The following is a 72,089-nucleotide window of genomic DNA, read 5'->3' as shown; positions in this document are numbered from 1 at the left end:
AATTTATATTTATATTTGTATGTATACATATTTATTTACAAGTAATGGTTCGTGAATCGTCGAGCACGGTCAAAGGTAATTGATTATATGAATATAGATTTCAAAACTTTTGAGACTTAACATTATAGATTTTTTTTTTATCGTGTCGGAAACATATAAAGATTAAAATTTAAATTTGGTCAGAAATTTCCGGGTCATCACACTATGAAGGTAATCATCCACGGGTAGAAAGGGGTTCAGACGAAGAAATGAAGGAAACGGAAGACATTAGGGATGTCATTCGAGATGCTATTCTTGACGTCCACGTTCGTATAGATGAGGAATCAATGACGAGCGCGGCCAGACATAGTATGTATGAGCAGTGGAACTCCGAGCGAGTATACGAGGATTATAGGCGACGCCAACACGATAGCTGGGTAGTTCATCAGCACCAAATCATGAGCCAGCTATCACATCAGGTACCAAATAATTACGTACCTACTCGACCTGCTCATTTTCCGCCACACAACCCCGACATCCGACCACCCTTTAACCGGTATGACTACAACCAAGCCTATCAAGACACCTATAACCAACAATGGAACCCACCTGACGAGATGAACTGGAACCCCTATCCAGACTGATTTAGTTCCATTGGTTATTTTTATGATTTTTATGTTTTTATCTTTTTACTTTTTCATGTTTAAACTTATGTTATTGGATATATTTATGTAATTTTTATCATTTTTATTATTATTGTGTACTAATATTTCACATTTAGGATTTGAAAGTGGGATATTAAGTCCCATTTCAAATTGCCATGCATGTTTATATTTGTATGTATGTATATTGTCGATTGTACAAAACAGGGTAAAACAGCGCATTTTCAAAGACTGGCATTAAGTTCAGCAAAAGCTAGTAATTTTGACGACAAAACGAAAAACAAATGTGATGAAACAACAAGACGGAATGAACAAATGATGTGCACCATTTATCATTCAGCAAACAAACGCCAATATGTTTGGAAACTTTGGTAAAATTTAATTATTTTTTCTACGCTAATCACCCTCAATAATTTAAATTGTTACTGATTTCTTGCAAATGAGGGCATTGCAAGATCTTAAGTGTGGGAAGAGGTTAAATTCTTTCGGATTTTTAAAATTTTTAACTTATACACTTGGTTACCATTAAAAATACTAGTAACGCAGTAGTTGTATTAGAATCTAGTGCTCTCTGATAATAAAGAACAACCCTAGTCTTATATACTGACTACCCAATTCTAGTAAAAAATTTCAAAATTTTCAATTAAATGAACTCAAAATCATGTTTATACATATTTATGAACGATAAAACTAGGTGTTAACACCGAAATTATTGTTACCTCGGAAAGGACATAAATTGAGAAACAAATCAAAATGTTAGAATTCATTTAAAATGGAATATAGGACAATAAAAAGGCAAATAAAAGAAAATAAAAGTCAAGTGTGGGAAAATTTACCAAGTTATTTAAAACATAAGACACATATTTTTGTAACAAATAACTGAAGATACTTTTGTTTTGGACGATTTTAATCAGTTTTACCCGATTTACTGTAATATATTTGAAAGAAAGATGGATCTACACGATGAATCAATTTCGTCGTTAAAAGGAAGTAAAGTCTTCCGAAAAAGAAACGCGCTTCTTGATTTAGGTCATGAAGTTGTCGTCCAGACCAGCTGTAGGTTGACGAAAAATCTAGAAAAGTCATCTCTAAAATCAGCAGGAAATCCACGGACCTCAGCATCAAACAGGGTCGCCAAGTGGTCAGACTTATCCTAACCATGAGAGGATCTGTCTTGTAAAATGGGGAGGACGCCGTGCAAATTAGCTGGATAAGACTAATGAATCAGATCCCCAGAAAGGATAATCTCTTTAAAGATCAAAAATCAGCTATTAAGACTGATATTACTCAATCCTAGAGATTGACCTTAAAGATTGAGAATTACAAACTCATGGAATTCGATGATATCTAAACTCGAGCTTGAACGAGAAAATATTTTGATCAAAATTACAAACGATTTGTTTTCTGAAAACCCATTTTCAATGCGTTCATTACCATTGAACGTAAAATCCTAGGAATTCACCTGGAATTCATTAGGTTACCTGAACCAAATCGGGTGTCAACAGTAAGAACGGTGGTTGCATAGCATGGTCAAAGACAGGACCTTGTGCCAGACCGAAAAATTATAAGGGTGAGCTTTACTATTACTCCTACCAAGGATAGTAATTGCGTCCGACACGTTATAGACCATAATTAAAAGCATGTCAGGGGACATTGCCTTAACAATTGTTTGTTCAACGCTTTCCTTTACAACCGGACGGTAGTTTACCAAAAGGTAATATACGGAGCAAGTATACTGGATGTGTTGCTTTCCCAATACAAGGTTAGCAAGTGGGTGACACAAAACCGCAAGTTTTGAGCTAAAATTTTCAAATCTGAAACCCACCAAACCCACAAAAATAATTTGCAAACACCGGTGAAGGGTTATTCCGGAAAACTTATCTAGGGTAAATGAAATGTCCCGTTCTTATTGATTAAAAACGTTCCATATTAATTGATTTCGTTACGAGGTTTTGACCTCTATATGAGACGTTTTTCAAAGACTGCATTCATTTTTAAAACAAACCATAACCTTTATTTCATAAATAAAGGTTTAAAAAACTTTACGTAGATTATCAAATAATGATAATCTAAAATATCCTGTTTACACACGACCATTACATAATGGTTTACAATACAAATATGTTACATCGAAATCAGTTTCTTGAATGCAGTTTTTACACAATATCATACAAACATGGACTCCAAATCTTGTCCTTATTTTAGTATGCAACAGCGGAAGCTCTTAGTATTCACCTGAGAATAAACATGCTTTAAACGTCAACAAAAATGTTGGTGAGCTATAGGTTTAACCTATATATATCAAATCGTAACAATAGACCACAAGATTTCATATTTCAATACACATCCCATACATAGAGATAAAAATCATTCATATGGTGAACACCTAGTAACCGACATTAACAAGATGCATATATATAAGAATATCCCCATCATTCCGGGACACCCTTCGGATATGATATAAATTTCGAAGTACTAAAGCATCCGGTACTTTGGATGGGGTTTGTTAGGCCCAATAGATCTATCTTTAGGATTCGCGTCAATTAGGGTGTCTGTTCCCTAATTCTTAGATTACCAGACTTAATAAAAAGGGGCATATTCGATTTCGATAATTCAACCATAGAATGTGGTTTCACGTACTTGTGTCTATTTTGTAAATCATTTATAAAACCTGCATGCATTCTCATCCCAAAAATATTAGATTTTAAAAGTGGGACTATAACTCACTTTCACAGATTTTTACTTCGTCGGGAAGTAAGACTTGGCCACTGGTTGATTCACGAACCTATAACAATATATACATATATATCAAAGTATGTTCAAAATATATTTACAACACTTTTAATATATTTTGATGTTTTAAGTTTATTAAGTCAGCTGTCCTCGTTAGTAACCTACAACTAGTTGTCCACAGTTAGATGTACAGAAATAAATCGATAAATATTATCTTGAATCAATCCACGACCCAGTGTATACGTATCTCAATATTGATCACAACTCAAACTATATATATTTTGGAAACAACCTCAACCCTGTATAGCTAACTCCAACATTCACATATAGAGTGTCTATGGTTGTTCCGAAATATATATAGATGTGTCGACATGATAGGTCGAAACATTGTATACGTGTCTATGGTATCTCAAGATTACATAATATACAATACAAGTTGATTAAGTTATGGTTGGCATAGATTTATTACCAATTTTTACGTAGCTAAAATGAGAAAAATTATCCAATCTTATTTTACCCATAACTTCTTCATTTTAAATCCGTTTTGAGTGAATCAAATTGCTATGGTTTCATATTGAACTCTATTTTATGAATCTAAACAGAAAAAGTATAGGTTTATAGTCGGAAAAATAAGTTACAAGTCGTTTTTGTAAAGGTAGTCATTTCAGTCGAAAGAACGACGTCTAGATGACCATTTTAGAAAACATACTTCCACTTTGAGTTTAACCATAATTTTTGGATATAGTTTCATGTTCATAATAAAAATCATTTTCCCAGAATAACAACTTTTAAATCAAAGTTTATCATAGTTTTTAATTAACTAACCCAAAACAGCCCGCGGTGTTACTACGACGGCGTAAATCCGGTTTTACGGTGTTTTTCGTGTTTCCAGGTTTTAAATCATTAAGTTAGCATATCATATAGATATAGAACATGTGTTTAGTTGATTTTAAAAGTCAAGTTAGAAGGATTAACTTTTATTTGCGAACAAGTTTAGAATTAACTAAACTATGTTCTAGTGATTACAAGTTTAAACCTTCGAATAAGATAGCTTTATATGTATGAATCGAATGATGTTATGAACATCATTACTACCTCAAGTTCCTTGGATAAACCTACTGGAAATGAGAAAAATAGATCTAGCTTCAAAGGATCCTTGGATGGCTTGAAAGTTCTTGAAGCAGAATCATGACACGAAAACAATTTCAAGTAAGATTTCCACTCGAAATAAGATTGTTATAGTTATAGAAATTGAATTAAAGTTTGAATATGATTATTACCTTGTATTAGAAAGATAACCTACTGTAAGTAACAAAGGTTTCTTGATCTTGGATGATTACTTGGAATGGATTTAGAAAACTTGGAAGTAAACTTGCAATCTTGGAAGTATTCTTGATTTTATGAAACTAGAACTTTTGGAATTTATGAAGAACACTTAGAACTTGAAGATAGAACTTGAGAGAGATCAATTAGATGAAGAAAATTGAAGAATGAAAGTGTTTGTAGGTGTTTTTGTTCATTGGTGTATGGATTAGATATAAAGAATATGTAATTTTGTTTTCATGTAAATAAGTCATGAATGATTACTCATATTTTTGTAATTTTATGAGATATTTCATGCTAGTTGCCAAATGATGGTTCCCACATGTATTAGGTGACTCACATGGGCTGCTAAGAACTGATCATTGGAGTATATATACCAATAGTACATACATCTAAAAGTTGTGTATTGTACGAGTACGAATATGGGTGCATACGAGTAGAATTGTTGATGAAACTGAACGAGGATGTAATTGTAAGCATTTTTGTTAAGTAGAAGTATTTTGATAAGTGTCTTGAAGTCTTTCAAAAGTGTATGAATACATATTAAAACACTACATGTATATACATTTTAACTGAGTCGTTAAGTCATCGTTAGTCGTTACATGTAAATGTTATTTTGAAACCTTTAGGTTAACGATCTTGTTGAATGTTGTTAACCCATTGTTTATTATAACAAATGAGATGTTAAATTGTTATATTATCATGATATTATGATATATAATATATCTTAGTATGATATATATACAGTTAAATGCCGTTACAACGATAATCGTTACATATATGTCTCGTTTCGAAATCATTAAGTTAGTAGTCTTATTTTTACATATGTATTTCATTGTTAATACACTTAATAATATATTTACTTATCATTTAACATAATTAACCAAGTGTATCAATATCTTAATATGATTCATATGTACCTAGTAAGACGTTGTTATAACGATAATCGTTATATATATCGTTTTCGAGTTTCTTAAATTAATAGTCTCATTTTTATGTATATAACTCATTGTTAAAATACCTAATGAGATACATACTTATAATAAAATCATGTTAACTATATATATATAACCATATATATGTCATCGTATAGTTTTTACAAGTTTTAACGTTCGTGAATCACCGGTCAACTTGGGTGGACAATTGTCTATATGAAACCTATTTCAATTAATCAAGTCTTAACAAGTTTGATTGCTTAACATGTTGGAAACACTTAATCATGTAAATAACAATTTAATTTAATATATATATAATCATGGAACAGTTCGGGTCACTACAGTAAAAGCTATATTTAATTTTCAAAAGATCAAATGTTTTCATAAAGATCCAATTTCCTTAAAGGATCTAAAATTTTTATAGTCATGTGGGACTGTAAACCACATCGTTACTACCATTGTTTATACCGCCGTAAAGAAATCACTGATGTACAAAGTGTGAAGAATAAAGAAGTGATTCTAGTATATTTCAAGACTATATTGCTTGAGGACAAGCAACGCTCAAGTGTGGGAATATTTGATAATGCTAAAAACAAACATATATTTCATATCATTATCCCTCAAGAAAGACAAGCTTTTAGTTGCAATTATTCTATTTACAAGTAATATTCGTTTAAATAATAAAAGGTGAAGACAAAAGACAGACTCGACGAATTGAAGACGCAAACGACCAAAAAGCTCAAAAGTACAAAATACAATCAAAGTGGTTCCAATTATTGATAAGAAACGTCTCAAAATTACAAGAGTACAAGATTCGAAACGCAAAGTACAAGATATTAAATTGTACACAAGGACGTTCGAAAATCCGGAACCGGGACCAGAGTCAACTCTCAACGCTCGACGCAACGGACTAAAAATTACAAGTCAACTATGCACATAAATATAATATAATATTTAAATAATTCTTATAATTATTTATATATTATATAATATATTAATAAACCGTCGGCAGAAGAAAACAACCACATGTGAGCCTCCCCAGCTGGCCATGCGATCGCATGGCCTTGAAGGGCAAAGCTCATGCGATCGCATGAGCCCCTTTTTCAGCTCAAAGGCCTATAAATTTCGAGCTTTGGTGCACCATTTAACACACCTTTTTCTCTTCACTCATACGTAAACTTATATATATATATTTATATTTTAATTTTAATTTTAATTTTAATCCTAATAATAAGGGTATGTTAGCGAATGTTGTAAGGGTGTAAGTCGAAATTCTGTCCGTGTAACGCTACGCTATTTTTAATCATTGTAAGTTATGTTCAACCTTTTTAATTTAATGTCTCGTAGCTAAGTTATTATTATGCTTATTTAAAATGAAGTAATCATGATGTTGGGCTAAAAATATTAAAATTGGGTAATTGAGCTTTGTACCATAATTGGGGTTTGGACAAAAAAACGACACTTGTGAAAATTAGACTATGGGCTATTAATGGGCTTTATATTTGTTTAACTAAATGATAATTTGTTAATTTTAATATAAAGATTTACAATTGGACATACCTATAAATAACCATATACACTTGATCGGACACGATGGGCGGGATATTTATATGTACGAATAATCGTTCATTTAACCGGACACGGGAATGGATTAATAGTCTATGGAATTATTAAAACAGGGGTGAAATTATGTACAAGGACACTTGGCATAATTGATAACAAAGTATTAAAACCTTGGGTTACACGCAGTCGATAACCTGGTGTAATTATTAAACAAAATATTAAAACCTCGTTACAGTTTAAGTCCCCAATTAGTTGGAATATTTGACTTCGGGTATAAGGATAATTTGACGAGGACACTCGTACTTTATATTTATGACTGATGGACTGTTATGGACAAAAACCAGATGGACATATTAAATAATCCAGGATAAAGGACAATTAACCCATGGGCATAAAACTAAAATCAACACGTCAAACATCATGATTACGGAAGTTTAAATAAGCATAATTCCTTTATTTTCATATTTAATTGCACTTTTAATTTTCGTACTTTTTAATTATTGCAAGTTTATTTTATCGCAATTTTATTTATCGCAATTTCATTATCGTTATTTACTTTACGCTTTAAATTAAGTTGTATTTATTTTTAATATTTTACATTAGGTTTTAACTGCGACTAAAGTTTTAAAATCGACAAACCAGTCATTAAATGGTAAAACCCCCTTTTTATAATAATAATATTACTTATATATATTTGTATTTTTATAAAATAAAACTAATATAGCGTTAAGCTTTGTTTAAAAGATTTCCCTGTGGAACGAACCGGACTTACTAAAAACTACACTACTGTACGATTAGGTACACTGCCTATAAGTGTTGTAGCAAGGTTTAAGTATATCCATTCTATAAATAAATAAATATCTTGTGTAAAATTGTATCGTATTTAATAGTATTTCGTTGTAAAATATAAGCTATTTCATATACACCTCGCATAACATCACCCATTTAAACAATATATCAAGTTTAATGTTTACAAAGAGGCACGAAGGCCATTAACCAAATTTAATACAAGTTCGACCCGTTAAAAACGATCGTTTTAATCCAAACAACACTTAAGCATGGTTTGGGGCTAAACTACCCAAAACACTAGGCCGACTTCAAAAAGCTTCACACGCATCCAACAAGGGGTAACTAATGCCCAACAACCCCCTTCCCCTTATCCGCACCTGTATCTAAAAAGATAAACAACGAGAGGGGTAAGCTATTGCTTAGTGAGTGCAATAAGTATACGCATGCATATATAACCTACTTACTTGCAATCACTTACGCATTTACCGCATACATGCTAGCAATATAAATAATCATACCAACACAAGTATAATACTAACCCTTCGACCACACAAGCTAGCATAACAATAGCATATATTTCGAACAATATAATATGCTACAATACAACACACAACCATGGTTAACTAATTGTACAACGAAATGGTACTCGAATTTCCCATCGGTGTTTATAACAACTGTTAGAGTACTTAACACGTCAGACACTAACCCCACGGGTGGCATCTTAACACGTTGATACTTCACCCCGGGTGGTGTCTTAACACGTTGACACTTCACCCGTGACATTTCTTGGAGTGGCATCTTAACACGTCGATAATTCACCCCCGAGTGGTGTCTTAACACGTCGACACTTCACCCGTGACATTTCTTGGAGTGGCATCTTAACACGTCGATACTTCACCCCCGAGTGGTGTCTTAACACGTCGACACTTCACTCGTCACGTGAGATGTGGTGTCTTAACACGTCGACACTTCACAACTCATACTACACAAATAAATACATTATATATGCACACGCATAATTATTCCACTCACCTTATCGCCTTCGGTGAACTAGGAATCAAGCTCTTAACCTTCAATGTAATACACCTATCACATTATGCATAAATTAACATACAATCTAGTGGACTAACCACCAACACTATACTCTTAGGCATTTAATGACCCGATTGCATTAAATGACCTATTTACACCAAAACCGCCCATTTAAGGCCAAGACTCACCATTAGTTACTAAAAGCTAGTGATTAAAGTCTACTAACACCAACTAACACAAAACTTAGGGTATTTCATACCCATCTCACCCAATTAGGTCAACCATTACCCATTTGGCCCATTTTAACACTTAGACTTATATTTTGGTCAAACTTGAACCCATTAACAAAACTTTCATCATTTAACAAGTGTATTAGTGACTAACAACACAATTAACACTTACAAAACTCAATTTACATTATCAAACCCTAGATTAACACCATTTAGGTTTCCTTAAATTAATATAACCCAAATTCACCCATTTAACTCCCAAATAGGTCTTACAAGTTCCAAATGAACCAACCCTAGCCATAAATCAATTAAAACTCAAAACATAGAGTTAAGACTTACCAACACTATCAAATCGTAGCTAGAGACGTAGGGAACAACTTTAAAACTTGGACTTGGGTGAGATTTGGTCTCCTTCTTCTCCAAGTAAGCTCTCTCTCACTAAACCCTAACTCTCTCTCTCTCTCTCTCTATAAAATTGAATGGGATGTAGTTAACAAAGTGTTAAATGAATTAGGATAAGGTTGAATCAGCCCTTAAGTCTCCAAAACAGTCCATAAGGGAAAAGACCAATATACCCTTCTTTTAAATTACAAAATAAAAAGGTGTGCTGATTCAGGGGTGTGCGTGCCGCGCACACTATAATACACGCCCCGCGCACCAAGTGTAATTTGTGTGAGCCGCGCACACTATAATGCGCGCCCCTCGCACCAAGTGTAAATTCTGTGAGCCGCGCACATGAAAGTACGCCCCGCGCACCTAGTGTAATTTTTGACTGATTGCATTTTCTTCATACGTGCGCGCCTCACACCCTAACTAGCGCGCCTCACACATTCTAAACTTCAATTTTTGGACATTTTCTTGCACTTTTAACCAATCGAACTTATACCCACAACCTTTATAACCCGCGATAACATTCGAGCTTCAAAATATAGGAAAATAACACAACTTTCGCGATAAACACTTTAAACTATACACAATTGATCGCGGTTAATATTAAACATTTACAAGGTAAAAATGCGTACCTTTAGACCATGTATGAGGAAAACGGGGTGTTACAATATGTATATCAAAAGTCAGATAAAATTATGAGGATTGAAGAACTTACATTTTGCATATAATGACGACGATGATGATGAATACGAATCTAAAACACAATAATAATATGTAGATCGAAAGTGAAAACACAATAATGTACAAATAAAATATATAAAAAAGGTTCAGAAAGACATTAATAATATTGATATCGAAATGAACAAATAAAATTGATCGAAAGTATGAGGACTAAAGAGCTTACGTTTTCTACATGATGACGATGATGATTAATACAAATCTAAAACACAATAATAATATGTATATCATGAACAAATAAAATTGATTGAAAGTGTGAATACTAAAGAGAGCTTATGTTTCTTATGTGATGACGATGATGATGAATACAAATATATACACAGTGATAATATGTATATCGAAAGTGAACAAATAAAATTTGAAGAGCTTACGTTTTGCATATGATGGCAATAATGATGAATACAAATCTATAACACAATAATACGCAAGACTAATTACATGTCTCCTCTTTATACTAAGGTTTCATTAATAGAACATGATGAATGATGAAAAAGGGAAAAAATGGTTAAATGTACTCTAATGGAAGCATTTCAATATCAAAATAGTATAACAGACAACTTTAACAGTAAAATGATTATGAACCAATTTATATAAAACAATCTCCTTTAATCATTTTATGTAACTGATCATTAATCATTGCAAGAAAATGAAAAGTTTGTAATTATAATAAAAGTTTCTTGAATTCTCTATTTATTAAATTAAATGTATTAATTGTTATTTAATACTTTATTAATAATTAATAATTAATAATTAATAATTAATAATTAATAATTAATAATTAATAATTAATGTAGAGACACAAATATACTTTTTACCATTATTCAATACATATTTTGTAATAACCTTTCTACCTTTTTACCAATGATAAATTTAAAGAGAGGTGAAAATGTATGTAATAGACCATACTTAGTTTTCTGGAACTCAATTCTTATAGATATAAAAGGTTCTTGAATTTTCTATTTATTAAATTAAATGTATTAATTGTTATTTAATACTTTATTAATAATTAATAATTAATAATTAATATAGAGACTCTAATCTACTTTTTACCATTATTCAATACATATTTTGTAATAACCTTTCTACCTTTTTTACCAATAATAAATTTAAAGAGAGGTGAAAATGTATTTAATAGACCATACTTAATTTTATGGAACTCAATTCTTATAGATATATAGAAGATTGTTATATAAGTAATGAATCTAAAATCATATCATCAGACGGTCAATTAAGATTTGCTTTAACGATTCACACATAACATCAATACATGGATTACATGTTCTTAATCGCTCATGATACCACATGTTGATTAATTTATCATTCTACAAGATCAATTGAACATGTAATCACATAAAACATGAACATTAAAGAATACTTACTTGTGTTAGAATAAAGCAAATCAGTCAACAATTACCTTTTGAGGTAAGTTGACTTTGGGATCAGAAGTTGTCAACTTCATCGTCTCCCGTTTTAGAAGATCACATGTTGCTCAAGACCAAACAAGTAAACGGCTAAAAAGCAGTATACTAGACAACAACTTTCCCTTATTTGTATTGGTGGTTCCAAAAGACAAATGGAGCCTAACCAAGAATAGAAATAGCTGTTGTAGGATTTATTGTATATAAGAACACTTATCAGATTGTAAGAAATCAATTCTATTGTATCAAATACTTTAAACATGGTATCAGAGCTTACGGTATCGATCTCTTGATCAAGATACACATTTTTTACTCAAATCATCTACCATTTGATTGGGGGTTACAGTGTCTAGAGAAGACAGTAGCCATACCCAATTTGCCGATTCAGCAAACCATGATTTAGCCACTCAATTAAGCAATCTGTTCAAAAGAAACCTCCAATCCCATTCAAAACTTTCCACTACAACAAAAGTGGGAATATAGGACCTTTTTTTCTAGGACCTAGTAAAATAAGGTCGTAAAATCTACTTAGATAGGACCAGACGATATTTATGGTCCCATTATGATATACTTTTTTAGAGTGGGGTCCTAAAGAGCTCTTTTCTGGGACACATTATTTATTTGTGTCCTATCATCAAGTATTTCCATAGGACACTTAGAAAGTGGATCCCAAAAGAGGAACTTATAAGACCTTTATTTGTTAATGTCTCATTATGTATTTATGTAATAGGACACTTGTTATGAACGTCATATAAAATATACGTTTAGAGGCCATTTATTTCAGATAGTCTTATTATATTGTAGCATAATAGGACATTTTGTACATATGTCCTATAAATGTAGGTTATTAGGACGAATTAGTTATTGGGGTCACAATTATGATAATAGTTAATATGATATAATAGGACATTTAAATTGTATACCATATAAAGGGACTTTATAAGACATTTAGATGAGTGTGTCATATTATTTGGTAGAATAATAGGACACATGATATGACGGTCATATGAAATATACTCTTTATAAAACATTTATTTGTGTGTCGTATTATAGTATATATAATAGGACTCTTAAATTCTTTAATAGGACATTTTTTGTTTTTGAGGTCATAATTATCTATGATTTCATAGAACACTTTGATTATGAATCATTAAATATTTTGTTATAAGACATTTAACGGTTTAGTGTCACATTATGTGTTAATTCAATAAACACTTTATATAAAAGTCATATGAAATAAACTATCATAGGACATTTATTTGTCCTAGTCGTATTATATATTTAGCTAATAGGACATGTAATACTTATGTCGTATCATTGTCAATTTTTAGGACACTTATAGTTTTTGGCGTCATAACTATCATATGATTTCATAGGACACTTTAATTGTGAATCATAAAGTGGTACTTTATAAGACATTTAACAGTGTAGTGTCGCATTATGTGTTAATTTAATATGACACCTTATATAAAAGTCATATTAAATATAGTATCATAGGACATTTATTTGTCTGAGTAGTATCATTTTTTAAGCTAATAGGACATGTCATACTTATGTCGTATCATTGTAAATATTAGTACACTTTTAGTTCTTTTCGGTCTCAATTATCATATGATTTCACAAGACACTTTAATAGTGACACATTAAATAAGACTTTATAAGACATTTAACGGTTTAGTGTCACATTACGTGTTAATTTAATAGGACACCTTATATAAAAATCATATTAAATATACTATCATAGGACATTTGTTTGTGAATGTCGTATTACATCAAAACATAGTAAGAGATTTGATATGTAAGTCATATCAATGTAAGCATTTAGAAACGTTGATTTTTTAATAACACAGATGAGTTTTTTGTGTCTTAATATTATAAAAAGGAGTTATAAGAATCGAATTCGATGATCTATCCGTTTACACATTTTTAAAATCATAAAATTATGGATATAAAATACCTTACATTGACAACTCATGTTAAGATTGTGACAATTCCCGTTAAGATTTTAATCAATTTTGTTATAGAGGTTTCTGAAAAATTCGGATATCTAGCATTGGTATTATCCATTAGCAACTTGTTAGGAGATAAAACTGTTGAAACCTGTTGTGTATCTGAGTTTTATTACAACTGAATGATGTCATACGTATCTTATAATCCGGATGGTACATATATAAAATTGATGTCGATCCAAATAACAAGACCCAAATTACAACTCGATCAGATTACATCAGATTGTTAAAACAAGACCCATCAATTTTATTATATCTGAGTTTTATTATGATGTATTAATTGATGTCCTGAATTGTTAAAAAAAGACATCACCTGTGTATCTGAATTTTATACAACTTGTCAGTTGTATAAAACAAGACCCAAATTACAACTCAAATTACATCATAATACATCATATACAACTACAACTTATATAACAAGATCAGACAACATATAATTCGGATAGTAAACAAAATATTCAAAACACAGTAGTTCCAAAGTATTCTACTAGTTATAAAACAGTAACCAAAATGAACACCAGTTGATTACAAGACACTAGAATTACCTGAAGACGACCCAATGGAAGTACCGTAAGTTAAAAACGAGTAGCAGTTGATTTTGTGAATTTACGGGCAGATTGACCAATAGCATGACCTGATGAAGGACCGGGTGCACGACCAAAGGAAGGACGGGGAGCAATAGAATGACCTAGTTGTTGATATAAAAAAATGTAACGCCTTATTTGTTCAACCTAAATCATTTTCCAAACAACTGAATCGTGGATCTTGGATAGCTTCATTGTTGACAATAACTTTTTCTTTCGTTGCATCACTTTTATTGTCACCATAACAGTTTTTGTTTTCTATTATCTCTAGATTTACTAAATGTGCTTCATCAAAATAGGTCGTAGTTGCCAACTCTGTCAAAGAAAGTATATCACTCTCAGTAGTATCCCCTAAACCTAGAGCTAACTGGGTTATATAGGCCCCACCACAAACAGCAGCATTATGTTTCTTCCCCAAGCTCTTATATAAATACCGAGCTAAACACTTAGCCAAATTATAACGTTTATGCACTTTGATTTTTATGTAAAAAAAAAATTAAATGAAACATCCGATTGACATTCACAATGTAACTCAAAATGTTGTAACAAAAAGATAACATACTCAAAGGATTAACATACCGGTTGTTCGTTTACGAATCAATTTATTTAAGGTAGACAAATCAGTCTTTACCTACAAATTTTGTAATTCAAATCTTGTACTACAAATTTTGTTCTCTTATTTATATTATGTAGCATACATAACCAAAATCATTATCATTTTCAGAATCAATGATAAGAACACTAATTTCACATTCGTAGAATTAAACGATAATCCCTATACCTAAATCTAATGATGATCAGATCGAATTTATTAATGAAATTAGATATTTCAAAAGTGAAAGCAATTCACCAAATCACTTGTTTTAAGCAACTTGACAAAAAGATATTTCATAGATGAAAGCAGTTCACATAATCAATCCACGAATAAGACATTACCAGTGTGATTTCATGCCAGTAAACTGCAAATGAACATTGCAGACTGTTCGTTTACCTGTTACGTGAACTCAAAGTATAAAAAGATAAGCTTGCGTTCACTAAATTTAAGCACGAGCCTGATGTTGACCATATGATTCCGCAGACCCCCTTGGCCCCTTACGATGGAATCTGGGTATCCCAAATATATGCGCTCCATTTTGCACAACGTTGGTAATTGTCGAACAAGTTGAGTCTCTTATTGATTTGGACGAAAATCTAAGCAACTAAATTCACTAAAAACAGGTCAAATGAATTGAACAAGAAACCTCTCATATTCAATTGCACACAAATCTCATAAATTTGTGTATTCAAACAATAATAATATAATCCATAGTTATTCAATAACTTACATGATAACCATATAACGAAATATTGTAAATCGTGAGCAAAACGAATCACACTCGGATGACGCCACCTCAATTTCAAATGCCAACGATTTAGGTATTTTCATGAGAACCCTTACATGATAGGTTCTGAATCAAAATGAGCGGTGCGTGAATTTTATAAGAAATTACCAAAATGAAAATGGTTTAAGTGAATATTTTGTATAATTCAGTTTACTAATATGCTGAGGGAAAAATACATCAAATAATATGTGTGAATGTGAAAATGTTTTGTTAAAATAAAGAGGGAAAAATTCCCACACATTTTTTTGGCGAAAATATATGGTCTTTAGTTCCAATATAATTTTGAAAAAAAAAAAATATATACAGTAAAGTATTTTATAAATTATAATTGGACCATAGTAAATGACAAAGTAGAGAGATGAAGCAACTAATAATTTACTTATTTTCATACGTATTATTTTAAATTTTAGTGGTAGGCGTTTTTAAAGTAGTAATTAATTAATCAAACTTAGCTCTAATCCTTTAGTGACAAAAAAATATAAACAATATTCTTTGAGATCCCATATGCGAAACATAAATGTTCCACTATGACCATAATCAAAGAGATGAAATCAAAATCTTGTTTGATTGACGGTTGAAATTGAAAATTCTTTTATATTGTTGTGTTTATCAATTAATAAAGTCTGCGTGGTTTTTGTCCGTTGCAACAGCAACGGTCGATATGTATTTTTCGGCAATGAAACTTGTAAAATTAGAGAAACACTTACTAATGTTAAAGACGAATCAATCATAAATCGTTTTCAACGAAAGAAATATCGTAGGGCAAATCTGTACTAGATGTTAACTTAATTTATTTTTTTATTTTTTTTTATTTTTTGTCAATTTAACTTCTATATGTGATATATTTTAGAATTATTTAGTAACCCCACTAATTCAAAATTTTTAACTTAATTTTTTTTTTTATGTTTTCTCAATTTAACTTCTATATGTGATATATTTTTGAATTATTTAGTAACCCCACTAATTCAAAATTCTGGATCCGCCCCTTTATATATATATACTCGACTTTGTTAGATATTATGGATATTTAGTGAGCACCATGCCGAATTATATATATATATATATATATATATATATATATATATATATATATATATATATATATATATATATATATATAACCATCGAACTATTAGTTGAGTGGTAAAAAGACTCAGTTATTTGTGAGCATGTATCATTGAAAAAATAGGTGCATGTTTAAATTCTGAGGGGAGTTTTCTCCAAAGGTTGTGCCTCTGATATCCTTTGAGTGGTAAATGAGAGGATTCGATGCCAATATATATATATATATATATATATATATATATATATATATATATATATATATATATATATATATATATATATATATATATATATATATATATATATATATATATAAGATCTAATATTTGGTTGAGTTACAAAGAAATAGATCGAACGACATCAGCCCTTTGAGGGTGGGTTGGTGGGCTTTCAAAGGCAACACAAAGTCAGTGTGTCTCTGTTGGTCTACACGTTTTAGGGATCACATGATCTGTTTGAACCTAGAATGCGTTCTACTCATCGATACAATAAAACCAATTCAAACTACAAACTAATTACCAAAAAACCAACAAAACATAACAGTAAGCAACCAGTATACTTAGGTGAATTATTCGGTTTTAAAGTATTATTTTGAGAGCCAATAACCGAGTCAAATTTGACAAAACCAAACCTATCACTAAGTCAGTTTACATGGATCACCAACGGAGCAATAGACCACCACCAGAGCAACATACCTCCACCAAACCACCAGCGGAGCAATATACCACCACCAGATCAATAGACAACCACTAGACTACCGAACCACCAATAGACCATTAGACCCCCAATGGACCACCATTGAACAACCGAACTACCACTTGTCCACCCGTGGGCAACTGTACCACCACCGAACAACCAAACCACCATCGGACCACCACTAGACAACCACACCACCATGAGAGATTTAACGGACCTCTACTAATGCACCATCGGACAACCAATACAACCACTGAACCACCATCAGATCAACGACCACCACCGCTGAATCACCAATTGACCATTACTGGACCAACAGACCACTAACGAAAAATAGAAGCACCACCAGACCACTACCAAACCACCATCGGACTGCCATTAATCCAAAAGTAAAGAGACCCTAACTAATATGTTGTCAATGACCCAAATTAGTATGCTATTAGTTTACATATATATTAGTGGTACAATTGTGAATATACTATTAAATGTAAATGAAAATATTTAGGAGTGACTTTGATTTCACTTAGCAGCCAAATACACTATTTTGACGTTACTTTTCGTGGGAGACGCTCATAGACAGTCCAAGAAATCTTGTCTGTCGATATTTTATCTACATAATATTACGGAGTACAATATTAGAAAATCAAACTTTAATAAACATAAATATGGTTAAATCTAAAATGATCGAGACAACCGTCACAATGAATTTATTTTTGTACCGTTGCAATAAATCTAAAAATAGTTAAAAAAAGGTCAACGATTAAACAATAGTAAAAAACGTTAAAAACTTTTAAAAATGGTCGACATTAATTTTAACCAACGTTGACTATATATATATATATATGTGTATATATATATATATGTGTATATATATATATATGTATATATATATATATATATATATATATATATATATATATATATATATATATATATATATGAACTAAGAGTGGGAGAGAACCCATAGAACTCACATATTGACCTCTAATCTACACAGATTAAACTTCAATCTGCACACAAATTTACCTTCAATCTGCATACACATTAAAAAAAGTTTTTTTATTTTTTTTTTCAATCTGCTCACAGACTAAAAAAATATTTAATTCTCAAAAAAATAAAATTCAGGATTTTTTTTCTATTTTTTTTAATTCCACGTCATCGCAGACTGACTGCCACGTCAGCGCAGACTGACACGTGACAGTCAGTCTGCGCTGACGTAGAATTAAAAAAAAAAATTCGGAACGATTTTTTTTCAAAAAATAGGTACATGTGTATTCATATGTTGTGAGTTCTCTAAATTCTCTTCAACTCTTAGTTCTCTGTGGTTCCTCTCCACACACACACACACACACACACACACACACACATATATATATATATATATATATATATATATATAGTATAAACATAAACATAATTTCAAATTAAAGTCATTTATTCAAATTAAACATAGATATTTGCCTGTAATTTTATATAGTCATCAATGTCTATGTTTGAAATATATATAGAAAGTCAATGTTAGTCAACATCCGTCTTGACCCGTCCCGACCCTGTCTTTACCGTTGCAATGCTCCAAGGTCCTGATCGTATCGACTTTGTCTCGCGTCTTTTACGACCTTGGTTGGGAGTAGTGGTTGTGTATTACTCTGTACGAATTGAGGAAAAACTGTAAAATTAACAAAAAAAATACATGTGATAGTCATTTTTTTTTTCTTTCTTAGTGAGTTTTTTGTTGGAGATAGTAGATTTGATACCAAGAAAATACTATATTTAAAAATACCAAAATTTAATATCGACCTATGTTGTTAGAGTTTGGTTTAATTTATGAAAATTTAGTGGGAGAAATATAAATCCCGCTAAAACAGTTTATAGAATTCAAAATCCCTAAAATTTTCCCCAAATTTCGTATCCATCATTTTAAGTTTTTATCCCACAAAATTTTCATCTCAAAAAATATCAACCAAGTCAACACCATTTTTTCATATTTAATTTTCAGTATCATTCACTATCACCTACTCACCCCCAAATTTCAAACCGATATCATATTTTCACTAATTAGGGTTTTTAAAATCTTTTGTGATTGTATATATCTTCCCATATGAACATTCAAGTTGATTCAGAAAACGTGGAGAGTCAACTAGGAGCTTTAAATTCATACATTTATTGATTGATTTTAATGGCTAAAAAACAAGAAATGAAGTTATGATTGTTGATGAAGAAGTCGAATTGAAAAAAAAGAAAAGAAAAAGAAGACCAGTGAGAAGTTAATAATCAAGAAGAGAATGATACTGAAACCCTAATACCTAATCTCCTTCCCTGAAAACAGTACCTCATCTTAAGCGCACCTCTCCGTTTATTATGGTAATTATGTTATTCGTCTTGTTTACACTCGTATTATGCAAGTGTATATACAGACAGTTTATTTTTGTGATAGTTATAATCGTTGGACATTTTATTAATTTCACAATAATTTATTGGTTATTATGTTGAATCGTAGTTTTGAATATGAGCTTTTGAATTGCAAGTGATATATGCTCCTATATGTATAAATTTTGTATCTTTATATAGTCTTGTTTGTAGTCTAATTACTATCATTATTTTGTTGTATTATTTCAGTTCAATTGATTAAATTGATGTATAATGTTTCTATCTAACTGCTTGCAGTTCGTTCAGTTTTTGTTTGTATTAGAGTTCCTATTTTGTATTGACCTTATTACTATCATCTTATAACTTTAAATATTTGTAATCATGCTATTATACATTTAATTACTGGATCGTTACCACTAGTTATTTGTGATTCATTCTTTCTTGGCTTAATTGATTTGCAAATTTGTTGATAGATTGTTAATAGATTTGGTGTTTTATGTAATGATTGCTACAACAAGACTTTTGATATCTAATCTGCGTGATGTGTGTGTGTGTGTGTGTGTTTGATTCTTAAATAGAACGTGGGATGTTTACAATAGTTGATCATACGTATGATGCGGTTGTGGTTGGAGCTGGAGGTGCTGGTCTTCGAGCTACGATAGGGTTGTCTGAACATGGTTTTAATACCGCCTGCATTACTAGGCTGTTTCCAACACGTTCTCACACTGTTGCAGCTCAGGTTTGTGTCATTTCACACTAATTGGTTATATTGCCTGCAGATAGCTATGTTATCTTATGATAAATTGGTTTTACTACTTTTGCAACTTTAGTGCATGAGTTGATATTGAGATTGTAGGTTCTAGAAACCCCCTCTTGACGGTGGACCCTTCAAAAGATGATTGATAACTGTTAGGGCTGTGCATGGTACGGGGCCGGACCAAACTAACTCAGTTCCGTTCCATCCCGAGTCCCATTTTATAGGTAAAAGTCGGACCAAGAACCGGGCCATATAATATTGATTCGATTCTCGTAAATTCAATCCAGTTATGAAAAAATAACTGTCCTGTTTCATAATAATATGAAAATATATAATATAAAAAAACGTATATGAAATAAATAAATTTAAATCAAATGATAAAAATACATAAACATTTGTAAAGTATTATTCATACATATTAGTAAACTAACATTGTTATGTTTGCTTTACAAATATTAACATAGGACTAACTAAGGTTTGGATTTAAAAATATATACATCCAAATTGTATAAATCACTTCCTGATTTGAGCATACGAATTAATCATAACATATAATTCAAGTTTGGTTGAGTTTTGTTTTAGTGGTTATTAGTTTTAGTTAGTTTAGTTCAAGCTTTAGTCGAGTTTGATTATGGTGGGGTTTAAGTTTTTTAGGTTCATTTAGTTAAGTTTCAAAATTCTGGAATTAGCGACTTGAATTACCGGATGCACTATTATCACGACTCAAAACATCGAACATGTTCTCAGTTACTAGACCAACGATTTAGAACTTTATAATAATCAAAGCATAAGAAGAAAATCTAATAATTTTGGTAGGAAGAAAATCTAATATTTTTGGTGGAAACAAAATATATCTAAAGTTATATTTCAAAACTAAATGAAAATGCTGGTTGGTTATAACTTAAAAGTCAGAGTCAAGATTCAAGTTGAAAGAAAAGAAGATGAGAGAGGAAGGAAACAAGTTGAAACCGGTCACAAAGTAGGCCGTAAGTTGCTTAAATCTGCTGTGACTTTTTGAATTTTATTAAAGTTTTTTGTGGAGAAGATAAGAGAGAGAGAGAGAGAGAGAGAGAGAGAGAGAGAGAGAGAGAGAGAAGTTACTCTGTACGTTGCTTAAATCTGTACTCCATCTATTTTCTAGGCATATTATATACCATTATTTATATTTAAATATATATTATAATTATTAAATTATATTATATTTTTATTTATATTTATATTTATATATTTTTATATATAATACCAGCCCTGTACTTACTGACAGCTATAAGAGATTCACTTTAGATTAATTTCTTTTACTTTTGGCAAATGACAATAAAAGTTCCTAAAGTTTAACAAAATCAAAATAACATGAACATACTTGATATATTATACATATATATTGAAAATAATTAGTTATATTAGAAAAGTCAACAAAAGTCAACATCCGAGTACTCCTCCGAGTTCTCCCCGAGTCGCCGATTACTCCTCAAAAACCTCCGGCCGAGTACTCCCCGAGTCGCGAGTTTTACAACCTTGTTTATAACTGAGGTTTGCACCTCTATTTATAGTAAAAATTCTATGGCGGTGGAATGGCGTGAACGGAGAAGGTTGGCGGCCGTCATCGTCATCAACTTTGTGATACGAATCAAGTTGGATTTTATTAATGAAAAAAAGAAACACGTAATAAAAAGAAAACAAATATCCTACAGTTCGAGATTGTAGGCTCTCCCAAAGACCTAATGTCTTAATACTTCAATAATTCTCCCCCTAAACAGCTCCGCTCTACCCTATTTATCATCATCTCCAACTTGATCAACAAGTAACTTTATTTATGGAAACACAATCATACATTCTTAATGACAGGAAGATATAATACTTGCTAAATAAACTAACTACTAATTTGTCATTCACCCCCTTGGCTTATTTTCAATTTCCATCCAGCCCTTCAATTTGCTTGGGTCGACGACGATAAATCTGACCCGTTTTTTTATTCGTATCATTACTGATGTGCAGCGAGGTGTATATAAAATAGTTATTATTTTACTAGGAAAAACTATTAAATACGATACAATTTTACACAAGATATTTATTTATTTATAGAATGGATATACTTAAACCTTGCTACAACACTTATAGGCAGTGTACCTAATCGTACAGTAGTGTAGTTTTTAGTAAGTCCGGTTCGTTCCACAGGGAAATCTTTAAACAAAGCTCAACGCTATATTAGTTTACTTTTATAAAAATACAAATATATATATAGGTAATATTATTATTATAAAGGGGGGGGTTTTACCGTTTAATGACCAGTTTGTCGATTTTAAAACTTTAGTCGCAGTTAAAACCTAATGTAAAATATAAAATAAATACAAGACTTAAATTAAAGCGTAAAGTAAATAACGATAATGAAATTGCGAATAATAAAATTGCGATAATTAAAAAGTACAATAATTAAAAGTGCGATTAAATAACAATAAATAAAAGTGCGATAATTAGAAGTGCAATTAAATATAAAATAAAGGAAATTAAATATGAAATAAAAGAATTATGCTTATTTAAACTTCCGTAATCATGATGTTTGACGTGTTGATTTTAGTTTTATGCCCATGGGTTAATTGTCCTTTGTCCTGGATTATTTAATATGTCCGTCTGGTTTTTGTCCATAACAGTCCATCAGTCATAAATATAAATTGCAAGTGTCCTTGTCAAATTATTATTATACCCGAAGATAAATATTCCAACTAATTGGGGATTCGAATTGTAACAAGGTTTTAATACTTTGTTTAATGAATACACCAGGTTATCGACTGCGTGTAAACCAAGGTTTTACTACTTTGTTAACAATTACACCAATTACCCTTGAATGTAATTTCACCCCTGTTTTAATTATTCTAGTGGCTATTAATCCATTCCCGTGTCCGGTTAAATGAACGATTATTCGTACATATAAATACCCCGCCCATCGTGTCCGATCGAGTGTATATGGTAATTTATAGGGACGCCCAATTGTAAATCTTATATATTAACATTAACAAACTTTCATTTAGTTAAACAAATATAAAGCCCATTAATAGCCCATAGTCTAATTTCCACAAGTGTCGTTCTTTTGTCCAAACCCCAATTATGGTACAAAGCCCAATTACCCAATTTTAGTAATTAGCCCAACATCATGATTACTTCGTTTTAAATAAGCATAATAATAACTTAGCTACGAGACATTAATATAAAAAGGTTGAACATAACTTACAATGATTAAAAATAGCGTAGCGTTACACGGACAGAATTTCGACTTACACCTTTACAACATTTGCTAACATACCCTTATTATTAGGATTTAAAATTAAAATTAAAATATAAATTATATATATATATATATCGTTTATATTGAGAGAGATTAAAATTATATGTTTAAAACTCGGCAGAAAACTGGCTTTATATAGGACCTGACCAATATTTTCACTCCATGCGACTCGCATGGATTTGTGCCTCTGGCCATGCGAGTCGCATGGCCACCCTGGATCCAGCCAAATTGCTTTGTTTTCTTCTTGCCGACGTAATATAATAATAATAATATATATAATATATAATTATATATAAATATATATATATTATATTATATTCTTGTGCATAGTAGACTAGATATTTTTGGTCCGTTGCGTCGGGCGTTTCTTCTTGGCTCAGGTCCCGGTTCCGGATTTTCGGACGTCTTCGCGTATTATTTTATATCGTGTACTTTGCGTCTTGTAACTTGTACTCTTGTCATTTTGAGACGTTCCTCATCAATATTTCGAACCTTTTTAGTTGTATCTTGTACTTTTTAGCTCTTTGGACCTTTTTGTCTTCAATTTGTCGCATCTGTCTTTTGTCTTCACTTTTTAATATTTAAACGAATATTGCTTGTAAATCGAACAATACCAACTAAAATCTTGTCTTTCTTGGGGAATAATGCTATGAAATATATGTTCGTTTTTAGCATTATCAAATATTCCCACACTTGAGCGTTGCTTGTCCTCAAGCAATATTGTCTTGAAATACTAGAATCACTTCTTTATTCTTCATACTTTGTACATCAGTGATTTCTATACGGCGGTATAAACAATGGTAATAACGATATGGTTTACAGTCCCACATGACTATAAAAATTTAGATCCATTAAGGAAATTGGATCTTTATGAAAACATTTGATCTTTTGAAATCTAGTTTTTACCCTAGATAAGTTTTCCGGAATAACCCTTTACCGGTGTTTGCAAAATATTTTTGTGGGTTTGGTGGGTTTCAGATTTGAAAATTTTAGCTCAAAACTTGCGGTTTTGTGTCACCCACTTGCTAACCTTGTATTTGGAAAGCAACACGTCCAGTTTACTTGTCCCGTATATTACCTTTCGGTAAACTACCGTCCGGTTGTAAAGGAAAGCGTTGAACAAGCAACTGTTAAGGCAATGTCCCGTGACATGCTTTTGATTATGGTCTACAACGTGTCGGACGCAATTACTATCCTTGGTAGGAGCAATAGTAAAAGCTCACCCTTATAATTTTTCGGTCTGGCACAAGGTCCTGTCTTTGACCATGCTATGCAACCACCGTTCTTACGGTTGACACCCGATTTAGTTCAGGTGACCTAATGAATTCCAGGTGAATTCCTAGGATTTTACGTTCAATGGTAATGAACGCATTGAAAATAGGGTTTTCAGAAAACAAATCGGTTTGTATTTTTGATCAAAATATTTTCTCGTTCAAGCTCGAGTTTAGATATCATTGAATTCCATGAGTTTGTAATTCTCAATCTTTAAGGTCAATCTCTAGGATTGAGTAATATCAGTCTTAAAAGCTGATTTTTAATCTTTAAGGAGATTATCCTTTCTGGGAATCTGATTCATTAGTCTTATCCAGCTAATTTGCATGGTGCCTCCCCATTGTACGAGATAAATCCTTCTCATGGTTAGGATAAATCTGACCACTTGGCGACCCTGTTTAATGCTGAGGTCCGTGGATTTCCTGCTGATTTTAGTGATGACTTTTCTAGATTTTTCGTCAACCTACAGCTGGTCTGGACGACAACTTCATGACCTAAATCAAGAAGCGCGTGTCTTTTTCGGAAGACTTTACTTCCTTTTAATGATGGAATTGATTCATCGTGTAGATCCATCTCTTCTTTTCTTTCATTGGGTAAAACAGTTTAGTTTAGTCCAAAGCAAAAGTATTTTCAGTTATTTGTTACAGATATATGTGACATATGTTTAAAATAATTTGGTAAATTTTCCCACACTTGGCTTTTATTTTCCTTTTTATCGTCCTCTATTCCATTTTAAATGAATTTTAACATTTTAGTTTGTTTCTCAATTTATGTCCTTTCCGAGGTAACAATAATTTCGGTGTTAAAACCTAGTTTTATCGTTCATAAATATGTATAAACATGATTTGAATTCATTTAATTGAAAATTTTGAAAAATTTACTAGAATTGGGTAGTTAGTATATAAGACTAGGGCTGTTCTTTTTTTATCAGAGAGCACTAGATTCTAATACAACTACTGCTTTACTAGTATTTTTAATGGTAACCAAGTATTTAATATAAAAATTTTAAAATCCGAAAGAATTTAACCCCTTCCCACACTTAAGATCTTGCAATGCCCTCATTTGCAAGAAATCAGTAACAATTTAAATTATTGAGGGTGATTTGTGTGAAAATGATTAAATTTTTACCAAAGTTTCCAAATATATTGGCGTTTGTTTGCTGAATGATAAATGGTGCACATCATTTGTTCATTCCGTCTTGTTGCTATTTCACATATATTTTTCATCTTGTCGTCAAAATTTGTTGCTTTTGCTGAACTTAATGCCAGTCTTTGAAAATGCGTTGTTTTACCCTGTTTTGTGCATAAAAGAGAATACATACAATACAAATATAATCATACATGCAATTTGAAATGGAACTTTGGCATCCCACTTTCAAACTATAAGAAAAATATTAGTACACAATAATAATAAAATATCAAACATTACATAAACGTAATAAAATGTTAAGTGTTTAAAATAAAAATAAAAATTACCAACTTATCTCTACTGATCAGGAGGTGGGTTAGGAGGAAAATTAGGATATGGATCCCAATTCATGTTCGCGTCCGGGTTCCATGGCTGATTATAGGTGAACTGGTATGCTGCGTCATAATCATATGAATCATAGGGTGGTCTCATTTCTGGCTGATGTGCGGGATAGTATGCGGGTCGGGTCGGATAATACATCTCGCCAGGCTGCAACTGGCTTATAATTTGGCGCTGATGATAATCCCATCGGCCATGCTCTCGTTGCCGGGAATGCTCGTAGTCATTCCGACGTTGCCATGCCTCGTACTGCATATGCCTATCATAGTTCGTCATGTATTCATCCTCCATACGAACGCCTAAATCAAGAGCAGTCTCCCGAACAACTCCTATAATGTTGTTCGCCTCTTCCATTTCATCATCCGAACCTCTTTCTACCTGTCGCTGAGGTCCCTCGTATCGATATACCCGACCACGTCTCATCAATAATACCCTTGCACCGTGATAAAGGTTTGAACTTATAGTTTCACCTCCGTCCTCTATTTCGTTCATTGGACCCCCTTGGTGCTTATCCACACCTAAATACTCTCCAATGAGAGTAATGAAAATACCACCACCTATAATACTCCCCGATTTCATCCCCGAAACTACATTAGCGAGATAATAACCAACACAATAGGGAATGTTAACGAAACTCCTCGGGTCTCTAATACACTTGAGGTAGAACAAATCGTTTACGGTCAATTTCTCCTTATTTCTTCCCCTTTGTGTAATTGTGTTTGCTAAGAATCTATGAATCACCCGGAGTTCAGCTCTGTCTATATCTAAGTATGTATGATTTCCACTGGCGTGAAATTCATTAAAGTGGGACATACGCCTCCAGATGGCGTTAATATCAAATTCCCTATCTACCCTTTCTCCTTGGGCAATCAGGCTATTACAGTCGGGGCTCAAAAGTTCAGCAGGGGTGTAAATCTGTAAGGCCCTAGCTAAATCTATCATGGACATTCTGTACATGCGTCCACCTAACAGAAATCTAATAAAGCTTCTATCATCTATCCTCCTAACATCACTGTTTAACTTAATAGTACTAAGTAATTCTATACACCATTCCCTATATATGGTTCTACGAATGGAAAATAGGCGCATCCAATCGTTAAACTGAGAATTACCATACCTTTGCATCAATAATTCCCGAATCGGTTCGGCAAGGTCAACTGTTTCCAAAGGTACCCAGTCAATTGCCCTTGGCATTTCAACAACCTTAAAGTAGAGAATGTGCATGTTCTTTTGATAATCTGGATACTCTATCCAACATCGATCAAATCTCAGATTTGGGTGTAACTGATCTTCATTAATGTCTAAGCTCAGAATCCTTTGATGTGGAGCGAATTGACGAAACTGATTCATGAATAATTGATCTTGATCGTGATATGGAATATGTTGCTCCTCCTGTTCTTCTTCTTCTTGTTGCATATGTTGTTCTTGTTCATGAAACATTTCCGGTTCGGGCTCTGGTTGCCTGGACGATGATGCTCCTGAACCTCCAGTATCGGCTTTCTGTAAAACACATTAAACACAAAAATTGTGCATCCAAATATGCATTAGTGTTAGCAAAATAATAACTTGAAACAATTATGATGACATGTTCAATTCATAACACATTTTATACACATTTTCTTAACAATAACAATTCTACACTTTTACATACGAAAATGTGTACAATGTTTTATCACATTTAAACTCTTAAACATGTCAGCAATAATTATTATAACAATTAAACACTTGTTACATTGCATTCAAATCAAACTAGTGCTCATTTTCATATTTTTGTCAAGTCTACACTTTGTCAAATAAGCATATACGAAAAATGTACATCAAGTTCATAAGCATTTATCTCAAATAACATTCCAAAATAATCACTACTAGCAATGAAACAAGTTTCAAATGGCCTTTATATCAAATTATCCAAGTTCATGAATTTTTAGACTTAAAAAGTCCACTTTAATTCTCAAAAACATGTTTAGGCTCAAAGTTTGGATCAATTAACTACCTAAACATGTTACACTACTTAATTGAGCAACAATTCATGACAAAAATCGGCCATAACCTGTTTATATCAAAAAGCCCCAAATTGCTCAAGAACACAAACCCTAGATTCTTAAAAATTTGAAGTTTTTAGCTTCAATTCATGTTAAATAGCTTCTATCTAGGATATACATGCATAATATAACAACAATTTAGCTCTAATTACACCTAAATTTAACAAAATCAAAATATAAATTTTCTAGCTCAAGAACACAAAAATTCGAATTTAAAGAGATTAGGGGTGAAATCTTTACCTTTCTCCTGAAGGGGTTGAGACTACTGAATCTAGGCATGATTGTTGTGAAGTTTTGCAAGAAATTTGGTGAAAAATGATGAATTTTTGAGAGTGTTTTGGAGAGTTTTCGTGTTTGTGTATGTGTGTTATTGTGAAAAAGAGCAGGCCGACTGGAATTTTGATCCTGGCCAGTTTTTATTAGCCATGCGAGTCGCATGGTTTCATGCCCATCCCCATGCGACTCGCATGGGGTTAAATTCCAGGTATTTTTTTTTTTTTTTTTTTTTTTTTTTATAAAATCTTATACTTTTAAAACATAAATAAATAAAATTTTAAAAATTTTGTTTCTTTTTAGGACGAGGTCGTTTCGGGACGATGCCCTAGTCTGTCCCTCGACAAAATTTTAAAATTTTGTTATTTTCAAGCGATTGTTTTAAAAGCTTAGATTTTTGGATTTTTTAATTTTTTTGGCATACTTTAAATCAAAAAGATTAAAAATAATGATAATAAAAGTTCTCGTTCCTCCCTCGGGTAAAGCAATTTCGGTTCAAAGACCTAGTCTTCAACTTACGATGAATTTTAAAAATCATATTCTTAACTTAATGAGATAAAGTAAATTTTTGTTTTTAAATTCACACAACTTAAATATAAAATTCAAAATTAATATTAAAAATTCACACCAAACTTAAAATTTGAAATGCATAAAATTAAAATTTTATATTTTAAAAATTAAAAATTCACACCAAACTTATATTAATTTTTTTTTTCAAATATTTACAATTTTAAATATATTGTTTTTACAAAGTTTACAATATTAACTTAAGATTTAAATATTAATTTTAAAAACATGGTAAAAATAAATTTAAAAATCTTTTTGTCTTTTTATCCCACTTTAATCAATCAAATATTATCAAAAATATGCGCCCCTCTTTTCGGTAAAGTAATTTCGGTTCCAAGACCTAATTTAACTTATGACGAATTTTTGAAATATTTTGGGTTGATTGTTTAAAGATATTTATACCTTAAGAATAAACGTTAAATTTCGCAGTGATGTAATAAATTTTTGAATGATATCAATAATTTCGGTCGCCAAACCTAATTTTATTTAATATCAATTTAATACTTTTTAGCGAACAAATTAGCGTTTATTATCATTATCAAAAGGTTAAAAATAAAAATAAAAATAAAAACTGTACAGACATACCTGTGAAATAGATTTCTTAGTTATATGATCTATTATATTCATAAGATAGTCGGTTTAATTGGTTTTCCATGGCTGCATAGGCGTAACCTCGAGCATTCATTGTCTTTTCTTCTAAACATATGAACAGTCCGTCTCTGCATAAAGTAACAAATTCGGTATTTGAATAGGTTTGATTATTTGAACATTTACCTCCATGTGACCATTTTCCGCATTTGTGACATCTTTCTAGGTGTCGTGCTCTTCTTTTCGCTGCGGATTTTGATTTTCCTTTACCAAATTGTAACTTATTATCTTCGCATCTGGATCCTTTTCTAACTCCGTCCATTCTTTCTCTGATTACTGATACTAATTCGCTCGGTAGTATGTCATTATTTCTTTTAGTGATCAAAGCGTGTAGCATTAGACCATGGTTTAGTTCACAGGCAGTCTTCATATCGTAAAAACCTAAAAAAAATAAAAATTCAGAATGGGGGGAGAAGACTAGTTCTTTAGGGTCTGCTAGGGAAAGACCATACGTGTTCCATTTTCGAGAACTACACGAAAACAGACAATCTAACTCTAACAGAAATACATATTATCCTTTAAAGACTTGATTCTCCCCACACTTAGTTAGCTGTGGTGTCGAAATTGTGATTAACTTCGTTGTCGACTTCCATCGGACCATGTATGTAATGTTTAACTCTGTGACCATTAACTTTAAATTCAATCCCATTTGAATTTATCAATTCTATCGTTCCGTATGGGAAAACTCTTTTGACTATGAATGGTCCAGACCATCTTGATTTCAATTTTCCAGGAAATAGCTTGAATCGTGAATTGAAAAGAAGAACTCTGTCTCCTTCTTTAAATTCTTTTGAACTTCTGATTCTTTTATCATGCCATTTCTTCGTTCTTTCTTTATAGATTAACGAATTTTCGTATGCTTCATGTCTTAATTCTTCTAATTCGTTTAGTTGACTTAATCGTAGACGTCCGGCTTCATGTAAATCAAGATTACATGTCTTCAAAGCCCAAAATGCTTTGTGTTCAATTTCTACTGGAAGATGACATGCTTTTCCATAAACAAGTCTAAAAGGTGTGGTTCCAATTGGAGTTTTGTAGGCTGTTCTAAAAGCCCAGAGTGCATCCTCCAATTTAATGGACCATTCCTTCGGATTTGATCCTACGGTTTTCTCTAGAATACGTTTTAAGGCTCGGTTGGTATTTTCAACTTGTCCACTTGTTTGTGGATGATATGCGGTGGAGATTTTATGAGTTACTCCATATCTTTTAAGAACTTTCTCAAGTTGATTATTACAGAAATGAGTACCCCGATCACTTATTAAAGCTTTCGGTGTTCCAAACCTTGCAAAAAGACGTTTTAAAAAGTTGACTACAACTCGTGCATCGTTAGTTGGGAGAGCTTGTGCTTCCGCCCATTTAGATACATAATCAATGGCTACGAGTATATATAGATTATTATGAGATTTTGGAAATGGACCCATAAAGTCAATACCCCAAATGTCAAATACTTCACATACTTGGATGACATTTTGTGGCATTTCATCACGTTGACTTATTTTTCCGGCCCTTTGACATGCATCACAGGATTTGCAAAGAAGGTGTGCGTCTTTGTAAATTGTAGGCCAATAGAATCCAGCTTCATAAACTTTTCTTGCTGTTAGTTGAGGCCCATAATGCCCTCCTGTTGGTCCTGTGTGACAATGGTTTAAAATTTTACTAGCTTCATCTCCAAATACACATCGGCGTATTATTCCATCGGGACAACTTTTAAACAGATGTGGATCTTCCCAGAAATAGTGTTTTATATCACTGAAGAATTTCTTTCGTCTTTGGTACGATAATCCTTTTTCAAGGAATCCACAAACTAAGTAGTTTGCATAGTCTGCAAACCATGGGATTTCTTTATAATCTATCTTCAATAGATATTCATCAGGAAAGTTGTCTTTTATGGCCGATTCATTCAGAACTTCTAATTCGGGATTTTCAAGACGAGAAAGATGATCAGCGGCGAGATTTTCTGCTCCTCTTTTATCTCGGATTTCAATATCAAACTCTTGTAAGAGTAAGATCCAACGGATTAATCTTGGTTTAGCATCTTGTTTTGAAAATAGGTATCTAAGAGCAGAATGGTCGGTATAGACCACCGTTTTTGCTAGAACGAGATATGATCGAAATTTGTCAAAAGCAAAGACAATAGCAAGGAGTTCTTTTTCAGTAGTTGTATAGTTCGTTTGTGCTCCTTGTAATGTCTTACTAGCATAATATATAGGTTGAAATCGTTTTTCAATCCTTTGTCCTAAAACGGCTCCCATTGCAAAATCACTTGCATCGCACATTAGTTCAAATGGTAGATTCCAATTTGGTGTTATCATGATCGGTGCATTAGTGAGTTTTTCTTTAAGAATATTAAAAGATTTGATACACTCATCTGAAAAGATGAATGGCGCATCCTTTTCTAGGAGTTTATTCATAGGAGTGGCAATTTTTGAAAAATCTTTTATGAAACGTCGGTAAAAACCGGCATGCCCTAGAAAACTCCTAACTCCTCTAACATTGGTGGGATGTGGAAGTTTAGCAATTACATCTACTTTAGCTCTATCCACTTCAATTCCTTCTTTTGAAATTTTATGTCCAAGAACGATGCCTTCTTTAACCATGAAATGGCATTTCTCCCAATTAAGTACTAGATTTGATTTTTCGCATCTAATTAGCATTCGTTCCAGATTAACTAGACATGATTTAAATGTATCACCGAAGACTGAAAAGTCATCCATGAATACTTCCATGCATTCTTCTATCATGTCGTGAAAAATCGCCATCATACACCTTTGAAAGGTTGCAGGGGCGTTACAAAGTCCAAATGGCATGCGTTTGTAAGCAAAAGTACCATAAGGGCACGTGAATGTGGTTTTCTCTTGATCTTCGGGTGCTATTGGAATTTGAAAATATCCGGAAAATCCATCTAGAAAACAATAGTAACTATTTCCGGCTAATCTTTCCAACATTTGATCTATGAAAGGCAAGGGAAAGTGATCTTTTCTGGTGGCGTCATTTAATTTTCTATAATCAATACATACACGCCATCCTGTTACAGTCCGAGTAGGAATAAGCTCATTTTTCTCATTTGTGATGACAGTCATGCCACCCTTCTTAGGCACGCATTGAACTGGGCTTACCCATGGACTATCAGAGATTGGATATATCAAACCTGCATCTAGCAGTTTAATAATCTCTTTCTTAACTACATCTTGCATATTAGGATTTAGTCTTCGTTGGCGTTGCACATATGTTTTATGACCTTCTTCCATAAGGATTTTATGTGTGCAATACGAAGGACTTATTCCTTTAATATCATGAATCTTCCATGCAATGGCTGGTTTATGAGCTTTCAACACAGAAATGAGTTGTGATTTTTCATTTTCAGTAAGAGAAGACGATATTATTACAGGTAATTCAGATTCACCATGTAAATAAGCGTATTCCAAATGGTTTGGAAGTGGCTTTAACTCTAATTTCGGAGGTTCTTCTATCGATGATTTATATCGATATCTGTCTTCTTCTTTTAGCATTTGAATTTCTTCTGTTGTTGGTTCATATCCATTAGCTATAAGTGTAGCTAACATTTCAGCTTCATCAATTGGTTCATTAACTTCTCCTAAAGAACATTCTCCTGTTCCTTGTAATTCTGGAAATTCTTCTAACAATTCTGCATGTGCATCTATAGTTTGAATATAATAACATGTATCATCTGCAGATTGTGGTTGTTGCATGGCTCTATCAACTGAAAAGGTAACACTCTCATCCTCTATACTTAGGGTCAGTTTCTTACCGAACACGTCTATCATTGCTTTAGCCGTGTTTAAGAATGGTCTTCCTAATATGAGAGGGACTTGAGAATCTTCTTCCATGTCCAAAACAACAAAATCTGCTGGAAATACTAAAGTACCAACTTTAACTAGCATGTTCTCCATTATCCCTCTAGGATATTTTATTGATCTATCGGCTAGTTGTATGCTTATTCTGGTTGGTTTTAATTCTCCAAGGTCTAGTTTAGCGTATAGTGAATACGGCATTAGATTTATACTAGCACCTAAGTCTGCCAATGCTTCTATTGAACTAAGACTACCCAGAAAACATGGAATTGTGAAACTTCCTGGATCAGATAATTTTTCTGGTATCTTATTCAACAGCACTGCTGAACAATTAGCATTCATAGTAACAGCCGAAAGTTCTTCCATTTTCTTTCTATTTGAGATTAGATCTTTCAAGAATTTAGCATATCTTGGCATTCCTGAAATCACATCAATGAAAGGAAGATTTACATTTATCTGTTTAAACATATCCAAGAATTTGGATTGCTCGGCTTCAAGTTTTTCTTTCTTCATTTTACTCGGGTAAGGAAGTGGTGGTTGGTATGGTTTAACATAAGGTTTAGCCTTAACTGTGTTATCTTCATTATCCTTTTCAACTACCGGTTCTTTTTCCTTTTCTTGCTCGGATTGTGGTTCTTGTGGAGTAGGAATGGTTTTATCAGAAGTTACAGGTATTTCCGGTGGTTTAAGTGTTGTGCCACTTCTTGTGGTAATAGCTTTAGCTGTTTCATTCCGGGGGTTAGCATTTGTATCACTAGGTAGACTTCCCGGTTTTCTTTCACCTATTAACCTTGCTAGGTTACTTACTTCTTGTTCCAGATTTTGAATAGAAGCTTGTTGATTTCTAAATGCTTGAGCATTTTGTTCATTTGTTTGTTTTTGAGATGTGAAAAACTGCGTTTGAGTTTCAACTAGCTTCGTCATCATATCTTCTAAATTCGGCTTTTTATCATCGGTTTGTTGTGGTGGTTTGTTTTGAAAATTCGGTCTTTGCTGATTGTAAGTATTATTGGATACTTGTTGATTGCTAAGACCTTGTTGGTTGTTGTATGGAATATTTCGGTTATAATTCTGGTTTTGATTGTAAATCGGTCTTGGCGGTTGATAATTATTCTGATAATTATTTCCAGGCCTTTGGTTTATGTATGAAATATTCTCTCTTTGTTCCATTGTTAATTCAATACTGAGACAATCTTTTGTCAAATGTGGTCCTCCACACTGCTCACAACTAATTCGTATAGCATGAATATCTTTAGTCATCTTTTCCATTCGTCTCTCGAAAGCATCTATCTTTGCGGAAATGGAATCTAAGTCATGGCTAGAATCGGCTCTAGCTGCTTTAGATGATCTAATGATATCTTTTTCTTGGTGCCACTCATGTGAGTGGGAAGCAGTATTATCAATAATTTTGTAAGCATCAGTTTCGGTTTTCTTCATAATAGAACCACCAGCTGCTATATCTATGTCTTTTCTTGTAGTGATGTCGCATCCTTGGTAGAATATTTGTACTATTTGACAGGTGTCTAAACCATGTTGCGGACATCCTCTTAATAACTTTCCATATCTTGTCCACGCCTCATATAGAGTTTCATTTGGCTTTTGTGTGAACGTAACAATTTCTGCTTGAAGTCTTACGGCTTTAGATGCAGGAAAGAATTGTTTAAGAAATTTGTCAATTAAAACGTCCCATGTATCAATCGCCCCTTCAGGTAACGATTCCAACCAATCTTTGGCTTCTCCCTTTAAAGTCCAGGGAAATAACATGAGATATATCTGTTCATCCTCCACTTCTCGGATTTTAAATAGTGTGCAGATCCTATTAAAGGTACGTAGATGTTCATTTGGATCTTCCTTCGGCGCACCACTAAATTGGCATTGATTAGTCACCATGTGTAGAATTTGTCCTTTGATTTCATAATCTGGCGCATTAATGTCTGGATGAGTAATTGCGTGACCTTGGCCAGTGCGTTTAGCTCTCATTCGGTCTTCCATACTTAAAGGTTCCAGATTCTCCATAATTGAATTTGTTGAATCGGAATCACTAGATGATTCTGATTTAATGGTTCGTTCCTCAACAATCTCTGTTTGAATGATTGGTGGTTCCGGAGGAAAGTTTAATGGTTCAGGATCTACGAACCGTTCCTGAATATTTTCCGGATTCTCAATTGTGAGGTTGGGTTCAAAAAATGGATTATCGGAAATTTGAACTGAAGTACTTGGTCGACTGGATGACGATTCTAAAGAAAAATCAACGGCGGTTATATTTGTTAAACGATGTCTTGATCGAGTTACAGGTGGTGAACGTACAAAAGGCGATGAACGTCTTGCTCGGTGCATTCACTGAATATCCTATTAGTTTTTAAAAGGAAAGAAAAATTATAATAAGTTATCCAATCAATAGACTTTTCTGATTTTGCCCACGTTTCGAATAGCCAAAAGATGCAGCAGAGGGGCAGGATTCGTTTGGTCTCAATATAATTGAGGACTGTTTGGCTCCAATAACCCGGTCCACGTACAAATCCAACTATTACTACGAACCAGAAAATTTTGATGTCTATCAATTTAACCACTTAAAATAAATTTTCGTAATTTTAAGAAATTTAGATAAGAAGTAGAAAAAATTCTAAGTCCTAAAAACTAGAATGGCGAGAAATAAGAGAGAAAAAGAGTTCGTCGAAAAAGGTCGAAAAAGAAAAAATGGTTGAAAAATAAAAGGTGACGGAAAAATAAAAAAAACTTATCAAAACTTAAAAATATTTAACTAATTTAACCTTATTACTACAACTAACTTAAAATTATAATCGCAAATTGAAATTACTAATTGGAATGATAATTGGTACATAGTAAAAGGTCTAAAAATATTAAAGCTTACAAGGAAAAACTAAATCTCAAATGGAAATAACTTAAAAAGAAACTAAAACTTAAAAAGGCGTCGCAAAATTCTAAAGCACCTAAATCTTAGTCTAAAGAAAAAGCACTTAAGGAATTCTACGGCAAAGCCTAAAAATCTAGGAGTAAAAATAACTATAGCAAAAACTAAGTTTAAAATTAAATATGAGCTAAAAATACAAATATTACGCTACAACGATTAAAAAGGTACAAAATATAAAAGTTATAAAAAGTTATAAAAATATTAGATTTTATAAAAATATTATTTTTATATTTTATAATAAAAGTATTAAGTTTATAATAAATAAAACTAGTTTAAAAGTAATATAAATAAAATAAAGTAAAAACTTAATTATAATAATAATAATAAGATTAGGGTTTAATAATAATAATTAATAATAATATATTATACTCCGTAATAAATGCGTTTTTAGGGTTCGGTGTGGTCTTGTCAGACCCCTCATGCGAGTCGCATGAAATAAGCCGGTGGGTCATGCGAGTCGCATGGATACCCTGAACTGGTTCAATTGGACTGGTTCAAATGACAGGTCACGTAATATTTATTATTTATTTATATTTTTCTGTTTTATATTTAAAAGATAAATATATATATAATTAAAATAAAACTTAATTTTAAAAACTAAAAATGTACTTAAAATACTTTATAATTTTGTAAAAATAAAAGAAAAACTTAAAAATATATTTAAAATACTCTTTTTTTTTTCGATTTTAAAAGCTTTTTTTTTTTTTATATTTTTTAATTTTTAAACAAAAATATAAATTTTACAAAAACTAATTATAACTTAAAAATTAAAAATATGGCGTTTCGCTTCGGCGAATTTCCCCGGCAGCGGCGCCAAAAATACTTGATGTGCAGCGAGGTGTATATAAAATAGTTATTATTTTACTAGGAAAAACTATTAAATACGATACAATTTTACACAAGATATTTATTTATTTATAGAATGGATATACTTAAACCTTGCTACAACACTTATAGGCAGTGTACCTAATCGTACAGTAGTGTAGTTTTTAGTAAGTCCGGTTCGTTCCACAGGGAAATCTTTAAACAAAGCTCAACGCTATATTAGTTTACTTTTATAAAAATACAAATATATATATAGGTAATATTATTATTATAAAGGGGGGGGTTTTACCGTTTAATGACCGGTTTGTCGATTTTAAAACTTTAGTCGCAGTTAAAACCTAATGTAAAATATAAAATAAATACAAGACTTAAATTAAAGCGTAAAGTAAATAACGATAATGAAATTGCGAATAATAAAATTGCGATAATTAAAAAGTACAATAATTAAAAGTGCGATTAAATAACAATAAATAAAAGTGCGATAATTAGAAGTGCAATTAAATATAAAATAAAGGAAATTAAATATGAAATAAAAGAATTATGCTTATTTAAACTTCCGTAATCATGATGTTTGACGTGTTGATTTTAGTTTTATGCCCATGGGTTAATTGTCCTTTGTCCTGGATTATTTAATATGTCCGTCTGGTTTTTGTCCATAACAGTCCATCAGTCATAAATATAAATTGCAAGTGTCCTTGTCAAATTATTATTATACCTGAAGATAAATATTCCAACTAATTGGGGATTCGAATTGTAACAAGGTTTTAATACTTTGTTTAATGAATACACCAGGTTATCGACTGCGTGTAAACCAAGGTTTTACTACTTTGTTAACAATTACACCAATTACCCTTGAATGTAATTTCACCCCTGTTTTAATTATTCTAGTGGCTATTAATCCATTCCCGTGTCCGGTTAAATGAACGATTATTCGTACATATAAATACCCCGCCCATCGTGTCCGATCGAGTGTATATGGTAATTTATAGGGACGCCCAATTGTAAATCTTATATATTAACATTAACAAACTTTCATTTAGTTAAACAAATATAAAGCCCATTAATAGCCCATAGTCTAATTTCCACAAGTGTCGTTCTTTTGTCCAAACCCCAATTATGGTACAAAGCCCAATTACCCAATTTTAGTAATTAGCCCAACATCATGATTACTTCGTTTTAAATAAGCATAATAATAACTTAGCTACGAGACATTAATATAAAAAGGTTGAACATAACTTACAATGATTAAAAATAGCGTAGCGTTACACGGACAGAATTTCGACTTACACCTTTACAACATTTGCTAACATACCCTTATTATTAGGATTTAAAATTAAAATTAAAATATAAATTATATATATATATATCGTTTATATTGAGAGAGATTAAAATTATATGTTTAAAACTCGGCAGAAAACTGGCTTTATATAGGACCTGACCAATATTTTCACTCCATGCGACTCGCATGGATTTGTGCCTCTGGCCATGCGAGTCGCATGGCCACCCTGGATCCAGCCAAATTGCTTTGTTTTCTTCTTGCCGACGTAATATAATAATAATAATATATATAATATATAATTATATATAAATATATATATATTATATTATATTCTTGTGCATAGTAGACTAGATATTTTTGGTCCGTTGCGTCGGGCGTTTCTTCTTGGCTCAGGTCCCGGTTCCGGATTTTCGGACGTCTTCGCGTATTATTTTATATCGTGTACTTTGCGTCTTGTAACTTGTACTCTTGTCATTTTGAGACGTTCCTCATCAATATTTTGAACCTTTTTAGTTGTATCTTGTACTTTTTAGCTCTTTGGACCTTTTTGTCTTCAATTTGTCGCATCTGTCTTTTGTCTTCACTTTTTAATATTTAAACGAATATTGCTTGTAAATCGAACAATACCAACTAAAATCTTGTCTTTCTTGGGGAATAATGCTATGAAATATATGTTCGTTTTTAGCATTATCAATTACCCCGTTCCCAAAGTATCACCTTGTCCTCAAGGTGAAAATCTGGAAATTGCAGCTGAATAGTCTTGTATGGTTCCCAGGTAGCCTCATAGGTAGGTAAGTTCTTCCAACGAATCAACACTTCTTTGTCTTGTGTCCTTGTTTTTCCTGCTCGAACCCCCATTACTGTATCAGGTTGCAACACAACCTCCATTTCATCGCTTAATCCTGTTGGTAACTCATGATCTGTTACATGTGTTCCTTTCACTTTTTTGAGTTGTGAAACGTGAAATACGGGATGTATAGACGCCGAATCAGGTAACTTTAATTTATAAGCTACCTTGCCCACCCGCTCAATAATTTCGTACGGCCCATAATATCTCGGGGCAAGCTTTTCATTCCTGCGGTTGGCAAGTGAGCGTTGTCTATAAGGCCTTAATTTCAAGTACACCATCTCCCCAACCTCAAATTGTACATCTCTACGATGTAAATCTGCTTTCTTCTTCATTCTTTGTTGTACTAGCGTTAACTGTTCTTTCAATTCATCAAGTATTTGGTCCCTCTCTTCTAGATATCGGTCCACCTCAAACAATGGAGTTGGACTATTCCCATAACGAATTAGATGAGGTGGATCACGTCCATACAAAATTTTAAATGGTGTAGTATTTGTTGAAGAATGGTACGAAGTGTTATACCAATATTCAGCCCAAGATAACCATTTAGACCACCTTTTTGGCGTGTTCGACGCAAAACATCTCAAATATGCCTCAATGCTTTTGTTAACCACCTCGGTTTGCCCATCCGTTTGTGGGTGGTATGCGGTACTATACTTAAGATCCGAACCTTGCATTTTGAACAATTCCTTCCAGAAGGTACTTAAAAATACCTTATCCCTATCTGTTGTAACATCCCGCCTTTTTCCATTTACTTTTCCGTTATACTAATTTAAACTCCGTTATATGTTTATAACATCTCCCGTTGATACGCGTTTTAAATTATCTCGTTTAGGTAATTCCCGCACCCGAACGAAAGTTGAGGGACTAAACTTGACAAGGGATCAAACCCTTGACTAGGTCAAAGGGTCAAACCCCTTTCACCCATTCATTACCATCTCCCTATCTCTCTCTCTTTCTCTCTAGCAAGAACACACCCAATTTCCTTTCTCATTCATTCATCATCTAAATCCGGATTAGGGAGCTAGCAACCAAATAAATTACATATTCGTGATCCTCTCTTCATCCTCTTCGTTTTGGTACCAACTTCATCTCATTTGGGTAACTTTCTAAAATCACTAGATTTTGTGTTCTTGATGTTTTTAACTTATAAAAGTGTTAATTAGTGTCTATGGCTCAAGTCTAACATGAATATATGATTTATATGCTCGATCTCGTTGTTTTAGTGTAACTAGCATGAACTTGAATTTTGGTGTGTTGTTCTTGAATTTTGGATGATCATATGTTGTTAGATGTTAAAAGTTCATGTTCTAATTGTGTTCCTAGTATCATTAGCTTCGTTTTGATGTATAGGTTAATTAAGGAAACTCCAAGAACATGATTAGTGATTTTGTGAACTTGGATTAGGGTTTGATAAGCTTTAGATGAACTTTTGATGCGTTGAATGCTTGTTAATGTTATTGATAAGTGTTTAGTTGTGTTACATGTTTCATTACCTTCAAAACGGCATATCATATGTATAAATTGGATTCCCGAAACTTAAATTTCAATTGATAAACTTGAAACTTGAAAATAAACCTCTATTGATCACTTGACGGGATTTCGGTTATAGTATATTATGTTTTTGCTTGATGAAAAGTGCTTAGTTGCGTTCCTTGTCGAAAGAGCTTTCCGATGATATAAAATACATGTTCTAATTGTTTGCGGATCATAAAATGTGATTGTTTGTGTTTTGGTTCGTCCATTTGAGGAATACAGCAAACAGGGCCTGGGAGAAGATCAGGACGCCGTCTAGCATCACGGGACGCCGTCCCAATCTTCATATTGGGACGCCGTCTAGCAACCTGGGACGCCGTCCCAACCTTCATATTGGGACGCCGTCTAGCAACTTGTGACGCCGTCCCGTTTGCCTAAAACTGGCTGTTCGCTTTGGTCATTTGACATGAAAATGTTTGCTATGCTACGGACCTCCGATTAACATGAAACTTGGCCAACATGCTCATATATGATTATATAACTTAGAAAAATTGTCGGATATCCAACCCGACCCCGTTGACTTTTCTGTTGACTTTGACCCGACCAAGTTGACTTTTAATCAAACTTAACCAAATAATTGTGCAATCGTTCTAACATGTTTTTATACTTGTATCTTGCATGAAACATGACAATTTGATTCACATGCTATTAAGATCGAGTCTTAACGAGCCATAGGACTAATTGAACATCTTTGACCTATCGTGTTTACCGTTATTGATACGACCTATTTGTTTAGGTCAATACTAGCATTGTTCTTTGCACACGTTTACTTGTTGAAGTACTTTACTACTCGTGCACTCAAGGTGAGATCATAGTCCCACTTTTACTCTTTTTGAAAAAACATTTGGGATGAGAAAACATAAACATTTCTTTTACTAAGTGAACACAAGTACAGGAAAACAAACATTCTACATACGAGTTTAGAACAAAATCCTCAATTCGATTATCATTAGTTACACTTGCCGGGTGTAAGCGAGAACTTATGTTGTATGGATCCATATGGGTTTGACAAACCCTCATTCAAACGGTTCGCTACCGTTTACGAATGAAATATATTTTCGAGAAACAGTGTATGTTCTAGCACTAAGTGATGGGGTTCAATGGAAGGAAATGTTAAGCATTGATAATTGGGTGCTCGTGAAACAAACTTTTGGAATGTATTACTACTATTTCATTGATGCAAATCTTGTGGTTCACTTGTACTTACTTACTTAAACCTATGATTTCACCAACGTTTTCGTTGACAGATTTCTATGTTTTTCTCAGGTCCTTGAACGATACATGATACATGCTTCCGCTCATTATTTGATACTTGCATTGGATGTCGAGTATATGTGCATTTCATGGAGCGTCTTTTGACTTTATTTTAAACCGTGTCGCCTAGATTTCATTCGTATTATAACGTTGTGACTTAACTATTGGTTGAACAATTCTTGTAAACTTTGGGAACAATCTTTATTTTGAAATGAAGGCGACATATTTTGGTCAAACTTTGTCTTAAAGACTTATGACCACGTAACGGGACCTAAGTAGACGGCGCCGTTAAACATGATTTGGTCGGGTCGCTACATCTGTGACAATTGAGTTCGGGATACTATGTAATCTGACTACTTCACGCAGAAAAACAGCAGCTACTGAGGTAGCTGTATAGGGGTGTTTAAGAGGAATTAAATGAGCATACTTACTTAGACGATCAACCACCACCAAGATTACTGTAAATCCCTCGGATTTGGGCAACCCATCAATAAAATCCATAGTTATATCACTCCAAACTTGATCAGGCACTCCTAAAGGTTGCATTAATCCTCCTGGTAACATGTTTGAATATTTGTTTTTCTGGCAAACCTCACATTCTGCCACCAATTTGGCCACATCTTGTCTCATGCCAACCCAATACACTTCAGCCGCTAATCGTTGATAAGATTTTGTTACACCTGCATGACCTCCGATAACGCTCCCATGAAACTCTTGAAAAAGTTTTGGTATCCATTTTGATGAGCGAGGCAACACTAAACGACCTTGGTACAACAAGCGCTCATCTTCAAGAGTATAATTGTCCATTCCATCCGCCCCATTTCTGACTTTTTGACGAATCAATTCCAAGTCAGGGTCTTGATTCAGTTCATTAATCATATCTTCCCAGCTTTGAACTTGTGGAATAGAGAGAACGCTACAACTCACTGTTTCGGCTCTTCTTGACAATGCATCAGCTGCTTTATTTTCAATACCCGGTTTATATTGAATATCAAAATCATAACCTAATAACTTAGAAATCCACTTCTGATATTCTTCCGTGATGAGTCTTTGTTCCAACAGATACTTTAAACTTCGTTGATCAGTTCTTACGACAAAGCGCCTTCCTACCAAATATGGCCTCCATTTTTGAATGGCTAGAACAATTGCCATTAATTCCCTTTCGTAAACTGATTTTAACCTAGCTCGGGAACCCAAAACCTGACTAAAAAATGCTACGGGTCTTCCTTCTTGCATTAGTACCGCACCCAATCCTTGACCTGAAGCATCAGTTTCAATTAAAAATTCTTTGTTAAAATCGGGCAATGCGAGTACGGGAACTCTCGTCATGGCATCTTGTAGATCTCTAAATGCTTGAGTCGCCTCATCATTCCAATTGAAACTGTCTTTTTTGAGCTGTTCAGTCAGTCCCCGAGCTATCTTCCCATAGTCTTTAACAAATTTTCTGTAATATCCCGTGAGACCTAAAAAACCTCGAAGTTCTCGCAAGTTTTTAGGAATTGGCCATTCTAGCATTGCCGAAACTTTAGATGGATCAGCTTCAACACCATTACCTGATACAATATGTCCCAAATACTCTATCTTTTCTTGGGCAAACGAGCATTTCTTTTTGTTAGCATATAACTTGTTTTTTCGTAAAACACTGAGTACCTCAAGCAAATGATTATAATGTTCTGTGGCGTTCTTGCTGTAAACTAATATATCATCAAAAAAAACTAGTACAAATTTTCTTAAAAAGGGTTGAAAAACCTTATTCATTAAAGACTGAAACGTTGCAGGAGCATTTGTTAGGCCGAATGGCATAACGAGAAACTCGTAATGACCATGGTGCGTTCGAAAAGCCGTCTTAGGCACGTCTTCGCTCTTCATCCGTATCTGATGATAACCCGACTTTAAATCAATTTTAGAAAATACAGTGGCTCCGTGCAACTCATCTAATAGTTCATCGATCACGGGTATTGGAAATTTATCAAGTACAGTAGCCCGATTTAATGCCCGATAATCTATACAAAACCTCCAACTTCCATCCTTCTTCTTAACTAATAATACAGGACTGGAAAAAGGACTACAACTAGGTTGGATAATACCTGCCTCGAGCATCTCGTGTACCAATCTTTCAATTTCATCTTTCTGAACACGCGGATACCTGTAAGGACGAACACTAATCGGTGTAGTACCATTTTTAAGATTGATGGTGTGTTCGTGACCCCGGTGCGGTGGCAACCCATGAGGAAGATTAAACACATCTTCGAATTTCCCCAATAAACCTGAGAAGTCAGCGGTAGTAATCAAATCATGTGAGGACAAATTAGAATCTTCCAAACTATTTAACTCCACCAAAAAACCTTCTTTTTCGCATTGTATAGTACGAATGATAGACTTTAACGATACCAAGGACCGACACAACCCGGGATCTCCTTTAATGGTAACTTTTCTGTTACCCACAGTAAACGACATCAATAATTCCTTCCAGTTAACAAACATATCACCAAGTGTTTGTAACCACTTAAAACCGAGAATTGCATCTGTACTTCCTAACTCTAAAAGGTAAAAGTCTTCGACTACTTGTAATTCGGGAAAAGAGATGAGCACCCCTTTGCACTCTCCACAGCTCCTTTCATAATTGCCATTGCCTAAAATTACACCAACAGACCCCGAATATGTAACAAGCAACCCTAAGCGTTCCACTAAACGTTTTGACAAAAAATTGTGGGTAGCCCCACTATCAATCAGAACCACAATATCCGAACCACCTATTCTTCCACGAATTTTCATGGTATGCGGGGGTGTAAACCCCACTACTGAGTTAAGGGAAACCTCCACCGAATCCAAGTGAACATGAGCTTCATCATGCTCATCTTCCTCGAACTCGTCTTGTTCATCAACCAACAAGACTTGTAATGTCTTACTAGCACATTGATGACCTGGCCCAAACTTTTCATCACATTTGTAACACAATCCCTTTGCTCGTTTTTCAGCCCACTCTTTTTCAGTAAGTCTTTTAAATTGCCCAGGTTGATTTGTGTATGTTGTCCCTTTCTTATCCTTTGTTGAAACAAAGGGGGTCATAGTACGAGATGTTCCCATGCCAAGATTACGATTAAAATTGGAGTTACCTGCTATATTAGAACGAGAAATTCCTCCTCTGGATCGTGAAAACCCATCATCAAACTTATTTTCTTCAATCGAAACTGCTAATTCCATTGCATGGGCCAATCCTTCGGGTTTCAAAACTCGAACAGCAGACCTCAATTCAGGTCGGAGACCTTTTATAAAAGTTGCTTCTAGTACACTTTCAGACACTCCAACCAACTGACATGCAAGTTTTTCGAACAAAGCGACATATTCACGTGCTGATCCTTCTTGATTTATAGCCAAGAACTGCTCGTATAGGCTTCCTCCTTGAGATTGTTGAAAACGTATTAACAACCTTCTTTTAAACCCGTCCCATGAATAAAACGGAGTACGGTTTTCGCTCCAACGGTACCATGATAATGCCTCCCCTTCCATACAGATTGCAGCTGCTCTTAATTGTTCATGTGGCGGAATTCCCTGAATATCAAAGTAACGCTCAACTCGGTAGATCCACCCATAAGCATCTTCAACTTCAAATACTGGCATCTTCAACTTCTTCATTCGATGGTCATACCCTTGATACCCTCCTCTAGTTCCCATGAGATGTGAAGCTGTCTCAACCTCAGTTTGAAACCTCGGTTGATGTTTATACACCCTTCTATACTGCTTCTCATCATCCTCCTCATCAAAAACATAATTATTCGAATCACGAACCTCAATGTATTCAACACCTTTTTTCCTCCCTCCTCCAGTACTAGTCTCTGCATGGTATTGCGGCATCTCAAACCCCAAATCATCATAACGAGACCCGTAGTTAGTTGTCTTATTAAAATTCTTTCGTGGTTCAACGTTTTCAGGTTTCTTGGGTGAAGTTTGCTTCGATCCCAATGTCTGAATTAATTTCTTCAACTCCTCGTGTCGTTGATCAGCTTCCAATCTTAACGCCTCAACTTCAGAAGCTATTTTCTTCTCCAAAGTAGCAAATCGTGCCAAATTTTCAGTTTGGTATTGACTGACTTCAGCATCTAACTCTGCAACCTTTTTGGCCATAACTCTTAGTAGTAGCAACCTACAAGAAAAATTAAATTTTTTTTTTCTGATGAACAGTAGCCGCCGGTGAACAGTAGCCGCCGGTGAACAGTAGCCGCCGCTGAACAGTTGTTTTTTTTTTTTTTTTTTTTTGTCTTTCTTTACCCCAGAATCGAAACGCTCTGATACCAATTGATACGAATCAAGTTGGATTTTATTAATGAAAAAAAGAAACACGTAATAAAAAGAAAACAAATATCCTACAGTTCGAGATTGTAGGCTCTCCCAAAGACCTAATGTCTTAATACTTCAATAATTCTCCCCCTAAACAGCTCCGCTCTACCCTATTTATCATCATCTCCAACTTGATCAACAAGTAACTTTATTTATGGAAACACAATCATACATTCTTAATGACAGGAAGATATAATACTTGCTAAATAAACTAACTACTAATTTGTCATTCACCCCCTTGGCTTATTTTCAATTTCCATCCAGCCCTTCAATTTGCTTGGGTCGACGACGATAAATCTGACCCGTTTTTTTATTCGTATCACTTTGCTACTTCCATATGAGTTGTCAAGGTTGCCTACTTTGAATATCTAGAAGGTGGGCTTCTAGATTGTAGGCTGGAAATCTTCAATTCTCCCCCTCCAGTCGAATCCACGAACATTCCAGTTATGTCTCTGCATAACTCCAACTTCTCTCGAGTCACCACCTTTGTTAACATATCCGCAGGATTCTCCTTTGTATGGATCTTCACTAGTCTCAACAGTTGTCGATCAATTACCTCGCGTATCCAATGATAGCGAGTATCAATATGTTTTGTACGGGAATGGTACATGGAGTTCTTGCTCAAATCTAGAGCACTCTGACTGTCACAATGTACCTTGTACTCCTTTTGCTTGATTCCAAATTCTTGAAGATAACGCTTTAACCACAACATTTCTTTTCCAGCTTCTGCGGCAGCAATATACTCTGCTTCAGTTGTGGATAATGCAACACACTTTTGTAGTCTTGACTGCCATGAAACAGCTCCCCCTGCAAAAGTGTAAATGAATCCTGAAGTAGATTTCCTACTATCAGGATCTCCGGCCATATCTGCATCCAATATAGCCTTCCAAGATTGGATCAGCTCCCCCGTAACAAAGACATAGATTCGTTATACCTTTAAGATATCTGAGAATCCATTTTACCGCCTCCCAATGCTCTTTCCCGGGGTTGGAGAGAAAACGACTCACCGTTCCCACTGCATGAGCAATATCGGGCCTTGTACACACCATCGTATACATCAAACTTCCAACTGTTGAAGAATATGGTACTGAAGACATCTCCCCGATCTCTTCCTTGGATGAGGGACAAGAACTCTTGCTTAACTTGAAATGGTTAGCTAATGGAATGCTAACAGGTTTGGCATTGTTCATATTGAAACGTGAAAGCACTCGTTCAATATACTTCTCCTGAGATAGCCATAACCTTTTATTCTTTCTGTCTCGGGTTATTTGCATTCCCAAAATCTGTTGAGCCTGTCCTAAGTCTTTCATGTCAAAAGACTTAGAGAGTTCTTTCTTCAGCTGGTTGATCTTCGTTGCGTCTTTCCCTACGATCAAAATATCGTCTACATATAGTAGAAGAGCAACGAAATCTTTTTCAGAAAACTTCTGAATGTAGACACACTCATCTGCTGCAGTTTTCTTGTACCCGTGACTCACCATGCACGAGTCAAACTTCTTGTACCACTGCCTAGGTGCCTGCTTTAAACCGTACAAACTTTTCTTCAGCTTGCATACGAGGTTATCTCCTGAAACCTCAAAACCTTCTGGCTGCTCCATGTAAATTTCTTCATGTAAATCTCCATGAAGAAAAGCTGTCTTTACATCCATCTGTTCAAGCTCCAAGTTCATACTTGCGACCAATCCAAGTATGACTCTAATTGAAGTCATCTTGACTACTGGTGAAAATATCTCGTCAAAATCAATCCCTTTCTTCTGTTTGAATCCTTTGACTACAAGCCGTGCTTTGTATTTCACCACTTTTCCACTACCATCCTTTTTCAGCTTGAACACCCATTTGTTTTTCAGTGCCTTCTTCCCGCGTGGAAGTTCTACAATCTCATAAGTTTGATTTTTATGCAGAGAATCCATCTCATCCTGCATTGCGAGCAACCATTTTTCTTTATCCTTATGAGTTACTGCTTCATGAAAACTCTCTGGGTCTCCATCTTCAGTAAGTAGAAGGTACTCGGATTCCGGATATCTACTCGATGGAATCCGACCTCGTTCAGATCTACGAACTTCTGGAATATACTGAGGAGATCCACCATCATCTTCACCTTGTGATGGTCCTGGAACGTCTGACAGATGGGGTTGTGGCTCCCCCTGCTCAGCACCGTCATTTTCCTCATTATCTTCTACTTCTGGCATTTCTTCCTGCACTGAAAATTCATTTCTCATGAATGATTCCGTTGTTGCCTCTGGCACCTGAGCAGCAACATTTGACTTCTGAGATATTGTGGGCTTTTCAATATCTTCTATTGTCTGGCCTTCATGGAACACCACGTCCCTACTTCTGATCACCTTTTTCTCCTTTGGATCCCATAATCTGTATCCAAATTCTTCATCTCCATAGCCTATGAATATGCATGGAGTGGTCCTTGCATCCAGCTTCTGCCTGAGCTCCTTGGATACATGTGCGTACGCCAAACATCCAAATACTCTTAAGTGAGAGTATTGTAACATCCCGCGTTTTTCCGTTAAATTTAATTTTAACACCGTCTTTTTTTTTTAAAAACATAATCTTTCGTATTTAAATTAATATTTTCCGTGAGTAACGTTCATTATATTCCCGCTATTTAATTTTGACATCACCCGTTTACTCGAGCGTTTTAAAAATATTCGATCGGTTAAATCCCGCACCCGCTTTGAAACTCGAGGGACCGGAGTTGCCAAATGGGCAAACTAGTTGACTAGGTCAACTAGTCAACCCATCTTTCCACCATTTCCATCATCTCCCTCTCTCTCTCTTTCTCTCTAGCAAGAACACACACACAAACCCCAATTTCATAGAATCATCATCTAAATTCGGGATTGGAAGCAAACTTCAAAACAAATTACATATTTGGAATCCTCTCTTCATCCTCTACAATTTGATACCAACTTCATCTCGTTTGGGTAACATTTCTAAAACTCTAGATTTCTCTAAATTCGTGTTTTTGATTTGAAATGGTGTTAGTTAGTGTCTATGGCTCAAGTCTAACATGAATATATGTTTGGTTTGCTCGATTTGTTGTTTTTGGAGTAACTAGCATGAACTTGAAATGGGTGTGCTTAATCCTTGATTTTGGATGAGTTAATGTTGTTAGATTGTTAAAGTGCATGTTTAATTGTGTTACTAGTATCACTAGCTTCGTTTTGATGCGTAGGTTGATTAAGAAAACTTCAAAAACATGAATATTGATTTTGTGATGTTTGACTAGGGTTTGATAGTTCTTGACATGAACTTTTGATGCTTGAATGCCATGGAATGTTAATTGTTAGTGTTTAAATGCAATGTATGCTTAATTACCTTCGAAACGGCATATCGTATGTGTAAATTGGATTCCCGAATCATAAAATACGTTTTACGAACTTGAAACTTTGAAAATAAACCTTTCTTGATCAATTGACGAGTTTTCGGTTATGGTAAATGATGTTTTTGTTTGATGAAACATGTTTAGTTGTGTTCCTTGTCAAAAGAGCTTTCCAACGGTATAAGATACGCTTTCTAATTGTTTACGGTTTGAGTTTTGCGTTTGTTTGAAAATTTACCAAGTCTTGAACAAGTGAAACAGGCCAGGGACCAGGCCACGGCCATTGTCGCGCCGCGGAGCAATTTGTCGCGCCGTGGCCCAAAGGGTGATTTTAGAACATGTTTTTCAAGCTTTCTGACCTTCAACATAGGCATTTGTCGCGCCGCGGAGCAATTTGTCGCGCCGTGACAATTGCCTGTTTCATCCGAACTTCAGCAAACTTGTTTTGGCCATAACTTTTTGACCGTAACTCCGTTTTCGATGAATCAAATATCGTTGGAAACGTAATAAGATTTCCTTTCTAATGGTAAGGTTTTGAAATGTCAACTCAAACTTTATTACAATCGTTCTAACATGCTTTTATACTTGATTCTTGCATGAAACTTGACAACGTGATTCACATGCTATACTATTCGAGTCGTAACGAGCCATAGGACTAATTGAACACATTTCACCCAACCATGTGTCGTAACCGGTTAATTGATACAACTTATTTGTTTAGGTCAAGGCTAAGCAACTTTCATGCATACGTTACTTTGTGAAGTACTTTTATACTCGTGCACTCGAGGTGAGATCATAGTCCCACCTTTTCAACAACTTTTATTCTTTTAAATCGTGGGCTGAGAAACATATACATTACATACTTATATACATTTCACATGTATATATACTTTTCATACTTTTATACTTTGAACACAAATACGAATACAAAGATACAGACGAGTTAGAACAAAAGTCCTCAATCCAATTATCATTAGTTCCACTTGCAGGGTGTAAGTGTAAGCGAGTGATTATGTAGTGTGGCCATACGGGTTTAACGAACCCTCATTCAGACGGTTCGCTACCGTTAGTGGATGAAATATAATTTCAACGTGCATAGTGTATGTTCTAACACTATATTCAAAATTCAGAGGGAAGATTCAGTTAAGCTTTGGTAATTGGGTGCTCGTAATACAAACTACATTCTTCGGAATAAATACGATTTGGATAATCATCTATACAAACTATTGTGGTTCAAAGTATACTTTTACAAATACATTTATGATCTCACCAACGTTTTTGCGTTGACAGATTCTTCTATGTTTTCTCAGGTTTTCACATGGCTATTTGATACATGCTTCCGCACTCTTTGATTACTTGATTGGAGTCTACCATGCATGCATACGCTAGGGATAACATTTTTGGATTCAAACTTTTGTCTACTTACTTACGCTATTTATAGCAACTGTGTTTTTAAACTAATTATGTCGCAAGTTATTTCATTTATACTTTATGACTTTTGTAAACTTAGACTTGTTGTCGAACGGTTTTGTAAACTAAACTTGCAAGTCTTGTACATTTCAAATGAACGCGACATAATTTTGGTCAAACGAGTCTCATATAGGGACTACGACCACGCAACGGGACCTAAGTAGCGGCGCCGTCAATAACGGTTTCGGTCGGGTCGCTACAAGTGGTATCAGAGCGTTGGTTGTAGGGAACTAGGACGTGCATTAGTGTGTCTAACAGAGTCGTTAGGACGCATTAGTGAGTCTAGACTACAACCGGATAGTTAGCCATTGCATTCTGACATACATTTGCTATAGATAGCACTTACTTGACTACTTGTGCATTATACTTGAATCATTCTTAGGAAAACTTTTTAATGGTACACAACCTTCATTATACGAACTCGTATCCTGCCACTTTAGTTCGGGAACTCTGACTCCTTGGTTGTTATTTCCCCCGTCTCATCTTACTATCCATGAATATTGTAAAGTCACTGTCACTACTCTAGATGAGTATCGTCATCACCATTTATCGCTACGGTTGCGTAGTACTTGTTATCATGACTTGTTACTCTTTTCATACCTAAATACAATATTGTCTGACTCGAATCACATTGACGTGAACAATCAACTATACACTTCCCTCGGGGAACGCATCTTCAGAGTTGCACCAATTCTTTCGATTTAATACGAGTCACGTTTGAGACGTCGTTACATTTTGTTCATTTTAGATTTTCGCGATTACACGAACTTGAATCTATAGAGTGATGTGGGAATGGAAGTATGAGTTAGCGTAATATAACGACACTCGATCAACGTGGTTATATTACGGTAAGACATACCAAAGTTCTAGTGACGCGTGATGGTGGTTAGACTCGATCAACCTAAACACCACCATGTGCCATGTACATGACTTCATCTTTTCAGGTTTGGACATCCGAAAACTCCGAGAATATTTATAACAACCATACCGGGGACACACCTTCGACTTTTGTCGAACTATATTTATGCTTCCGAATGAATTACCAATTCCTCTCGGCTTCAACCGTATGTTACACGTGTATACTAGCTCGTCCTCGCATAGTCTTATTGACTAATTACAACTTACTCGTTATGCTCATATCGGGGCGGAAACTTCTTTTGCATCACCCTCGTACTTCCGGTTCAGGAGGTCCTTATTCTAAATTCCCAATGGAGAGAGACTCTCCACGTTATACTAGTATTCACCTCGAGGGTGAATAGTTCCGACGAACGTTTTTGGAAACCGATAAATCTTCCGCGACGCGAATTTTCTTGAGAAACTTGTCCTAACAAACTTGTTCAAATATACCTTACGGAATGTATCCCGTTTCGGATCGAGATCCTCGTTTCACTTCTAGATTTTGGAGTACCTTACAAAAAGCCTCGGGACCGCGTTTAGACATGAGTACCGCGTACCATCCACAACCCGACGGACCGAACAAACATGTGATTTAAACCTTGGAAACCATAATACAAGTTTGTATTACCAACTTCAAATTTACTTGAGAAAAGTATTTTCCTTTAACCGAATCCTCATACTACAATGATTTTCATTCAAGTTTTAACGTCACTCCTTTTGAAACCACATGTGACCGGAAACGTCATTCTCCCTTGTCGAACCAAGTAAACGATGATCAATTCACCGGGGCCGAGGTTGTTCGTGAGCAACCGAGAAAATTTATTCATATTCAGGTAAAACCCTACGCGACTCGTAATCACCAAGAGCTACGCCGATGTTAGACGTAAACATTTCAAATTCCACGTGGGAAACCGCGTCACGTTAAGAGTCGCACCTTGGAAAGGTGCAATCCGTTTCGGGAAACGTAGGAAGCTAAATCCGCGATATTTTGATCCTTTAAATTCTTGGGGCGTTTTGGACCCGTTACTAGCCGTTTAGATTTTTCAACTCATTCGAGTCTCCGTTCATCCTAAATTCTACGTATCAAACTTAAAGGCGTGTCTTGCGAAACAAGAACTTGTTATTCCTTTTCGATGGGCTCACTATCGACGATAAACTTCATTCCTAGGAGGGCCGGTCGAAACCATGAATCGTGAACCCAAACTCTAAGACGACGTGAAATCCCGACTGTCAAAGTTCGTTGAAATACCCAAGGGAGTACCTTCACTTATTCGTAGAACCGACAACGCAAGATCTCGAGGAAGAAACAACGACTACTACTTCCAACTAAATTTCGGGACGAAATTTCTTTTGAGTTGTGGATAATGTAACATCCCGCGTTTTTCCGTTAAATTTAATTTTAACACCGTCTTTTTTTTTTAAAAACATAATCTTTCGTATTTAAATTAATATTTTCCGTGAGTAACGTTCATTATATTCCCGCTATTTAATTTTGACATCACCCGTTTACTCGAGCGTTTTAAAAATATTCGATCGGTTAAATCCCGCACCCGCTTTGAAACTCGAGGGACCGGAGTTGCCAAATGGGCAAACTAGTTGACTAGGTCAACTAGTCAACCCATCTTTCCACCATTTCCATCATCTCCCTCTCTCTCTCTTTCTCTCTAGCAAGAACACACACACAAACCCCAATTTCATAGAATCATCATCTAAATTCGGGATTGGAAGCAAACTTCAAAACAAATTACATATTTGGAATCCTCTCTTCATCCTCTACAATTTGATACCAACTTCATCTCGTTTGGGTAACATTTCTAAAACTCTAGATTTCTCTAAATTCGTGTTTTTGATTTGAAATGGTGTTAGTTAGTGTCTATGGCTCAAGTCTAACATGAATATATGTTTGGTTTGCTCGATTTGTTGTTTTTGGAGTAACTAGCATGAACTTGAAATGGGTGTGCTTAATCCTTGATTTTGGATGAGTTAATGTTGTTAGATTGTTAAAGTGCATGTTTAATTGTGTTACTAGTATCACTAGCTTCGTTTTGATGCGTAGGTTGATTAAGAAAACTTCAAAAACATGAATATTGATTTTGTGATGTTTGACTAGGGTTTGATAGTTCTTGACATGAACTTTTGATGCTTGAATGCCATGGAATGTTAATTGTTAGTGTTTAGATGCAATGTATGCTTAATTACCTTCGAAACGGCATATCGTATGTGTAAATTGGATTCCCGAATCATAAAATACGTTTTACGAACTTGAAACTTTGAAAATAAACCTTTCTTGATCAATTGACGAGTTTTCGGTTATGGTAAATGATGTTTTTGTTTGATGAAACATGTTTAGTTGTGTTCCTTGTCAAAAGAGCTTTCCAACGGTATAAGATACGCTTTCTAATTGTTTACGGTTTGAGTTTTGCGTTTGTTTGAAAATTTACCAAGTCTTGAACAAGTGAAACAGGCCAGGGACCAGGCCACGGCCATTGTCGCGCCGCGGAGCAATTTGTCGCGCCGTGGCCCAAAGGGTGATTTTAGAACATGTTTTTCAAGCTTTCTGACCTTCAACATAGGCATTTGTCGCGCCGCGGAGCAATTTGTCGCGCCGTGACAATTGCCTGTTTCATCCGAACTTCAGCAAACTTGTTTTGGCCATAACTTTTTGACCGTAACTCCGTTTTCGATGAATCAAATATCGTTGGAAACGTAATAAGATTTCCTTTCTAATGGTAAGGTTTTGAAATGTCAACTCAAACTTTATTACAATCGTTCTAACATGCTTTTATACTTGATTCTTGCATGAAACTTGACAACGTGATTCACATGCTATACTATTCGAGTCGTAACGAGCCATAGGACTAATTGACCACATTTCACCCAACCATGTGTCGTAACCGGTTAATTGATACAACTTATTTGTTTAGGTCAAGGCTAAGCAACTTTCATGCATACGTTACTTTGTGAAGTACTTTTATACTCGTGCACTCGAGGTGAGATCATAGTCCCACCTTTTCAACAACTTTTATTCTTTTAAATCGTGGGCTGAGAAACATATACATTACATACTTATATACATTTCACATGTATATATACTTTTCATACTTTTATACTTTGAACACAAATACGAATACAAAGATACAGACGAGTTAGAACAAAAGTCCTCAATCCAATTATCATTAGTTCCACTTGCAGGGTGTAAGTGTAAGCGAGTGATTATGTAGTGTGGCCATACGGGTTTAACGAACCCTCATTCAGACGGTTCGCTACCGTTAGTGGATGAAATATAATTTCAACGTGCATAGTGTATGTTCTAACACTATATTCAAAATTCAGAGGGAAGATTCAGTTAAGCTTTGGTAATTGGGTGCTCGTAATACAAACTACATTCTTCGGAATAAATACGATTTGGATAATCATCTATACAAACTATTGTGGTTCAAAGTATACTTTTACAAATACATTTATGATCTCACCAACGTTTTTGCGTTGACAGATTCTTCTATGTTTTCTCAGGTTTTCACATGGCTATTTGATACATGCTTCCGCACTCTTTGATTACTTGATTGGAGTCTACCATGCATGCATACGCTAGGGATAACATTTTTGGATTCAAACTTTTGTCTACTTACTTACGCTATTTATAGCAACTGTGTTTTTAAACTAATTATGTCGCAAGTTATTTCATTTATACTTTATGACTTTTGTAAACTTAGACTTGTTGTCGAACGGTTTTGTAAACTAAACTTGCAAGTCTTGTACATTTCAAATGAACGCGACATAATTTTGGTCAAACGAGTCTCATATAGGGACTACGACCACGCAACGGGACCTAAGTAGCGGCGCCGTCAATAACGGTTTCGGTCGGGTCGCTACAAGTATGATGGATCCTTTCCAGACCAAAGTTTCTCCGGAACTTCAAAATTCAGTGGTACTGATGGAGATCGGTTGATCAAATAACAAACGGCTCTGACTGCTTCTCCCCAGAATGGCTTTGGCAGCTTAGCCATACTGAGCATGCTTCGAACACGTTCCATGATTGTTCGGTTCATTCTTTCTGCTATACCATTATGTTGAGGGGTACGTGGGACCGTCTTCTCATGTCGGATGCCATATGATCTGCAATAGGCATCGAACTGCCTGGAAGAGTATTCACCGCCGTTGTCGGATCGAAGACACTTTAACTTCTTTCCTGTCTCACGTTCTACCATGACATGGAACTGTTTGAAGTAATCGAACACCTGGTCCTTCGTCCGTAAGAAATATACCCACACCTTTCGAGAAGTATCATCGATAAACGTCAGAAAGTATCGATTGCCGCCAATTGATTCAACCTCCAAGGGACCGCAAACATCAGAGTGTATCAGACTGAGTAACTCTGATTTTTTCGTTGAAGAGGAATTAAACGAGACTCTATGCTGCTTACCAAACAGACAATGATTGCAAGGATCTAGTGCAGCATCCTTGTCTACATTGATAAGCTCCTTCTTTATTAGGGTAGACAACCCTTTCTCACTCATGTGACCGAGTCTGTGGTGCCATAAATTTTATGAAGCCTCCTTTTCTTCAACATTAATACTGTCTGTGCAGATCTTCACATGAGTCTTGTACAGTGTGCCACAAATGTGTCCTCGAGCGACTATCATAGCGCCTCTTGACAATTTCCATGTGCCTTTACTGAAATGACTATCATAGCCCTGTTTCTCGAGAGCTATCCCAGAAAGTAAATTCAGCCGAAGATCTGGCACATGGCGGACATCCTTCAGAGTGATTGTGCTCCCTGAACTTGTCTTTATCCTTACATCTCCAATTCCGACAATCTCAGCGGAACTGGAATTTCCCATCTTCACAACTCCAAAGTCACCAGCTTTGTATGTTGTGAAGTATTCCTTGTATGGAGTCACGTGGTAGGAAGCTGCAGTATCTACCACCCATTCTGTTTCTTCTCGTGAGACGTGAAGGCATGTCTCATCATGGGTTGAACAATAAGCTACATCACCAGAGATAGTCACTAATGTTTCTCCACCCTTATTCTTCGGCTGTGAACTGCTTTGACCTTGTTCCTCTTTCAATCTATAGCAGTTCTTCTTTATATGTCCCTCTAATCCACAATGATGGCATTTATATGTTGGTTTTCTGCCATCAGCTGACCTGCCCCTGCTCTTGCTTCTGCCTCTCCATTTATTTTTGCTACTCATTCGCTGTCTCCCCCGATTCTCTGTGACAAAGGCATGGGTCTGATCTGTGCCCATGTCTTTTCTCCTTGCCTCTTCACTGAATAGGGCATCCTTGACCATTGACATGGTAAGTTTGCCATTCGGGGCTGAGTTGCTGAGTGTTACTACCAGCGTTTCCCAACTATCGGGAAGGGAACTAAGTAGCAGTAGCGCCTGAACTTCATCGCCAAGCGGCATCTCTACAGAAGATAACTGGTTGACCAAGCTCTGGAACTCACTGGTATGCTCGGCAACTGAAGTTCCACTTTTGAGCTTCATGTTGACTAAACGCCTCATCAGCAGGGCTTTATTCCGAGCAGTCTTGGCCTGATACATGTCCTCCAACTTTTTTCAGAGGACATATGCGTCTGTCTCTTGTGCAACATGGTGGAAGACACTATGATCAATCCCTTGACGGATCTGACCAATAGTTTTTCGGTTTGATTTCTTCCACTCCTTCTCTTTGGCAGAATCAGGGTTTATACCCTTCAATTCAATAGGATCGAACAAATCCTTACAGCTGAGTAGATCTTCCATCCGAGGTTTCCACAGCGTGTAGTTTGTGGCTGTGAGCATAATCATAGCTCCGGAAGATGATGTTGACTCTTCTGTGGACATTATCACCTTACAAATAATTTTTTAACACAAACGGGGTTGAATTGTAGAAAACAGAGATCACCGTTACGTCCGGAACGGTTGAAAATGGTGGAATAGACACTTTGCGGCTTAAATTCCACTTACGGGGCAAAATTATAATTTTTATAAACTTCAGGGACCAAAAATGAAATTCTGAAAATTTCAGGGACCAAAATGTAAAATTTCAGAATTGCTACAGTACTGCTAAGTACTGCTACAGTGACTTGCTACACTGCCGCCAGCTGCTACAGTGAATTGCTACAGTGATCGTCTTCTCCGGCGAGATTCCGGCAAGTTGACCAAACTTTGACCGCGTTTTCTGGGCTCGTTATAACTCCGTTTAAGTCGCCGTTTTTTGCGTTGGACTCGGTTCGACGAGACGAATCCAATGGTTCAGTCAAAATTGAATTTTGAGAAAACTTCAAAAAACCCAAAACTCGACCAACGTCTCTAACCAAGCTCTGATACCACTTGTTAGGAAGAGGGGATCGCCTGGACGTTGGGAGATATAAATTTGAGAGAAAAACAACTCTATTACTCACAAGAATAGATTTACAGAGTATTACAAAACTCTTACAAAAAAACTCTCAAACTCACACACACTCTCTAGGTTGTGATTACACTTCTCTGAGTGATTTAGGATGATTTACAACTGAGGTTTGCACCTCTATTTATAGTAAAAATTCTATGGCGGTGGAATGGTGTGAACGGAGAAGGTTGGCGGCCGTCATTGTCATCAACTTTGCTACTTCCATATGAGTTGTCAAGGTTGCCTACTTTGAATATCTAGAAGGTGGGTTTCTAGATTGTAGGCTGGAAATCTTCACCGAGGACCGAAAAAATATGGACCGTACCTAAACTCATCAGTTATATGTTCGGTTCCGGTTGGGTTCGGTCCGGTCCTCAGGTTTTTCGGTTAGTAATGTGCGGTCATTTTCTTGTTTTTATGTTGCTATTTATAGGTTCATTTCATATTAATAAAAACACATAGAGTTTTATTCCTTTTTTTTCTGTCACTTCAATCCATATTTTAGTTTGAGGACTTGTGATCCAACAATACATTGGGCCACATCTTGTATTCTTTCATTTGTTTAATGTATTGTAAAAAAATGATTATTTTCTCGAAATATAGTTACATTCAGCGCCTTTGGCTCTTGAGCTCAAAGACTTGTCCTATTTGATAACATTATTGGTAGGTCTTATGTTGTGATTTTGTTGATGCACACATCTAGAATGTAAGATATGTAGTATATATGATGCTGAATTCGTCTTTATTTAATAGATGAGTGAAAGTAAATTTTTTAACCATGTGCAGATGGCTTTGCAATATATATCAGTGTGCAAGTGTTGTGGATGGACATTTATTCGTTGAACCTAAAAAGAATCAGACGTCGATATCTAAATAGTTACCGTTTAAAAAAAGAACAATAAAGAAATATTTTTTGAAAAGTGAAACCCGACCAAATGCATAGAATGGGTCAAAAGGCCTGAAACTTACCTTTACTGTGTTTAAATTTCATAAGTATAACCAAGTATATTTTATTTGTATAGTTAACTTGTAATATTATAACTTTGTAATCAAGTTTTGTCTACTTCAATTCAGAAATCAGACTTGGAGCATGGAATGACATTAAAGCAAAGTGTTACTCTTTTGGAATGCCTCATATCATGTTGGAGAGAAGATGTTCTTGTCATTTATATCTCTGACAAGTTTCTTTGGTTGACGTTACAACTTATATCCAGGTTAAGATGCATCAAATTGAAACAACATAGAATTTTCTTAGATTAATACTTGAGAGGTTTGATGTGTGAAAACTTTGACCTGTAGATATACAAATCGGTTGTCAACGAGACGGTCTGCTTGTAGGATTCTCAACTGAGGCTCCAACTCTCCATTTGGATGAGCATCTGCAGCTGCTCCATATGATTTTGCTTAGTATGTATCACATTGCACTTGAATACTTAATCTTGTATGTTATAGTCGTCACCGAGTTTGTTTGGTGGAACGAAGAAATTTCAAGACGCATTTTGTTCTCGCCTCAGGTAAAGCTAATTCTAATCCATATAAACTTTGTTATATTATTTAGGTATGTTATATATTCAATTCTTTTGTGCAACCTGATATTCTTGCAGCCAACGTCAAAACTGCCTTCACTTACCCCCTTGATCAAGTAAGTTATACTTTTAGCAAGTTTTATGGTTTCATGATATGAATATATTTTCATGTCCATTTTTTAATTGTTGCAGTTCATTCAATATACAAGCAGACCGTCTCGTTACAGCCCTAACAGGCTTGTCTGAGTGGCCACCGAGTTGCCCAATGAAGCACACCACCCGGGTTCAATTCCTGGCTATGCTAAATTATTCAAAAAGGGAGTGTGACTAGAGGGTGTGCATAATGCGCAATTCACCCGGTACCAGGTCTCGCGCTCGGGAGGCTTGATTACCCGAGGTTTTACCTTCTATGGGGGAGCCAATGTGTTCGTTCATAGGAGGTTTTCCTCGCTTACAAAAAAAAAAAAAAAAAGGGAGAGGTTTGTGTTTGGCACTAGTGTTAGTCGTAGAGAATCATAACTTGGTAGATGAACATGAATTAACTATTGATCTTGAAGACAATCAGAAATGGTGATTTAACAAGTTGGTAGTTGAAAACGAGTCAATTGTTGAGCTTGAAGACAATCAGATGTACGTACTAGGTAACTATGGTTTACGTTGGTTTTCAATTGGGCATCAATATTTTCTTTCTCTGACAGGTGTCTCTGATATGCTTTTTGACATGACTAAGCATGTCCTTTCATCTCGGTATGTTTTTAAACCTTTGATATTATTAATTCTAACAACTTTGAGGTTTTTATGTTTATACTTGAATGATTTGTTTTTTTTTTTTTTGTTAGGTAGTACATAATGATTAATAAAGATACATCTTAATCCAAGACATTATGAGTTACTTCTCGTCGATTTTACATTCTTGTCAAGTTTTATTCTAAGTCTTTATATGTTAGGATTATTTATGAATTTTTTATGTTTAGTGATGTTTATGTTTTGAGATTACTTTATTGAAATATAATAAATAATAATTATGTTTTATTTCATATTTATTTTTTTGTATCATTTATTAATTTGTTGTCCATAATCATATTAAATAAAAAACTAGATCCGATAAAACCGCCTAAAATCCGAAAACCAAACCGGATTCGAATATTGGAACCGGACCCGGTTAACCGAACTGGATCCGATTATCTGAACCGACCCAAAGGCCTAAACCAGACCCGGATATCCGAACCAGTTTCGAATATCTGAATTGGAAACGAATATCCGAATCAAAATAGAATATCCGAACCGGATCTGGAACTACTATGACTTGATAGGACGTATAATTATATCATAATAAACTTGATACAATATCATTATATTAGGACCCATTTTCACGGTACTAAAGTAAATATCATTATATATTAGGACCCATTTTGTGGTTTTAAAGGTTTAACATATTTATGTTAGGACTTTTTTAGTGGTACTAACATTGAAAATCATCATATTAGGACCCTTTACGTGGTACTAACGTAACATTTATGCATATTAGGACCTCCTTTTGTAATACTATTCTAGTATATCTTACTTTTTAGGACATTGTTTCTTGGTACTAAACTAGTATATCGTTACATTAGGACCCTTTTTATTGGTACTGATGTAGTATTATTTTTATAATAGGACTATTATTTTGGTACTAAGATACTAAATACTTATAATGGAACCATTTTTGTTAGTCCTTAAAAAATATAAAATTTTATTAGGACCATTTTGTTGGTACTAATTTAATTTATTTTTACTTTTTGTGACCCCTTTAAATGTCTCAATATCAAAAAAGTGCACCTAATATGTACTTTTAAGCACCATTCTATGTGGTTGTTAATCATATTATAAGACCTGATCATTGGTTTCGTAATCTTATTACCTTTTAGGACACTTTTTAGCTTCTATACTTTATACGACTGCCTTAGATGGTACACACCTTCGGTTGGTCCTATCAGGCGAAATGGTCCTATAAAGTGACATTATAGGACCAATTTGGGTGTCCTATATGTACACTTTTGTTGTAGTGTTCTGATAGTTTGAAAATTGACCTTGCACTTAATAATCAAAACTAAGCGTTATGGGCAAAGATGATCAAGGTTGAAATAGGAGGGAAATCAAAGTCCCTTCTCAAACACTTAACAACAGCCCCACTAACAACCAATGATGAAGTGTATGAGCAATGGGAACAAGACGATTTAGTTATGTTCTCATGGCTCATACAAAACATTGAACCCACTTTGGCTAGCAACCTTACCGAATACCCCACAACAAAGGCATTGTGGGATGCTTTGGTGGTCACTTACAACAGTGGTAAAGACAAGTTACAAACTTTTGACTTACACGTTAAAGCAAACGATTTGAAACAGGTTAACATGTCTATTGAAGACTTGTGGATAACCTTGCAAGGCATATGGGGTGAAATTGAAAGAAGGGATCCAATCCCAATGAAGTGTTCGACTGATATACAAGCCTACAACAACATTAGAGCCGAACAGAAAATCTTTCAATTTCTAAATGCACTTGACAGGCAACACGACTAAATTAAAAGAGAATTTCTTCGATTCGATTAGATCCCTTACCTACTGCAGAAGAAGCTTATGCAAGTGTACGAAAAGAAAAAGCACATCAACAGATACTCAATGGTGGGAACCCATCGTCTAATCCACAGGGGATTGGAACCAGTATCTCAACCACCAACGGATCTGGGTTAAGTGCAAAATCATGTCAAAGCAATCCAAGGCCACTTCCGAATATCTCCACAAATTCCTCAAAAATTGACAAATCAAAACTTAAATGCACTGAATGTGGAAAAACTCGACATACAAAAGAGCAATGCTCTAGGAAAGTGGGATATCCAGAGTGGTGGAATAATCCACCCAAGATTTCAGGCAAGGTGGCGACGGCTGTGGGCAACGATGGTGTCACCAACAACAACCAAGAGAATTAGGGTTTGGTGGTGTAGCAGCAATGAACAACAACCATGAAACCACTCGTACAAATCTCAAACCCTTCATCTCTTTATTTAACATAGAAAAAGAATCTAGGGTTGCATCTAGCTGTAGCAAATCGATTAAGGCATATAGGGAAAAGGAGAAGATGTTTTTCGATGCAAATTGGAAAAAGAGAAGTGACAGCTCAAAACTTCCCTTGAAAGAAACAAAAAGAACGGGTAGGGTAGTGAACAGGTTACCAGACCTTTTTGTTGGGTGTGGGCCAAAGCCCACTAAGGTGGGATGGGTTAATTTTAAGGCTGGATACAGCCCAATACATAGCCATAGTAAATCAGTTAATGGGCCAGACGGTCTATGCTTAAAAATTGGGCCCAAAAACAATACTAAATTTAACAATAAAGTACAAAATAAGTCCAATCATGTTCCGTGTCAAAACAAGTACTCTATTTTAACAAATATACAAAAACATTTTTTCGAAGCAAATGTTATCTCAAATAATGTTAAATCGAAGTCTTGAATTTTTGATTGTGGAGCAACATATACTATGACTTTTGACGAAAACGATATTGTTTTCAAAACAAAACCTAGGAAAAATAAGATTCAAATGGCCAATGGCGAAATTATTCAATTGAAAGTGACGGTACTATTAAAATTTCACCGATTATTAAGTTACCTAATTGTCTATATATTCCAGCTTTATCTCATAAGCTGTTATGGGTAAGTTGATATTATGCGAGGTGTATATGAAATAGTATTATTTTTACAACGAAATACTATTAAATACGATACAATTTTACACAAGATATTTATTTATTTATAGAATGGATATACCTAAACCTTGCTACAACACTTATAGGCAGTGTACCTAATCGTACAGTAGTGTAGTTTTTAGTAAGTCCGGTTCGTTCCACAGGGAGACTTTTAAACAAGCTTAACGCTATATTTGTAAAAACTATATTTGTAAAAATACAAAAATATATAAGTAATATTATTATTATAAAAAGGGGGTTTTTACCGTTTAATGACCGGTTTGTCGATTTTAAAACTTTTAGTCGCAGTTAAAACTTAATGTAAAATATTAAAAATAAATATAACTTAATTTAAAGCGTAAAGTAAATAACGATAATGAAATTGCGATAAAAGTGCGATAAAATAAAATTGTGATAATTAAAGAGTACGATAATTAAAAGTGCAATTAAATATAATGACAAAAAATAAAAGTGCGATAATTAAAAGTGCAATTAAATAAAATGACAATAAATAAAAGTGCGATAATTAAAAGTGCAATTAAATAAAATGACGATAAATAAAAGTGCGATAATTAAAAGTGCAATTAAATATGAAATATATAAATTATGTTTATTTAAACTTCCGTAATCATGATGTTTGACGTGTTGATTTTAGTTTTATTACCATGGGTTAATTGTCCTTTGTCCTGGATTATTCGATATGTCCATACGGATTTGTCCATAATAGTCCATCAGTCATAATCATAAAGTGCGAAAGTCTTCGTCAAATTATTCTTATTCCCGAAGTCAAATATTCCAACTAATTGGGGATTCGAATTGTAACAAGGTCTTAATACTTTGTTTAATGAATACACCAGGTTATCAACTGTGTGTAGACCACGGTTTTACTACTTTGTTAACAATTACACCAATTACCCTTGAATGTAATCCACCCCTGTTTCAACAAGTCTATTAACTATTAATCCAGTTCCGTGTCCGGTAAAATGAATAATTATTGGTATTTATAGATATCCCGCCCACCGTACCCAGTCAAGCGTATGTGGTTATATATAAATACGTCAAATTATAAGTCTATATATTAAATTAACGAGGTATCATTTAGTTAATATAAAACCCATTAATAGCCCATAGTCTAATTTCTACAAGTGTCGTTCTTTTGTCCAAACCCCAATTATGGTCCAAAGCGCAATTACCCAATTTTAATATTTAGCCCAACATCATGATTACTTCGTCTTAAATAAGCATAATAATAACTTAGCTACGAGACATTAAATTAAAAATAACATTAACCATAACTTACAGTGATTAAAAATAGCGTAGCGTTACACGGACATAATTTCGACTTACACCCTTACAACATTCGCTAACATACCCTTATTATTAGAATTTAAAATTAAAATTAAAATTAAAATTAAAATTAAAATTAAAATTAATATATATATATATATATATATATATATATATATTTAAAATTAAAATTAAAATTAAAATTAATATATATATATATATATATATATATATATATATATATATATATATATATATATATATATATATATATATATATATATATATATATATATTTACGTATGATAGATAGAGAGATGGATGGATATATACTGAACCAAAACCGCGAATTTATAGGGGTGTGGCCTGCCACCTACTGCCATACAATCGCATGGAAAATGGTCATGCTGGCCATACGATCGCATGGCCCTGGAATTCAGCTCACATGTCTTTGTTTGCATTCTACCGACGGTTTTTATTATAATATATAATATATAAATAATTTATATAATTATTTAAATATTATATTTTATTCTTGTGCATAGTTGACTCATAATTTTTAGTCCGTTGCGTCGAGCGTTGAGAGTTGACTTTGGTCCCGGTTCCGGATTTTCGAACGTCCTTGCATACAATTTAATATCTTGTATTTTGCTTTTCGCGTCTTGTACTCTTGTAAATTTGAGACGTTTCTTATCAATAACTGGAACCACTTTGATTGTATTTTGTACTTTTGAGCTTTTTGGTCGTTAGCGTCTTCAATTCGTCGAATCTGTCTTTTGTCTTCACCTTTTATTATTTAAACGAATATCACTTGTTAATAGAACAATTGCAACTAAAAGCTTGTCTTTCTTGAGGGATAATGCTATGAAATATATGTTCGTTTTTAGCATTATCAAATATTCCCACACTTGAGCGTTGCTTGTCCTCAAGCAATATAGTCTTGAAATAAAAATATTAGAATCACTTCTTTATTCTTCACACTTTGTACATCAGTGATTTCTATATGGCGGTATGAACAATGGTAGTAACGATGTGGTTTACAGTCCCACATGACTATGAAAATTTAGATCCTTAAGTAAATTGGATCTTTATGAAAACATTTGATCTTTTGAAAATACAATCTAGTTTTTACCCTAGATAAGTTTTCAAGAATAACCCTTTACCGGTGTTTTGTAAATTGTTTTTGTGGGTTTAGTGGGTTTCAGATTTGAAAATTTTAGCTCAAAACTTATGGTTTTGTGTCACCCACTTGCTAACCTTGTATTTGGAAAGCAACACGCCCAGTATACTTGCTCCGTATATTACCTTTCGGTAAACTACCATCCGGTTGTAAAGGAAAGCGTTGAACAAGTAACTGTTAAGGCAATGTCCCCTGACATGCTTTTAATTATGGTCTATAACGTGTCCGATGCAATTACTATCCTTTGTAGGAGCAATAGTAAAGCTCACCCTTATGGTTTTTCAGTCTGGCACAAGGTCCTGTCTTTGACCATGCTATGCAACCACTGTTCTTACGGTTGACACCAGATTTGGTTCAGGTGACCTAATGAATTTCAGGTGAATTCCTAGGATTTTACGTTCAATGGTAATGAACGCATTGAAAATAAGGTTTTCAGAAAATAAATTGGTTTGTAATTTTGATCAAAATATTTTCTCGTTCAAGCTCGAGTTTAGATATCATCGAATTCCATGAGTTTGTAATTCTCAATCTTTAAAGTCAATCTCAAGGATTGAGTAATATCAGTCTTAAAAGCTGATTTTTAATCTTTAAGGAGATTATCCTTTCTGGGGGTCTGATTCATTAGTCTTATCAAGTTAATTTGCACGGCGTCCTCCCCATTTTACGAGACAGATCCTTTCATGGTTAGGATAAGTCTGACCACTTGGCGACCCTGTTTGATGCTGAGGTCCGTGGATTTTCAGCTGATTTTCGAGAAAATTTTTCAAGGTTTTTCGTAGACTCTACAACTGGTCTGGACGAGAACTTCATGACCTAAATCAAGAAGCGCGTTTCTTTTTCAGAATACTTTACTTCCTTTTAATGATGGAATTGATTCATCGTGTAAATCCATCTTTCTTTCAAATATCTTACAATTTACCGGGTAAAACGGTTAATTTTGTCCAAAACAAAAGTATATTCAATTATTTGTACAAAAAAATATATGATATATGTTTTTAAATAACTTGGTAAATTTTTTCCATACTTGGCTTTTATTTTCTTTTATTTTCCTTTTTATTGTCCTCTATTCCATTTTAAATGAATTCTAACATTTTAGTTTGTTTCTCAATTTATGTCCTTTCCGAAGTAACAATAATTTCGGTATTAACACCTAGTTTTATCGTTCATAAATATGTATAAACATGATTTTGAGTTCATTTAATTGAAAATTTGAAATTTTTTTACTAGAATTGGGTAGTCAGTATATAAGACTAGGGCTGTTCTTTATTATCAGAGAGCACTAGATTCTAATACAACTACTGCGTTACTAGTATTTCTAATGGTAACCAAGTGTATAAGTCAAAATTTTTTAAAATTTTGAAAGTTTTTAACCCCTTCCCACACTTAAGATCTTGCAATGCCCTCATTTGCAAGAAATCAGTAACAATTTAAATTATTGAGGGTGATTAGCGTAGAAAAATGATTAAATTTTACCAAAGTTTCCAAACATATTGGCCTTTGTTTGCTGAATGATAAATGGTGCACATCATTTGTTCATTCCGTCTTGTTGTTACATCACATTTGTTTTTCGTTTTGTCGTCAAAAGTATTAGCTTTTGCTGAACTTAATGCCAGTCTTTGAAAATGCGCTGTTTTACCCTGTTGTGTATAATTGACAATATACATACATACAAATATAAACAAGCATGTTAATTTGAAATGGGACTTAAAATCTCACTTTCAAATCAAATATGAAATATTAGTACAACATAATAAAAATATTAAATATTACAATAAAAGTATCACAATATATTATGTTTAAACATAATTAAATAAAAATAATTAAAAGATAAAAATCATAGAAATCACCAATAGGAACTATATCAATCTGGATAGGGGTTCCAGTTCATGTCGACGTCCGGGTTCCATGCTTGGTGATAAGTGTACTGGTAGGCCTGGTTAGGGTCGTAGAGAGTATATGGTGGTCTCATCTCGAGCTGGTGTGGAGGATAGTAAGCGGGTCGGGTCGGAACGTAGTGATCCTGAGGTGACAGCCGGCTCATAATCTGACGCTGATGATAGTCCCATCTATCATGATGTCGTTGCCTGGAATGCTCGTAATCATTCCGGGCTTGCCACTGCTCCATCCGACGAAATCTCTGCGCATTTGTCATATCTACCTCATCTATATGCTGGTAGACATCAGTCATAGCCTCCCGAATGACATCCCTAATGAAATCCCTAATGTCATCTGCTTCCTCCATTTCCTCGTCTGAACCTCTCTCTACCTGAGGATGACTACCTTCATAGGGTACTGCCTGATTGCGTCTACTCTTTAATACCTTAGCTCCCGCATAAACCTTCAATCTTAAAAGCTCGACCTGTTCCCTACATTCCAAAAGTGGACCCCCTCGGTTCCTATCTACACCTAAGTACTCTCCAATGAGAGTAACAAAAATACCTCCTCCTATAATCCCACCTTCCTGTATTCCTTCCACCATTTTTGACAAATAAAAACCAACACAGTAAGGGATATTAACAAAGCTTCTTGGGTCTCGAATACACTTTAGGTAAAATAAATCATGTAAGGTCATTTTCTCCTTGTTGTGACCTCTCAGTGTAATCGAGTTAGCCAAAAATCTATGAATTATACGAAGCTCGGCTTTGTTAATATGTAAGTAGGAGTGTTTTCCTCCTAGCGTAAAAATATTATAGTTTGACATACGCCTCCAGACGGCGTTTGCGTCAAAATTCCTATATACCCTTTCACCACGATAAATCAAGTTCATACAATCGGGTAGTAGCAATTCACTAGGAGTGTAAATCTGTAATGCCCTGGCCATGTCCAGCATGGACATCCTGTACATCCTACGGCCAAGTATAAACCTAGAAAAACTTCTATCATCTAACCTATCTACATCTACATTTAACGCTATAGTACTCATCAGCTCAACACACCATTCCTTATATATAGGTCTACGAATGGTGAATAGACGTTCTCAATCGGGAAAAGAAGAACTGCCATACCTTTGGATCAGATGGAGTCTAACTCAGTTAGCTAGTTGGACCCTTTCCAAAGGATCCCAATCGATTACTCTTGGCACCTCTACATTTTTCGGTAGCAGTTTGAATTTGTTACTTTGATATGATGGGTAATCTCTCCAGCTTCTATCGAATCTCATATTAGGATGCAACGTGTGTTCAGGAATTGTTGGGTATTCTACTGGTGGATGCATTGCAAATACTGTGAAGGCATCCACAAACTGTAGCGGATCATAATAAGGTACGTGTTGATCAGGCTGTTGTTGTGGTTCCTGTTGTTGCTCCGGTTCAGGTTCTGGAGCAGGTCGTCTAGATGATGATGATGAACCTCCAGCTTCAGTATTAGTAAATCTCTACAAAACACATTAAACACAAAATTTGTGCATCCAAATATGTATTAGTGTTAGTAAAATAACAAATTAACACAATTACAATAACATATTAAATCAAAATTAAACTTATACACATTTTCACAATTTTAACAATTCTACACTTTTTTCAAATAAGCATATATGAAAATGTATACAAAGTTCATAAGCATTTAACTCAAATAACATGTCAAAATAGTCATTACTAGCAATTAAACAAGTCTCAAATGGCAATTATATCAAATTAATCAAGTTCATGAATTTTAGATTTAAAAAGTCCACTTTAATCTTCAAAAATCATGTTTAGGATCAAAGTTTGGATCATTTAGCTACCTAAACATGTTACACTACTTAATTTAGCAATAATTCATGATAAAAATCGACCATAACCTGTTTATATCAAAAAGCCCCAAATTGCTCAAGAACACAAACCCTAGATTCCTAAAAATTTTGAAGTTTTTGGCTTCAAATCATGTTAAATAGCATCAATATAGGATATACATGCATAAAATACTAACAATTTAACTCTAATTACACTAGAAATTAACAAAATCAAATTAGGTAAATTATAGCTCAAGAACACTAAAAATCAAATTTAAAGAGGTTTAGGAGTGAAATTGTTACCCTTTTTGATAAACTCCTTATCAAATTCATGTTTAGAGCGGATTGTAGCAAGAAATTTGGTGAATTTGGGGGTTAAAATGGGGATTTGAGGAGTGTTTTTGGGTATATGCTCGTATGTACGTATGTGTGGTGTGGAAGAGCAGAAGCAGTTCGATGGGTTTTAAGCTTCTGACTTGATTTTTGCCTCCATGCGATCGCATGGAGGTGTAGTATAAATCCCATGCGATCGCATGGGTCTGGGGATTTTTTTTTTTTTTTTATAAAAATCTTACACTTTTAAAACATATAATTAATTAAATTTAAAATTTTGTTTCTTTTTAGGACGAGGGCGTTTCGGATCGTTGTCCTAGTCCGTCCCTCGACAAAATTTTAAAATTTGTCAATTAAAAGCTCGGTTTTAAAAGTAAAGATTTTTGGGTTTTTTTTAATATTTTTGGCTTACTTTAATTCAATAAGAATAAAAATAATGATAATAAAAGTTCTCGTCCCTCCCTTGGGTAGAGCAATTTCGGTTCAATGACCTAGTTTTCAACTCACGACGAATTTTAAAAATCAAATTTATAACTTAGCGAAATAAAGTAAATTTTTGTTTTTAAATTCACACCAAACTTAAATTTAAAATGCATAAAATTAAAAATTCATATTATTATTATTTTAAAAATTCACACCAAATTTTTATTATATTTTTATTTTTATACATACAAACTTATATTAAAAATATTAATTTTTCAAATATTTACAAACTTAAATATATTGATTTTAAAAAGTTCACAATATTAATTTAATTTTTAATTTTAAAAACAAAGTAAAAATAAAATTAAAAATCTTTTTGGTCTTTTATCCCACTTTAATCAATCAAATATTATCAAAAATATACGCCCCTCTTTTCGGTAAAGTAATTTCGGTTCCATAACCTAGTTTAACTCATGACGAATTTTTGAAATATTTTGGGTTGAATGATTAAAGATATTTATACCTTAAGAATAAATGGTAAATTTCGCCGTGATGTAATAAATTTTTGTATGATATCAATAATTTCGATCGCAAAACCTAATTTTATTGAATACCAATTTAATACTTTATAGCGAACGATTTAGCGTTTATTATCAAAAGGTTTAAAGCAATAAAAATAAAAATAAAAACTGTACATACTTACCTGTGAAATAGAATTCTTAGTGACCTGCTTTAGCCCACTCATAA

At 34.2% G+C, this 72,089-nt stretch overlaps 1 protein-coding gene across 4 annotated transcripts; it reads left to right on the top strand.

Annotated features, from left to right (window-relative positions):
* Window positions 1-19,518: 19,518 nt before the first annotated feature.
* On the top strand, window positions 19,519-61,665 carry LOC139844349 (uncharacterized). Of its 4 annotated transcripts, none has more exons than XM_071834568.1 (8): window positions 19,519-19,889; window positions 20,474-20,634; window positions 60,238-60,377; window positions 60,463-60,677; window positions 60,768-60,805; window positions 60,882-61,319; window positions 61,388-61,436; window positions 61,529-61,665. In XM_071834568.1, exons 2-4 carry the CDS (start codon window positions 20,482-20,484, stop codon window positions 60,512-60,514), a joined length of 345 nt encoding a protein of 114 aa, XP_071690669.1. In that variant the 5' UTR covers window positions 19,519-19,889; window positions 20,474-20,481; the 3' UTR covers window positions 60,515-60,677; window positions 60,768-60,805; window positions 60,882-61,319; window positions 61,388-61,436; window positions 61,529-61,665. The 4 variants fall into 3 exon arrangements, with proteins under 4 accessions (XP_071690669.1, XP_071690671.1, XP_071690668.1 ...); XM_071834570.1 differs by adding an exon at window positions 20,752-20,876 and having other exon boundaries at window positions 60,882-61,436; XM_071834567.1 differs by having other exon boundaries at window positions 60,882-61,436.
* Window positions 61,666-72,089: the final 10,424 nt, after the last annotated feature.

The sequence above is a fragment of the Rutidosis leptorrhynchoides genome, chromosome 4, assembly GCF_046630445.1.
Source record: "Rutidosis leptorrhynchoides isolate AG116_Rl617_1_P2 chromosome 4, CSIRO_AGI_Rlap_v1, whole genome shotgun sequence".
NCBI lineage: Eukaryota > Viridiplantae > Streptophyta > Magnoliopsida > Asterales > Asteraceae > Rutidosis > Rutidosis leptorrhynchoides.
Note: the sequence above shows the minus strand (reverse complement) of the source record. Positions and strands in the feature narration are given on the sequence as shown.

Bases quoted from the DNA above. Each gene is read 5' to 3' on its own strand.
- LOC139844349 (XM_071834568.1), top strand. From the start codon at position 20,482: ATGTTTACAATAGTTGATCATACGTATGATGCGGTTGTGGTTGGAGCT. The intron at 20,635-60,237 runs GTTTGTGTCATT...ACTTCAATTCAG, and splicing joins CTCACACTGTTGCAGCTCAG to AAATCAGACTTGGAGCATGG. The intron at 60,378-60,462 runs GTTAAGATGCAT...TTTGACCTGTAG, and splicing joins ACGTTACAACTTATATCCAG to ATATACAAATCGGTTGTCAA.